We start from the raw sequence: 71,027 nt of genomic DNA on the forward strand, positions 1-71,027 counted from the left end.
ATGACACTCTGTCACTTAGGCCACAATTCTGCTTCTGGCTTTTTATTGGTTCACTGGAGATAAGAGTTTTATAGACCCCCCTGCTCAGTCTAGTTTCTAATCAGGATTCTCATATCTCAGCCTCCTGAGTAGCTAGGATTATAGGCTTGGGCCTCTGGTACCTGCTCATCAGGATTTATTGAGCTTTATTTTCAGAGTGTTTGTTATCCCTGTTCCCTTGCAGCTCATTGATGACAATGTAATAAATTAAAAGGAGTTTTTCAGCTTGAGTTTTCACATTCCTAATGTGCACATTTTCATGGTCATATTTAAAAGAGAAACTTGAAAAAAAAACCCAAAACTAGTTCATTGCGAGAAAAAGGAGCATAGGGATTTGTGGACAGTGTCTCGGGAGCTTCTGTGGGCTGGTGTTGAGAGACCCACAGTGAATTGGAGTCTGGGCAATTTACTGTTCGCATCAGCTTTAGGTCTGTGTCCTCACAGGTGTTGGGCTGGTACTGATTAGAGAGAGTCCACACCAAACAAGGCAGATCTGCCACACAGGCACTGCCCAGAGATGAACAGCAATTGTTTGAGCAGGAATTCTGGGTCCTGCAGATGGTGCATTAGAGAATCTCCTTATTGAAGCCCGTTTTCTCTTATTTTCACAGTCATCATCATTAGTCATTTGGTGATTCTGAGGTTTGAACTCAGGGCCTCACACTTACAAGGTAGGTGCTCTACCAGTTGAGCCACACCAAGCTCCAAGACCATTTTTAGCTTCCAGTACAGGGATGTTTGTTCTCTAGAGAACATAAAAATTCAGCTATCATTTGTTGTCAACTTGCAGAGCCATTAGGGAATATGTCTAGGTGTGTGTGTGTGTGTGTGTGTATTTGTGTGTTTGTTTTTATGCAATACTGGGCTTGAACTCAGCATCTTGAGCTCTCTCTTGGCTTCACAAAGGACCTAGTTTGGGTAGCTAACATTACAGGCTGAGCCCATAGTTAAATTTTGATTTGTCAAGCTGGGCGCAGTGGCTCACGCCTGTCATCCTAACTGCTCAGGAGGCTGAGATCTGAGGATCGCAGTTCAAAGCCAGCCCAGGCAGGAGAGTCTATGAGCCTCTTCTCTCCAATTAACCCCCAGAAAACCAGAAGTGGTGCTGTGGTTCCAGATGTACAGCAGTAGCCTTGAGCTGAAATGCTCAGGGGCAGTGCCTAGGCCCAGAGTTCAAGCCCCACCACTGACAAAAAAAAGAGAAGAAAAAAATTCAACTTGTGGTAAGTGAGTTCACTCTTGGGAACTGAGTGTCCTTTTTCCTCCAGGGCACATACCTGAGTAGGAGGGGCAGGCCTCAGAGCCATTATTAGCCTTGGGATGGAGGGAACCTGTACAGAAGGTCACTCCCTGCTCCAGGATGTGTAGCAGGGATCTGGCTATGTAGAACACTACTTAGAATTTTATTTATTTATTTATTTATTTGCCAGTCCTGGGCTTGAGCTCAGGGCCTGAGCACTGTCCTTGGACTTTCTCAAGGCTAGCACTCTACCACTTGAGCCTCAGCACCACTTCTGGCTTTTTTCTATGTATGTGGTACGGAGGAACCGAACCCGGGTCTTCATGCATGCTAGGCAGGCACTTTAACCACTAGGCCAAACTCCCGGCCCCACTACTTAGAATTTTAAAAGGGAGCTAGGGGACAGTGATTCATGTCTGTAATCCTAGCTGCTCAGATGGCTGAGATCTGAGGATCACAGTTCAAAGCCAGTCCGGGCACTAAAGTCTGAGACTCTTATCTCCAATTAACTACCAAAAAACCAGAAGTGGTGCTGTTGCTCAAGGGGTAGGGCAGTCGCCTTGATCGTAGAGCTCAGGGACAGCACCCAGGCCCAGAGCTCAAGTCCCATGACTGGAAAAAACAAAACAACAACAAAACTAAGAATTAAAAAAGGGAGCGGGATGGGATTCTTGTAGAAACAGGAGGAAGGCTTTGTTATAAAACGCACCAGTGGAGTATGGGTGGCAATTTGTTATCTTTTGTGTGTGCCTCTGTGTGTCTGTGTGTGTGTGTGTGTTCTAGTAGTAGGGCTTGAATTCAGGGCCTAACATTAGCTTAGCTTTTTGGCTCAAGGCTAGCATTCTACTACTGGAGCCACAGCTCTACTTTTGGCTTTTTGCTGATTGATTAATTGGAGATAAGATTCTCTTGGATTTGTGTCCTTGGGCTGGCTTTGAACTGTGGTCCTCAAATCTCAGCCTCCTGTGTAGCTAGGATTATAGGCATGAGCCACCACTGGTACTTGGCTTACCTTTTTTGCTAGCATTTGTGTTCCTCTGACTTTTTTTCTTTGTTTTTCTTTTTGAGATGTTCAGAGTGGAACCAGGGCCTTATGCACACCAGGTAGGTATTTCACCAGTGAGTTAAGTTCTAGCCTACATTTGATTTTTTTTTTTTTTTTTTTGCCATTCTTGGGGACTGAACTCAGGGCCTGAGCACTGTCCTTGGGATGTCTTCAAGGCTAGAGCTCTACCACTTGAGCCACAGCACCACTTCCACTTCTGGCTTTTCTATGTATGTGGTACCAAGGACTTGAACTGGAGTCTTCGTACATGCTAGGCAAGCACTCTACCACTAAGCCAAACTCCCAGCCCATGATTTTTTTTTAAGAAACTGAATTCAAATTGCCTGTGTAAATAAGCAGGGCTAGACCTGTTATAAATAGCTTATTATCCTCTCCCCCATGTCTTTAAAATAGAGAAGGCCGAGAATTTGATCAAATCAGGTGACATACATATATGTAAATGTCACAATGGAATCCCTTGTACAATCAGTTTGTGCTAATAACAAGTTGAAGAAGAGAAAGGAAGGAAGGTCATTTGCTTGTTGCAGTCCTGTGCTAAGCAGCCAGCTGGTATTTCCTAACTATCCTGAGATGTCAGTGAACCTGGCCCAAAGGTGGCAGAAAGATTTCTGACGTCTGACAGTTCATTGCCTTTGAAAATAATCTTCCAGAAAATCTTTTCAAACAAAGCCTCTGTGGCCATGCCTACCCTTTTATTTGCCAAAAGCCAGCCTCCTCCTGGATGTAGGTGGCATTTTCTGGACTTTTCTGGCAGCTTCCAGCTTCTTTTCTCCCTGTTTCCCCAGGCCCCACCTCTCCGTCCCCAGGAATCTCTTTTCAGACTTCTGATTGGTGCAGTGCAAGGCCTGGCCTTTTAGGGACTGTTGTCAGGCATTTAAAGTGATAAGGGAAAGTGTCCAGGGCTGCTTTTATCAACCAATCAAATATATTCCTGACTGATCCCAAAATATTCCCGGGCCATTGGAGGGGACACCCAAGATGCCTGTGTGTCCCTCTCTTTAAATTGGAGGGGAGGGGCAGGAGCGGAGCCCTGGACTGTGGCCAGCTCTCATCTGGCACTGAGCGTCACTGTCAGGATTTGTCTAGCGACGTGTTCCCTGACAGGGGTGTGCTGGGGGGAGTTCTCTTTCCAACTGTCAAAATGGTCATCAAAGTGTTTGTGGCCACATCGTCCGGGTCCATAGCGGTAGGTGTCTGGTGAGTGTGTGGGGCTTTCACTTCCCAGGCAATTCTCTGCATAATTCTCTGAAGCAGCCAGGATGGCCAAGTGTGGGCTTTGATTCTATTTTGCACGTAACTCAACTGAACCTGAGTGTGTACATCTTTGACTTTCTGTGTTTTCATGGTGTTGGAAAGAGTCTGGACAAATGTGTAATTCAGATGGGTGGAGTATATGAGAGGCTTTGAGGAAGGCAGTGTGCTTGGTCATAGAGTTTTGTCTTGTTTTCTGTATATGATTTGTGTTGAATATGACGTAGAATTATGGACTGAAAAAAAGGTATTGACTGGTTTTCATTTCTGCTGTTCATTCTGCAGAACAGACTTCTCTGTTCTCTATAGAACTTTGGGGTGGGATGGACTAGATAGCTGAATGGTTTCTGGCTATCATTATTTGTGTATGTGATTAACCACACAGAAGATGCAACATGACAGGCTATAATACTATTTGTGATTTGAAGAAAATAATGGCATAGTGCTAAGAACAAACATCACTAAGGCCACGTTAAATGCTGTAGGCATTCAGACAGCCTAAAAAATATAGCAAGTAAAAGTAAAAGCCAGTGTGCGCATTGTTGTCAGACTTCCTTGACAACATGCACCCAGGCCTGTTTTTCATTGTGCTTTGGTTACAGGCTGGACCCGGTTGTGTCTGTCTAGGTTTGATGTTTTGGTCAGCATTTTAGCAGAAATTGGGAATGCTATGGAAAGAAATAGTCTGACTCCCAGGAGTTGGAGATTCAAGAGGAGTCTGTTTCCTTTTATATCGAGTTACTGGAGGATCTCAGGTTGCAACTGACCCCACACCAACCTCAGAAACCACTCTCTCACTGTCCCAACCCCCAAGTTTCCTGGGGTTTCCCGAGTTCCTGCCATCACAGCCAGATCAATGATGGCTTTAGTGAGCTCCGGGTCAGTTGCACCAGGAAAGATGAGCAAAACCTAAATGTGTGGACAAATCTTTCCTTGCTGACTGCAGAAAATGCTTACTTGATCTATGGGTACGGTTTTTGTTTGTTTTTGCTGTGCTTGGGTTCAAACCCAGGGCCTTATATTTGCTAACTAAGCACTTAACCACTGAGCTATATCTCTAGCTCAAGACTACACTTTTGTGGTAATTTGGATGACACCTGTGTGTGTGTGTGTGTGTGTGTGTGTGTGTGTGTGTGTGTGTGTGTACACAAAATGAACATGATGTTAGTGGGATTTAAATATGTTAATGTCAAGGCCCCAAGCTTTCCCACTTCCCTGACAGTCATTAGGCAAAAGACAAGTACTGTATTTACAGGTTCCTCTGGCTTACTCCCTCAGCCACACGCTGTGTGTGTGGAGACATGATGTTAACAGTTTGAAGAACCTGAAGGGTTGGCATGCATCCCAAGTGCTGGAAAAGCTGAGTTGGAAAGGCAGACCTAGGTGGATGCTTCAGCACCGGAATAACACTGTGACCTTGGAATGGTATTTCACCTTGTTAAGCCTCAATTTCTTTGTCTGTAAAATGAGGATAAGAATAGTCCCCACCTCATAGCGTTGACATGAGGGCTTCTGAAATAACATATGCGGGTGCCCACTGTGGTGGCAGGTTCTTTCTTTCTTTCTTTCTTTCTTTCTTTTTTTTTTTTTTTTTTGTGGGTCATGGGGCTTGAACTCGGCCTGGGCGCTGTCCCTGAGCTCTTCAGCTCAAGTCTGCCACCCTACCTTTGAGCTGGCAGGTTCTTAACCAGAGCTCACGAAGTACTGTGGCTAGTAGGTAAACTTATCATCCTGAGCTCTTGTTCATTAGCATTAGCTACTCCTATGATTTTATTGCAATCATCAGCTAATGAATACCAATTGGTATCCCAGGTGCTAGATGATGCTCCATCAGTTGCTATGATTAGTGGATCTAGATCTGTGATAGTTTTGTGTCAGAAGTGGCACAGAAGTGGAAGGATTTCTGCCTATGTACAGACAGAAGGGATACCCACTGACGCTTCTTGGCAGGGAAAGCCCTGGAGCAGCTTTATTCCGGGTATGGTCTGCAGAGTGGAGGGCGGGGGGGGGGGGCATGCACATACTTTACTTCTTGGGCCTCCATATTTCTGAAAGGAATTTGTGCCTCAGGCCTTGTTTCCCTTCCGAGGACATTCTGGTTGCTGTGGGGGTGGGCAGACGGGGACAGCTGCAGTCACTCAGTACACAGCTGTGTGGCTAGCAAGGGTGGCTTCAAAGAGCTGGGATGTTCTGGAGGGGTTTGGGTTCAGAGACCCCAGGGAGCAAGACCAGGAGGTGTCTTCTTGTGGGGCCAGGGAAGGAACTGTATCTTTACGGCCAACTCTTCTGGGGCCATTGGGACTCTCAGTCAAGACTGAGAATGTAAATAAGTGACTTTTTTTTTTAACTCCTTCAAAACTTGGACTTGAACTCAGGTCCTCACATTTGCTAGGCAGGAGCTCTACCACTGAGCCATGTCCCTTTTCCCTTCACCCCCCTCCCCACTTTTTTTTTCTTACATTAGCTGTATTTTGAATAGGGTCTTGTGTTTTGCGCATGCTAGTCTAGACAGAAACTCCCTTATTTATGCTTCCCAAATATCTGGGATGAAAAGTACCTGCCATTACTGGTGCCTGTCTGTTGTTGAGGTGGGCTCTCTCGAATCTGTCCTTCACCGAGGACGGCTGGATCCCAGCAAATAACTGGATTATTCTCAGCTTCTGGAGAAGCTAGGATTACAGGCCTGAGCCACCACACCCAGCCAAACATGGCTTTTGAAGAAGATGGATCTAGGTGTTGGTCTTGGATGATCACTACTTTATTGGAGCTTCTATTTTGTTAACTAAAAATCATGATGAGAGGGGCTGGGAGTTTGGCTTATGGGTGGTGTGCTTGCCTAGCATGCACAAAGACCCAGGTTTCATTCCTCAGTACCTCATACATAGAAAAAGCCGGAAGTGGTGCTGTGGCTCAAGTGGTAGAGCTCTAGCCTTGAGAAAGTCCAAGGACAGTGCTCAGGCCCTGAGTTTAAGCCCCAGGATTAGCAAAAAAACCCAAAAAACAAAAAAAACATCGTAATGAGAAAGCTGGGGACTGGTGGCTCATGCCTGTATCCTAACAGCTCAGGAGGCTGAGATCTGAGGATCATGGTTCAAAGCCAGTCTTGGTAGGAAGGTCTGTGGAACACTTTATCCGCCAGAAAACCAGAAGTAGAGTTGTCAATCAAAAATGGCAGGGCATACAGATGAATATATGCCACAAAAAATACATACAACGGAATTCTACATAGCCAACCGACAAGATGAAATAATGGCATTTGCAGAGAAGTGGATGAATGTAGAGCAAATCATGTTGAGTGAGACAAGACCAAAGGAACAAAAGGTATCCTTAATATGTGGCTATTAGATCCACACAGTGCAAGAGCCAGGACTCAATATTTGCATACCCAATGCTATGGACATGGTATGGGAAATATAAACACCACTACATAGACATAAAAACTTATGACTCTATAGATATAATGTTTTATTACATTGATTAATACGTATCTATGATATACAAACCCTTAGCCTAATTTTGATTATGTTCTAAGAATTAAGTGTCTGTGATTGTTTATAGAGATTCCTTTCTTGAACACTTGTTTGTTAAATATATCATTTGAAATATGATGTAAAAATCAATGTTAATAAATTCTTTAATAAAAAAATGGTAGGGCATAGCCTTTATCAACAGGGCTCAAGGACAGTCCCCAGGTCCTGAGTTCAAGCTCCATGACTGGCCCTCCCCCCACCAATAAAAAAAATCACAATGATAACACCTAGCAGGTGAGCTGGGTTTGGTGACAGATCTGTAGTACCAGCACTGGGCACGTGAGGCAGGAGAATGGAGAGTTCCTGCAAGGCTCTCTCTGAAACCAGCAACAGCTCCCCTTTGGCCCATCACCTGGCATGCCCAGTGCGCCCGTGCAAGGCACGCTGGGAAGGAACCTGAAGGCATACGGCAGCATCTCCCTCACCTCTCATTGGTGCCCTGCCCAGGAAGACATGGCAGAGTCCTTGCTCAGAGAGCCACCTGCAGAGCGAGGCCAGAAGGCCATGCGTGTCTGCAGGTGACCCCTTCTACTGCAGAGTGCTGACTTCAGCTGGAAAGGCTCCTAACTGCATGACAACACGCTGGAGCTGCCAGGGGTGGGACATAGATTTTTCTCATGTCAAAGAAAGTGCTAAAACTTTTCACAACCGTGTTTCTGTGCTTTACGGTTCTTACTGAAGAGCCATCGTGTCTTACACTCAATAACTGCTGACTGATCATTTACTTTTTATACTTTCTGGAAGTCTCTCCTGGACGTCCTTAAAGTGGAGTCCATCGAGTGTGATTTGTGTGCTGTGATTTGTCTTCCAGCATTTATGAGAGCTGGGAGGAATCACTGAGAGGAAGCTGGAAGGAGGCCGCATCCCTGGATGGTACTCGCCTGAGCTCTGCAGCGGGGCGGGATCTGGGGGAGGTAGGGTGATTTTATTGTGCTCTCCTCTATGTGCTGGGAGAAGCAGCCATTGGCCTCTCTTCCTTTTCCTCTGCTCTTCAATATTTTCCACTTGGGCTTTTCCACTTCTGGTATGGTTTCTAAAGTGACTTCGCGTCTGATGTACCTCCTACTTCTACCTCTGTCTTGAAGGAGGTGCACTTCAGTGTGGTACACTCTGCCACGCTTGGTGTGCATTGTGTAGCACGCTCTTGTGTGTCATCCTCTCCATTCACAGCTCTTCCTCCTTATGAATTCATCTTTACTGTTTTTTTTTCTAGTAAACCATTTAAAGCATTTTCAAAGTATTTTTAGGTACTTTCTTTGACAGACATTAGAGAGCCTTTCTATTTCAGTGATGCTGACTTTATAGTGCTTTGAGGGTTATTGATATAACAGTGTCAGGACTTCAATAATCACCCCATTGATCTTTTATAATAGACTCTCAGTTGCAGTACGTTGGTTGTTTCCCTTGTTTGCCTACTTTATACAGTTATTTGTCATGTATTGACTCATCTATGTTATGCAGGGGAGGATCCTAATGATGTAACTTCTTTGAGCATGGATTTATAGTTTAACAAAATGAGTACTGGAAGCTGGAACATGTGTACAGGAGGTGAGGTCAAGGGGAGGGGGCTAGGAGAGAGGAGGACCGGGTGAGCATTCACCCAGTCATAATACTCAGTGTGCCTATGTGAAAATGGAACCAACTAAACTGAGGGAATGGGCATGGGTGGGTTCGGGGAGTCAGAGGAGCATGAAAGAAGTGATGTTGGCAGGGATGCTTTGTACTCACAAACTGACCCACTGAATTAACACCCATTGTACAACTACTTAAAGATAATATAAATAAGCTGGGTGATGATGGCGCGTGTGTGTAATCCTAGTTACTCAGGAGGCTGAGATCTGAGCCTAGCAGTTTGAAGCCATTCCAGACAGGAAAGTCTGTGAGACTCTGATCTCCAGTTAATTACCAGGAAAGAGAAGTTGAGCTATGGTTCAAGAAGTAGAGTGCTAGCATTGAACATGAAAGCTCAGGAAACAGCACCCAGCCCTGAGCTCAAGCCCTAAGACTGGCACACACACACACACTCACACACACACACACAATATAAATAAATTTGTGTCGTACGTATTGACTGATAAAGGATTTCATTTCTGTAACTGTCAGCCCAGCTCTTTTCTAAAATAGAGTCTATAATTCCTTGTGTCTCCTCTCCACCAGATTAGGAAGAAGCAGCAGGAAGTGGTGGGGTTTTTGGAAGCCAATAAAATTGACTTCAAGGAGTTAGACATAGCTGGAGATGAAGACAACCGGAAGTGGATGAGGGAGAATGTGCCTGGAGAGAAAAAGCCCCAGAATGGGATCCCCTTGCCTCCCCAGATCTTCAATGAGGAGCAGTACTGTGGGGTGAGTGCTGGACCTGTGGAGAATCACTGTGTCCACGGTACTGTCTGTCTGTCGGCCTGGTTGGAGGCAGTGTCTGTGATGGCTCACAGCGCCTGTCGCTGTGTCCAGTAGCTGTGTGGAGATCATTACAAATACCTCAGACTTGAAAAATGGTGCTGTGGATGCCATTTTGGATTATTCTAGATTTCTTCTTTTGTGTTTGAAGAAGTAGAGGGTATTTGTTGAAACAAAATAGGTGTTGTGTCGGCTGGGAGAGGTCATTCACACCTGTAATCCTAGCTACTCAGGAGGCTGTGATCTGAGGATCAAGGTTCAAAGCCAGCCCGGCCACAACAGGACCTGAGACTCTTATCTCCAATTAATCTCTAGAAAATAAGAAGTGGGGCTTGGCTCAAAGCTAGGGTAGTAGTCTTGAGCTGAAGAGCTCAGGGACAGCGCCCAGGCTGAGTTCAAGCCCCATGACTCACAAAAAAAAAAAAAAAAAAAAAAAAAAAAAAGAGCGTTGTGCTAGGAATTCTATTCAGTTTTGCTGAGTAGTTACGCCATAAGTTCTCCCTGCTTCCTCACTTTTTGGTCAGTTGCGTGGTTTGAACTCAGGGGTTGGGTACTGTCCTGCTCTTTTTTGCTCAAGATTAGTTCTCTACCACTCTGAGCCACAGCTCCACTTCTGGTTTTCTGGTGGATTTTTCTGCCTAGCCTGGCTTTGAATTTCAGTCCTCAGACCTAAGCCTCCTGAATAGCTAGGACTACAGTCATGAGCCATTGGTACCTGACTGTCTTTGCAATTTTTAAAACAACTGGTCCTGGGGCTTGAATTTGGGCCCAGGATACTGTCCCTGAGCTTTTTTGCTCAAGGCTAGCACTCTGCCACTTTGAGTCATGGTGCTACTTCCGGCTTTCTGGTGGTTAATTGGATAAAAGTCTCATGAACTTTCCTGCCCAGGCTGGCTTTGAATTGTCATCCTCAGATCTCAGCCTCCTGAGTAGTTAGGATTACAGGTGTGAATCACCAGCCCCGGGCCAACTTTACACTTTTGTAAATGCTGGTCTGCAGAAATGTAGTTGTAGTGTAGACACAGATAAATTTGTGAAAATTAATGTCAATTGCTTAAAAACTTCTGAACTGTTTGAGTATGACATCGATTTTACTTTATAAAGTTAATGGCTTAAAAACCAAAACATATAGGGATGGGAGTTTAGCCTAGTGGTAGCGTGCTTGCCTAGCATGCATGAAGACCCGGGTTCGATTCCTTGGTAGCACATACATAGAAAAAAGCTGGAAGTGGAGCCGAAGCTCAAGTGGTAGAGCTCTAGCCTTGAGAAAGTCCAAGGACAGTGCTCAGGCCCTGAGCTCAAGCCCACGACTGGCCAAAAAAACCCAAAACAAAACAAAACTTGTAATCACTTAACCTCAGAAGTTCCTTATTGGACTTAATAAAACTGGCCAACCTAATGGGTCAGGAGTTTGGCCTAGTGGTAGAGTGCTTGCCTAGCATGCACGAAGACCTGGGTTTGATTCCTTGGTACCACATACATAGAAAAAGCCAGACATGATGCTGTGGCTCAAGTGGTAGAACACAAGCCTTGAGGAAACCCAAGGACAGTGCTCAGGCCCTGAGTTCAAGCCCCAGGACTGGCAAAAAAAAAAAAAATCAGACTGATGAAGCATTAGAAAAAAAAATCAAAAGGCTTCAGAATGAGAAGTAGAAGTTATCATAGAGGCCCTTTGAGCCTCCCGGGCCATTTCTCTGCTGCTTTGGTGTGGGTTTGCACTGTCAGGCCTTTCATCTCGCAACCTGTCATCACCTGTGTGTCAGTGGCTCACACTCGTAGTCCTGGTTACCCAGGAGGCTGAAATCTAGAGTCATTGTTTGGGAAGACAAATCTTTTATTTTTTTTTGCCAGTCCTGGGCTTGAGCTCAGGGCCTGAGCACTGTCCTTGAGCTTTTCTCAAGGCTAGAGCTCTACCACTTGAGCCACAGCACCGCTTGCAGCTTTTTCTGCATATGTGGTACTGAGGACTAGAAAACCTTTATGCATGCTAGGTGAGTGCTCTACCACCAGGCCAAACTCCTGGCCCAAGACAAATCTTTGAAAAGCTCTTCATTTCCGGTTAAGCAGCAAAGAGCTAAAAGAAGTGTGGCTTAAATAGCTAAGCACTGTGTGGAGTGAAAAAGCCAAGTGAGAGTACAAGCCCCAGTATCTGTTCACACACACACACCATCCAGCACAGATCTACTTGTGTAGGATAAATTCCTAGAGCTGGACTGACTCAGAGTTCACATGCTGTCCAGGTTTTGATGGATGCTTACTGGAAACGACTCTCCTGCTGCTGTAGCAATTTATATTTGCATTGGCTGAGTTTTGGGTAGCTGGTCCCTGTGATCTGCCCTCCTGCCAGCTTGGCCCAGCATGCTTTGGGATGAGAAGTGGATTCACCCACAGCTTGGCCTTAGCTTTTTTTTTTTTTGTGGGTCATGGGACTTGAACTCTGTGCCTGGGCTCTGTCTCTGAGCTCTTCAGCTCAAGGCTACCACCCTACCCTTGAGCCAAGCCCAACTTCCCATTTTCTAGAGGTTAATTGGAGATAAGAGTTTCAGGTCCTTTTGTGCCTGGGCTGGCTTTGAACCTTGATCCTCAGATCTCAGCCTCCTGAGTAGCTAGGTGTGAGCCACCATGCCCGGCTTAGCTGTTTTTTTTTTTTATGGATGAGATTGAATACCTTTTTGAATAATGTTTATGAGCTATTATCTGCTTTTAAGATTAGTTTTACAACATGAGTATTCATAGTATTTGCTGCTTTTCCATTGGGTTAGAGATAATGTGTATTGATTTGTAAGAGTCTTTCCATATTAAAAAGCCTTTGATGACCTAGATATTACAGATTGTTTTTCTCTTCATTTCCTAATTGTCTTTTTTGTCCTTTTAAAGTGATGTCTTGGTCCTGCTTTGTTGGATAAATGTATTCACTTTTTATGGCTCCTGTACTCTGAATCCTGCTATCAAAAGAATAATTTCATGTTTTATTCAAACAGCTTTCCAGTGGAAACAAGATTTAAAATGCAATTATTTTTGCCAGTCCTGGGCTTGAGCTCAGGGCATGAGCACTGTCCTTGGACTTTCTCAAAGCTAGAGTTCTACCACTTGAGCCTCAGCACGGCTTCCGGCTTTTTTCTATGTATGGGGTACTGAGGAATCGAACCCGGGTCTTCCTGCATGCTAGGCAAGTGCTCTACCAGTAGGCCAAACTCCCGGCCCTTAAAATACAATTTTAATCCTATTAAAAACAAAAAGTATACCTTGCTTTTGCTTATTTCACTTTTTAATTTAGGCTCAGCTAGGTGCCAGTGCTAGCCACTCAGGAGTCTAAGATCTGAGGATTACAGTTCAAAGCCAGCCGGGCATGAAAGCCTGTGAGACTCTTTTTTTTTTTTTTTTTTTTTTTTTTGCCAGTCCTGGGCTTGAGCTCAGGGCCTGAGCACTGTCCTTGGACTTTCTCAAGGCTAGAGCTCTACCACTTGAGCCTCAGCACCACTTCCGGCTTTTTTCTATGTATGTGGTACCGAGGAATTGAACCCGGGTCTTCATGCATGCTAGGCAAGCACTTTAACCACTAGGCCAAACTCCCGGCCCAGCCTGTGAGACTCTTATCTCCAATTAACCACTGTGGCACAAAGTAGTAGAGGGTTAGACCCACAACCACCACCACCAGCAACAACAAAATAGGCTCATTAGGATGGAGACGACGTGAAAGCATTTGACTTTCTGCCTATCTTGTCTCCCAGGGTAAAATTCTGCACTGTTTTCTGCTATAAAATGACACTTTACAGCCAGGTACTTGTGCCTATCATCCTAGCTACTCAGGAGGAGGCTAAGATCTGAGGATTGCAGTGTGAAGACAGCCCAGCAGGAAAGTCCATGAGACTCTTATCTTCAATTAGCCACCAAAAAGCTGGAAATAGAGCTGTGACTCAAGCGGTAGAGTGCCAGCATTGCACAAGAAGTTCAGGGTTAGTGACCAGGCCCTAAGTTCAAGCTCCAGGACAGACAGACAGACAGACAGACACACACACACACACACACACACCCCAAAATCTTAAAAACATCTCATTGTGTTTTGCGATGATCTTTTTTCTTTTCATTCAGTTGTGGAGAAATGAAAGTTTTCTTAGATACTCATTTCTGTTTTTAAGATGTATTTTTTAATGCAACTATAGATCGAATTATTTTACAAGTTATTTTATGTTTACCTGTTTTAAACTTTTTTTCAGCTCTTCCTTCAGCAAGGTGCTAGTAGCTGCTAGTGTCTGAATTGCAAAGACCCCTGAAGGCCCATTTGTTTAAGGGTGGATCTTCAGCATGATGCTTTTGGAAGGTGGTGGACCTTTTAAGAAGCAGGGCCTATTGGGAGGTCTGCAGGTCATTGGGGCATGACTTTGATGGAGATAGCAGCTCTCCCTTCCCTCTTCTTTAATTTCCTGGTATGAAGCGAGCAGTTTTACTTTGCCTTGGGCTCCTGGCACTGAATGCCACTTTGTCAGAAGCCCAGAGCAATGAGGCCAGTTGCTTATGAGTAGAACCTCTCAAGTCATGAGCTAACCAATCTATTTTAGAGGTGTTTACATCAGGCGTTTTGTTACAGTAGTGGACATGACAAGAAGAAGCTTTGCTAAACTTCTTTTTCTTTTTTTGGTCCATGGCATGCCCTTAACCAAAGTACAGTGTTGAAGCAGAGGACTTTGTTTCCAGAAGGAGACTTAGGATTGGTCTCATGGTCTCACATTAAAAAAAAAAAGTCAGCTCAAAGTTCTGAAGGATATATCAGGCATGCAATGGCATAAGTGAAGTCAGCAGATGAGCACAAAGCAATCACTATTTCTCCAGTCTCCCCTCTGGCTCCAGGGATTTTTGGTGGTGACGGCAGCAGTTGGAAGAAAACCTCAGGGACAGGCAGTGGTGGGGTTGGATGTCAGGAAGTTTGAGCTGCTGCTGCTCTGTATGGAACAGATGAAGATATTATCCTGAGAGTCGTGCAGACAACTGTGAGATAGAGAAAGGGGACACCAGAAGGGAAGCCAGGCCCAGCGACAGCCAGGATCCCTTCCTGTCAGGGGATTACACTGGGAGAGGCAGACACAACTGTCTATGACAGGCTGGAATCTGTGAATCTTAGGCCAGGTGAGGGCTGGACTGCCCAGTGCCTGGCCCGAGAACCCCCCAAGGAGACTCCACTCTTTAGCAGAGAGAGGATTCAGAATGCAACCTGGGGGAGGGGGAGTTGAGGACTTCCTGGATGAGCTGTGTTCTTCGGTATTTATTTCAAAATATGACGTGTGTGATGAAACCTGCAGTTTACAGAAGAAGTGCTACATACACATATCCAGTTTGAGAACTGTGAAGTTCCTGGGATTTTGGAAGCCTATACCTACTGCTCTGGGTGACTGTCTCTCCACAGAGCCAGAGCTACTGGCATGATCATGGCTTTCTGCCCCCTCTTGGGTCATACTTAGGCCATGTTTAGTTTAGTAGGTTATGTAGAGTGTTTTCCTGAATGGTTCTGCTGGCTACACTCCTTCCAGTACTTATGACTTCCCAGAATTTCACATCCTTTCCAAGCTCACGGTGTCTACCCTTGACCCTTTCTTGAATCTGGGTGCATGTGAAATGAATTCATTGTGGCCTTAGTTCTCTAATTATAAGAGAGAGTGTGTGGCTCTTCATATGTCTCATTAAAATGTCCTCTTGTGGATAGCGTCAGTGCGTTTTCTTATCCACGTTTTACTTTTCCTTGTAATATACAAGGATTCTTCCATTTTATTTTTATGTTACTGGAGTTTGAACTCAGCGTCTCATATTTGAGGCCACGTCCCTGGCCCCTGTTTTTCCATTTGTCATTTTCTGTTTTGGATCTCAGTTTACCTCTGGGATTGCCTGGGCTATGATTTTCCTGCTTATGCTTCCTTGTGCCGCTGGAAGGAGACAATGTACCTCACTGCACCCAGCCGCTGTGATTCTCCAGAAACTGGGTTGACAGGCATTGCCACCATGCCCAGCCAGTGATGCCGATGGAGTCTCCCAAACTTCTTTTTGTCTGGGCTGACTTTGAGCCATCAGCCCTCAGATCTCTGCCTCCCAAGTAGCTAGGACTGCAGCTTGAACCATTACATCTTTACCCTCTCTCACTCTCTCTTCCTCTTCTTCCCTCCCTCCTGTCCTCCGTTCTTGTGATACTGGAGATTGCACTTGCAGTCAATTACCGCTTGAGCCATGCCCTCAGTCCTTTTTGCCTTAGTTTGTGTTCAATAGGATCTCAAACTTTTGTCTGGGCTGGCTTTGGACTACAGTCCTCCTTTCTATCTCTGGAGTTCCTAGATTACAGACCTGAGCCATCCTGCCTCGCCTGGCTTTTATCATGTTTGACAAAGCAAATGGGATAACCTTTTCTGTTAGTGTCTGAACATCATAACTAATGAATAAAAGAGATCGGTTTGGGAAAATGCACTAGCTCACGCAGATATAATAACTTTAATCATTCTTTTTCTTTGCTTCAAGGATTTTGACTCCTTCTTCTCTGCAAAGGAAGAGAACATTATTTATTCCTTCCTTGGGTTGGCGCCCCCTCCGGGCTCAAAGGTAAGTGCAGATGTCCTGTGGAGGGTCTTGGTGGGTTAGAACAGAACACTGGGGTTTCATGGTGCTCTTTTTCCTTTTTTTCTTTTCTTTTCTTTTTTTGTGTTGGTCCTGGGGCTTGAACTCAGGGCCTGTGTGTTGTTCCTGAGTTTTTGTGGTCAAGGCTAATGCTTTCCCACTTGAGCCACAACTCCATTTCAGGCTTTGTGGGTGCTTAATTGGAGATAAGAGCCTAATAAACTTTCCTGCACAGGCTGGCTTTGAATCTCCAGACCTCACTCTCCGAGTAGCTAGGATTACAGGCTTGAGTCTCTAGTGCCCGGCTTGCACCATGATCTTTAGGCTGGGATGCTTCAAAAATTTGCCCAGTATCTTCCACAGGGTTGTGAGAATCTCCTGGTGGTTCAGTTTGTGCTGCCAACCCAGGCTCTTCTACAACTTCAATATATGATTTAGTCAGAGAATGGTGCAGGCGTAGGATAATGCAAAATCTTTACTAAAAATGTTTGGGTTATGCTTTGAATATTTTTTTCTGTTTTCATGTTGCCATAGTAAATTTTAGAATATTTAGTAAATATAAAGACTGGGGTATACTCAGTACTAGACCATTTATTTAGCATGGATGATTCCCAGGGTTTGATCCCCAGTGCCTTAAAGAAAAGAAACTGTCAAAGCAATAGAAACAGGAAAAAAGGGCATACTTAATAATTTTAACTGAATTTATTAAATACTGAATAGTAAGGGTGACATTGATCAAGATGCATTCTACTTGTAAAATGACATGTTGAACTGAAACTCTTTTGTGCAACTACTTAAAGATGATATATTAATATGAACTACTAGGTTATATATGAACCTTCTTTTTTGTAATGAATTAAGTTTTGCATCTCTTATATTAATTAATTTCAAAATAATAGCTATCCTCATATGAATGATTTCCATTTAAAATGAATTGAAACTGGCTTGCTAGTTTGATAAAAAGGGGAAAGTAAAATGAAGACAAACTCTAGAGAGATGTAACCAGCTTTATTTTTCCCTCCAGAATTCTGTTATCTTTGTTTATGAAAAATGTATTAGAGATTTAATTTAACTATGTCAATAAAGCCAGTGTCACACACTTGGGTGTAGAATGTGGACCACTCGCTTTATGCTACACCAATGCTTTTGTCTCTTCCTGTAATGGAGACTCATACACTTAGCTGGTCAAAATTGACATTTATTCTTATGATTTTTTTTTCACTTAGGAATCTATCATAAGTGTGTTTGCATCATTACAATCCCATAATGGTCTTTAAGTAGTTTATATAACATTAAGTAGGGTGTGTGTGTGTGTGTATGTGTGTGTGTGTGTGTTTACCAATCCTGAGGCCTGAACTCAGGACCTGAGCACTGTCCTTGGGCTTTTTGCTCAAGGATAGCACTGTACCACTTGAGCCATTGCTCTAACTCCAGCTTTTTGGTGGTTCATTGGAGATGGGAGTCTCACAGACTTTTCCTGCCAAGTCTGACTTTGAACTGTGATACTCAGATCTCAGCCCCTCAAGTAGCTAGGATTACAGGCATGAGTCACTTAATTTTTTTTTTCTGTCAGTCTTGGAGCTTGAACTCAGGGCCTGGGCACTGTCCTTGGACACTTTTTGCTCAAGGCTAGTGCTCTGCCACTTGAGCCACAGCACCACTTCCGGCTTTTTCTGTGTATGTGGTACCAAGAATCAAACCCAGGGCTTCCTGCCTGCTAGGTGAGCACTCTACCACCAGGTTACACTCCCGGCCCCAGGTCACTTAATATTATACGCAGTTTTAAGAATATAAGTTTGTGTGTTGTCATTTTCTTCCTAACATAGTCTTTGGTTGCTGACCTAACTTTATTATGAGTAACTCTGCAGGAATGATCTCTTTTGGGAAATTTCCTTGGGACCAGTCTCACGTAGCTGTTGAAGTGAGACAGAGCTTACAGCTCTTTGTATGGGTTTGAAATGTCTACCAAATCCTGCTGTGACAGGGTGGTGACATTTGTCCCCTCACAGGCAGAGACCAAGCTGGCGGTGCCCTGTTACAGGAACGCATTTTGTGTTCTTGATCCCAGGGCCATTCTGTTCTAGTTTAAACATCTGTTTCTGCTTCTGTTGTGCTCTGAAGGGAATCTGGTCTGTCAAGTTTCTGTCTTAAGCATGTACCTATTGTGTTTTTTTCCCCCAATGTTGCCTAAAATTGACAAATGCAAGTGAGCACTTGTTATGTCCAACATATTTTGAAGTGTATACAGTGTGCAGGAGCCCTGCTGAGTTTATGAGCCTTCACATTACCTTATATATTTATCAGTATTTGTGATAAGAACACTTAAAGTCTACTCAGCGATTTCCAAATTGCACTATCTTGTCATTGTCTCCTGCCACATTGTTGTACAACAGAGTTCTACAACTTATTCTTCTTACTATACTGTGTGTACTTTCCTTCTTCTTACTATAACGTGTGTATTTTCATCTCTCTTTTTTTTTTTTTTTTTTTTTTGCCAGTCCTGGGCTTGAGCTCAGGGCCTGAGCACTGTCCTTGGGCTTTCTCAAGGCTAGAGCTCTACCACTTGAGCCTCAGCACCACTTCCGGCTTTTTTCTATGTATGTGGTACCGAGGAATCGAACCTGGGTCTTCATGCATGCTAGGCAAGCACTTTAACCTCTAGGCCAAACTCCCGGCCCCGTATTTTCATCTCTTTGCAAAAACACTTTTTTTTTTTGGTGGGTCATGGGGCTTGAACTCGGCCTAGGCACTGTTCCTGAGCTCTTCAGCTCAAGGCTACCGCCCTACCCTTGAGCCAACCTCTACTCCCTTTTCTTTCTTTTTTTTTTTTTTTTGCCAGTCCTGGGCTTGGGTTCAGGGCCTGAGCACTGTCCTTGGACTTTCTCAAGGCTAGAGCTCTACCACTTGAGCCTCAGCACCACTTCAGGCTTTTTTTCTTTTTGCCAGTCCTGGGCTTGAGCTCAGGGCCTGAGCACTGTCCTTGGACTTTCTCAAGGCTAGAGCTCTACCACTTGAGCCTCAGCACCACTTCAGGCTTTTTTCTATGTATGTGGTACCAAGGAATCGAACCCGGGTCTTCATGCATGCTAGGCAAGCACTTTAACCACTAGGTCAAACTCCCGGCCCCCAGCTTTTTTTCTATGTACGTGGTACCGAGGAATCGAACCTGGGTCTTCGTGCATGCTAGGCAAGCACTCTACCACTAGGCCAACCTCCCGGCCCCATCTACTTCCCTTTTCTAGAGGTTAATTGGAGATGAGGGTCTTGGGTCCTTTTGTGCCTGGGCTGGCTTTGAACCTTGATCCTCAGATCTCAGCCTCCTGAGTAGCTAGGATTATAGGCGTCAGCCATGGCGCCCAACTGTAAAAAAACAAAACAAAATACTTTTTCATGGGTGCAATTAAATGTTTTTATCTGTTTTATATTTACTCAGATGGAGATAAAGGCAGTTTTGAAACTTACCCCCATCCTTAGGAATTTTGGTCTAAATGATGTGATAAATGTCTGTTTTGGTGGAAAACACTACTGTGGGATATTAAAAATTAACTCTCATCAAATGAATACTTGTAGAATACTGCAAAAGTCTGAGTCCTAGTGTGGTTCCTTGTGTGCAGTGGCCTTGCACAGACACAGCCTGCTGGAAGTGTTTTTCCCTTCCCCCTCTCTGTAGTTTGCTGGCTGCAGAGTTTCAGGGTGTGCTTTCCTGTACCCCAGTGCTGCCCAACCTCTGGTATCCAGCGTGCTAAGGAGGAGCTTGGTGCCAGCCTGTTCTGAGAGGCCTTGGGGCGTTCTCTCTCTGTGCTGAAGCTCTATGCAGAGGTGCCAGGAACTCATCCTTCGTGACAGGCTTTAGCTGTACCCTCAGTCTAGCAAGTCACGTTTCTCTCATCTAGAGATGCTGGTGACGAGGCTCTTTGTGTGGGTTTCACAGAACCAGGGCTGGCAGAGCGGGAAGGTGATCAGATGGCATGTCAGGAGTGGGTCAGTGCCAGCAGCCCCACAGACTTCGTACGTTCTTAGTCTCGTTTTTCTGAGTCACTCAGCCTCAGCCATTCTGCAACAGAAATGGAGTTGGGTAGCTTGCTCTTGGAAGATCGGATGGGCAGTGGTATGTAAAAGGAGATAATATCCTGGGAGGCAGTGGGAGATCAGGGGTGGTTCTTGGGGAGGGAGGCAGTGGTTTCAGTAGAGCCCAGATGCAAGGATGGGTGAAGACAAGAGAAGAGGCGAGGGAGGTGAGCGGCAGATGCCAGGTGCTCAGGGCTTCCCGTGACGCCAGTTCTCAGCAGTGGAAGGACTGAGGGAGTTACATAGAGAGAGCGATGTGGAAGATGGAGAAGAAGACACCGTGCAGGTCCCTCCTTACACTTGCACACCCAGCTCGTAGCGCATAACAGGTGCTCAGCTCAACTGGCCGTAAACATTAGCTGAGATACTAATGTCAGGGAAGCACTGGAAATAGTAAATGCAAATTAATGTAAGCGGGTCACATTCATTTATGCAACTTTTTAAATCTTTTGTTATTGTCATTATACAGGCGATATACGGAGGGATTACCATTTCATAAGTACAGAGCATATTTCTTTTTTGATCTTGGCACCCCCTCCATTATTCTTTCCCAGTTTTTTTTCCTGCCATCTCCACCCACAAGTTGTGTAGTTCATTAATTTTTTTTTTTTTTTGCCAGTCCTGGGGTGGAACTCAAGGCCTGGCACTTTCCTTGGGCTTTTTCAAGGCTACCATTCTACCCTTGAACCATAGAACCACTGTGGCTTTTTTTGTGTCTATGGTACCAAGGAATTGAACACAGGGTTTTGTGTGTGTTAGGCCCCTGTGCAGTTCTTTTTTTTTTTTTTTTGCAAGTCCTAGAGACTGAACTCAGGGCCTGAGCACTGTCCTTGGGCTTTCTCAAGGCTAGAGCTCTACCAGTTGAGCCTCAGCACCACTTCCAGCTTTTTTCTATGCATGTGGTACCAAGCTGTTGAACCCAGATTTTCATGCCTGCTAGGCAAGTACTGTATCACTAGGTCAAATTCCTGGCCTGTGTAGTTCATTTTTTTTTAAAGTTTAATTTTATTTTTATCAGTCATGGGGCTTGAACTCAGGGCTGTCGTTCGTTTTTAACATAGTATCAACACAACTTGTCTTTTTTTTTTTTTTTTTTAATTCCTGTAAGTCTAGTTCAGTTTCTGCCATGTTTTACCTTGTCATTGTAGACATTCTACTGCGCACCGGCTCAGCAGAGCTCGCCTTCCTGTCTGACCACAGTCAGTGGTAACTTCTTACCATTGATCTCCCTCTGCCCGCCCCTCCTTCCCAATGTTCTCCCCTGACTTCTGAAGCCACGTTTTCTACCTTCCACTTGTGAGGTTCCATCTCCAAAAAAGTCCCATGTGTGATCATGGCTACGAAGTGTTTATCTCTCTGACTCCAGCGTTCCTCACCTAGCATGGTAGTCTCTCCCGTGCCTCCAGGTGGTTGCAAATCATTCCAGGTTTTAGGTTCTGATTTTAAGCCCTGATTTGAGCTTAAGTGTTGTCATAGTCCATGGAGCTCCTTTTCCTTGGGGAGAAGGATGGGCTGTGTGGGATCCTCTCTGGAGAGAGCCTCTCAGTGCCTGCAGCGTCCGTGCTCTGTATGGGGACATCCCAGTCCTCAGAGGTATCCCTGGGTCTGCAGGTGTGAAGGCTTGTGCATGGGGAAGGTCTTCCAGTATCTTTGGAAAGACAGAGGCTCGATTGTGCAAACCACACGACTTGTTGCAGTGTCATGTTGTCGTAAACAACATTGTGGAGAAGTGTCAGCAAGGAAAATTAATCTTGGTCAAGCTAAAAATACTCTTGACAGTTACACAGAAATTTAACATTTCCAAGTCTTAGGCAGGCTACTCTAGCCCAACTACTGGGCCACTTCTTCCAGGAAGGCTTTATCAGGAAGCTTTTGCTCCATAGAGTCTAACTTAGTTCTTTAAAAGAGGGCTCACAGCTGAATGCCATTTTTTAAAAAAATTGTATTTTATTAACAGGATAATGTATAGAGGGGTTACAGTTACATTCATTAGGTGATGGGTACATTACTTCTTAAACCTTGATACCTCTTCTCATGTTCTGCTGACAATTTTTTTAAAGAATTTATTAATGTTGATTTTTACATCATATTTTAAATGACAAGTTTAACAAACAAGTGCTCAAGGAGGGAATCTCTATTTACAATCACTGGGACTTAGTATTTAGAACTTAATCACAATTAGGCTAAGGGTTTGTATGCCATAAAAACATATTAATCTAAGAAATAAAACATTATGTCAATAGAGTCATAGGTTTTTATGTCTATATAATTATGTTTATATTTCCATTACCATGTCCATAGCTTTGGGTATGCAGTTATCGAGTCCTCGCTCTTGTACTCTTTGGATTTAATTGTCTGCTGGCCATTCTTTTTTTTTTTGGTGGGTCATGGACCTTGAACTCTGGGCTCTTCGGCTCAAGGCTACTACCCTACCGCTGAGCCTGGGTGTTATCACTGAGCTCTTCAGCTCAAGGCTACCACTTCACCCCTGGAGCCACAGCCCCACTTCCCATTTTCTAGAGATTAATTGGAAATAAGAGTCTCATGGTCTTTAGTGCCTGGGTTGGCTTTGAACCACAATCCTCAGATCTCAGCCTCCTGAGTAGCTAGGATTACAGGTGTGAGCCACTTCACCGGGCTCTGATGGTCATTCTTAATGTGGTATTCCAGGTGAGGCTGTTCTAGACAGGGCTATGGTTGCATAGACAATGGTTTACTTATGCTCTGGCAAGAAGAAAGCTAGGTTCTTTTTATTTTTGCCAGTCCTGGGGCTTTAACTCAGGGCCCGAGCACTGTCCTTGGGCTTTCCTCAAAGCTAGCCCTCTACCACTTGAGCCACAGTACCACTTCTGGCTTTTCTATGTTTGTGGTATTGAGGAATCGAGCCTGCGTCTTCAAGCATGCTTGGCCACACTCTACCACTAGGCCACACTCCTGGCCCCGAAAGATAGACTCTTGTTAAAGCTATGCGAATAGCCCTGTTGCCGTAAGAGTAAGATGTGTACTCTATCTAGTTCAACAAATCAGTAAGAAGTTGAATTCTGGAAGGGTCAGATGTCCCTTACAAATATTTCCTTTGCTGTGCGATGTCAGAGTGCATTGCACTGTCGTGATCTACAAGGTGGAGGAGGGGGAACCCAGGATTTTCCTGTAAGTCCTGCAAATAACCATTGTCCAGGCAGAAGTCCCATTGCTTTTCCCTGCTGCACTTGGTTCTGTGCAGTCAGCTCTCATGCAGGGGAATTCTAGTGCTGTCCTCTGGTGTGGTCTTGAGCTCTAATGTGCAAGGCTTTTTCCTGTGAGTGCTAAAGAGTCATCATTCATGGCAGATAAAACATTCCGGTCGGACTCTTGGGGCCGTATGCTAAGAAGAGCGTCTGTATGGCTGAGACATCGCCAGCGCACCTGCCTGACAAGTACCAGCTCTTGAGTTCAAGCCCGGTTACTGCAAAAAAAAATCTGCAGATAATAGAAGGCTTACAATGGATGGCATTTATTTATTACTGTTATTTTCAAAAGTGAGGGAACTGTTGAAAGTTAGGACAAGAATAAGGTGGTAGCTAAGTAAATTTGGTTGTTTCTGTTGTATGCAAAACAAAGAAATGAAGTCCATTCAATAACATCTAGCCACATTATTTATAAACACAATTATTATGCCCGATTTTACAAAATACATGATCAGAGGACAGGTAAAGAATAAAAGGAAGTCAGGGAAAGAAAGGAGAAATAGTATTGGGAAGAAAGAAAGAGGAAGAATATCAGGAATCAGCTGAGAAGCAGCGAGAAACGAAAGTGCCAAAAAGAGTGTTCCAGAAAGTTCCATGCTCCATCCCCTAGCTTCCTGGGTGTGTGTGTATGAGAGAGAGAGAGAGAGAGAGAGAGAGAGAGAGAGAGAGAGAGAGAGAGAGAGAGAGAGAGAGAAGGAAAGAGAGAAAGAGAAAGAGAGAAAGAGAAGAGGAGGGGAGGAGAGCCAGAAGACACCACACAAGGTCAGCCAGGTGGCCTGAAGACACAGTGGCAATGCAGACTGCCTGAAGGATGGACCCACACCTCCTGCAAGCCTTAAACCCACGTGGAGGAGATTTGGGGAGATGAGTTTTGTTGCCACTATTCCAGTGTGAAAGGCCAGACTTGGTGAGGACAGATGTTTTGTTGCTTCCCTCATCTTGAAGAGAGGCACAGCGAGTCCCCATCGTGAGAAGAGGCCTCCTGAGACTGAGCCACTCTGGGAACTGAATGCAAGGGCAGCTCATGGCTCTAGGAGTCTCCGGACATCTCTCCTCATATCTGGGTGGGAGATGGTGTGAGAGGTGGAGGATTCGCAGACTCTCTGGGAGCGCTAACGGCAGGTGTCTGGGGCAGGGAAAGGTGTGGTGTCTGGAGGACCTGCCCAGTGGGTGAGGAGCAGGCTCCTCCCCTGTCACTGAGGCCTAGGACCTAGTTAAATGCGTTGGCTGCCAGGTGGACCTCAGAGCCCCAGGACCAGGCCTTCTGAAGTGTGATTTTTACCCCCACAGGGGGGCAGACTTCAGGATGGGGCTCTGAAATCACTGTGATATGCAGAAATGGGGAGTGGACCCCCACTTCCACCTGCAGGTGCAGAGCTCAGTGCTGCTTGCCCCTTCTGCCTTCTGACACATTCTGGAGGTTTCCATGGGTTCGGATGCTTGCTGCCACTGGGGATGCAACTGAGGAAGGCGAGAAAGACTAGAGAGGCAGGTGGGAGACAGCCCACGTGTGGGGGGTCATGTCTCCCCGTGGCCAGCAGCGTCTCCCCGTGGCCAGCAGCATCTCCCCGTGGCCAGCAGCAGCTTTCTATACACAAAGATGGGAAGCTTCTAGGATAAAAGCTGCCCAGAAGCTGACAACTCACTGACCCTCCTAGAAGACTAGCGAGTCTCACTGTGCACCTGTACTCAGGGCAAGTACTTGGCTACTGGTCCAGTGCTGGAAAGTAGCTTTTCACATGGCTACTGGGCTGTCCTACCGGAACACTAAAGATACCCACTGAAAGACTGCAGGTGACTAAAACTTTCAGCCAGTGACTTGGCCTCAGATGCCCCAAATTCCAACACAGAAACAATAAATGTGAAAAAACTAAACCCAAAGGCAACATGGCACCAGCAATTCCAGACTCCACAGCTCCACAGTAGCAACCGTGAAGCAAACATCTGATAATTTAAAGCTACTCTAAGATGATCAGACAATTAAAGAGGACACGCATAAATGCTTGGATGGGAGCCAGGAGTGTGGCCTAATGGTAGAGTGCTTTCCTGGCATGCATGAAGATCTTGGGTTCAATTCCTTGATACCACAAATACAGAAAAGGCTGGAAGTGGTGCTGTAGCTCAAGGGGTAGAGGACTAGCCTTGAGAAAGCCCAAGGACAGTGCCCAGGCCTTGAGCTCAAGTTCCAGGACTAGCAAAAAAAAAAAAAAGCTTGGATGGACTCTAAAGGAACACACATTTCTGAATGAAATAACAGGCAAAGCAGGGCACAGAACATAGTCAATAAACACAGAAATTCTGAAAAAAAAATCAAATGGAAAATTCTGGAAATGAAAAGATGAATAACTTAAATAGAAACTCAGTTGAAGGTAGCTACAGTGGCTCACACTTATATTCCCAGCTACTTTGGGGGGCAAAAACAGGAAGATCTCTATTTGAAGCTATCCCAGTTTCCCCAAATAAAACCCCCCAAATTTAATATATTAGACTTTGTCTCAAAACTGAGTAAAAAAAGGGATGACATTGTAAAAAAACAAAAAGGAATGTACTCATTACCTGATTTATGAAATGGTAACCCCTTTGAACAACACCTTAGTAGTAATAAAATATTAGAATACCAACACCAAAACCAAGCTGGGTGTACTGGTACATCTCTGTAATCTCAACTACGTGGGAGGCAGAGGAAGGAGAGTTGAAGTACAAGGGTGGCCTGGGTAAAAGTGCAAGGTCTATATGAAAAATAGCTAAAGTAAAAAGGCCGGGATGTGGAGACCACATGGTAGAGCACACGTCTATCAGGAGCCAAGCGGTGAGTTCAAATTTCATTGTTACCAACAGAAACTTGGAAACATTTCTAGTAGACTGGACTGAATTAGAGACCATCAGGGCTCAAAAGATAGATACATTAGAACATCCAGATGCAGATAAAAGAAAACAAAGCTCCTTTGGATACCATTAAAAGACCAAACAGACAAATCATAAGCATAGAAGAAGTAAGAGATAAAGGCATAAGAACATCTTCAATAAAGTTATAGAAAACTTCCCAGATCTTGAAAGATGGAAAGGTCTTCCAGGTACAGGAGTGTTTTATGTAAGACCAGAACCTCTCCAAAGCATATTAGAGTTAAAAGCATTTGCTACACAGAACAAGGTAAGATGTGGAAAGCTCAAAAGAAGCTCTGAGTCACATAAAGGCAAACCTTCAGAATAGCAGTAGATTGCTCAAAAGACTTTAGAGCAAGGAAGGCATAGAATGAGCTCTTTCAAGCCCTGGAATAAAATAACATCTAACTATAATGATTGCTTATCTTGAAAGAAAAAAACCCAAATAAACAGTGTAGGCTTCTTACTGTATGTGCATGCTAGGCAAGTGCTCTATCATTAAGCACCATCTCCAGCCTTAGACCTCTGCTTTATAGCCAATGAAAAATAAAATTCTACATGGACTAAAGGTCTAGATCTTTTCTTTGTGTGTGTGTGTGTGTCCCTGAGCTCTTCAGCTCAAGGCTACCGCCCTACCCTTGAGCCAAGCCCCACTTCCCATTTTCTAGAGATTAACTGGAGATAGATAAGAGTCCTTTTGTCCTCAGGTCCTTTTGTGCCCAGGCTGTTTTGAACCTTGATCCTCAGATCTTAGCCTCCTGAGTAGCTAGGATTACAGGCATGAGCCACCACACCTGGCAAGGTCTAGATCTTAATACATAGTATGAAGCAATAGAACTAACTTTTACATGATAAAATTTAGATAAATTTGTGTAAAGGCCAACAACTTTGTAACAAAATTTATATAAATTCTAGATTAGTGTAAAAACATCTGTAACGTGGCAAAGGGTTAAATATTTCTGTTATATGAAGAGCCTCTGAAACTGATAACAACGGAAAAATACATAGAATGGGCAAACCAAGAAGGCAATATCAAAACAAAATGTAAGTGGCTAGACATGCATGAAAAAGTGTTATTTCTTCCAGTAATTAGCATAATGTAACTGCAAAGAAATGCAGAAATGAAATTCTATTTTACATTGAACATGTTGAAAACATAAAAAGGATAATTGTTGGTGGGCAACAAGTGGTTCACAAACCTGGTATCAAGAAGCTGAGACCTAGAGGATCACGGTTTGAAGCCAGTCCACGCAGAAAAGTCCTGGAGACTCTATCTCCATTTAATCATAAAGAGCTAGACTGCAAGTGTGACTCTAGCCATAGAGCAAGCCACAGGAGAGGCTCTGAGTTCAACTCCAGTACTTGTACGGAAAGCAAGAAATAATGAATTTCTGTTCCCCCCCCAAAAAAAATAGCCTCACTGTTTTATCATGAGTAGTATTATTTATAGAGACACAATCAGAACAGCCCTCACATAGGAAGGTTTTGAATGAATTATAATGTATTACTAAGTAGACGTTAAAAAGAATGGTCAGAACTATTTTGATTAATCTGGACAAATCTATGCTACCTTAAAAAAATCAGCTCATACACAATGAATTCCATTTCCGTTTTAAAACCCACCAAAAATTAAAAGAAAAAGAACTCATCTCCAAATGGCCTTTATGTTTAGGGCTAGGGCTAGGAGAATTCAATTAAAAACCTGATTGTCGGGGGCTGGGAGCATAGCCTAGTGGTAGAGTGCTCACCTAGCATGCTCGAAGACCCAGGTTTGATTCCTCGGTACCACATAGAATACAGAAGTGGCGCTGTGGCTCAAGTGGCAGAGCACTAGCCTTAAGCAAAAAGTTATCCAAGGACAGTGCCCAGGTCCTGAGCTCAAGTTCTAGCACTGGCAAAAAACAACCAAACAAAAAACAGACTTTCATAGGAAGCTGTGTGTGTGGCTTAACTCATGAGTCTGCAGGGAGGTTGTCACAAGCCTGGGAACTGTGGCACGGTGGAAAGAGTGGCAGGTGGGAGGCAGAGACCCAGCCAGGTCCTTGCCTGTCTGGTGACATTCTCTGCTTTTCTGTTCTTGTCACTAGAGTGCAGGTGGTGATGGTTGGCCTTCTTGCACACTGTCTCTTCACAGAGTGAAGAGTTAGAAACCCGTTGAATTAATTTATATCATGCAGGTGACAAAGTCATCCGAGGAAGCGTCCTCCCTCCCCAACGGCGATGTGGCTGGAGAGTCAGAGAGCACGGCCCAGGTAAGAGTGGTGTGGCCAGCCTCCTGGCCCACGCCAGGGTCCTCAGGGTGGCTGTGTGGGCCCAATCTGTCCACCTCCTTCGCTTACAACCACCCATCTATGTGTGTATCATGTCCAGAACCTTGAAAGAGACCCAGCGAGCTGGCCAGGCTGCGGCTGTCAGCCCATAATTTGGGGGAGTGTCGGCTTAGTGACCTCCCAAGAGAGAGGTCAAGGGGAAGACTTCACGTATACCTGGTGACCACACAAGGAAGCCAGGCAGGCCTGTGCCTTTTCCTGATAGTCTGGCTTCTATTCTGATCAGGGCACAGAGAAGACTGAAGAAAGTGAGGGGCAGAAAGAGGAGGGTGAAGACGTGGGCAGTCTCCCCGAGTCCCAGGAGAAGAGCGTGAGTGCTGGCTGCTTTTGCAGCAGTTTCACTGGGGTTTGTGGCTCCCATGGGCTGCTTTCTGGACACACAGTAGTAGGGGAGGAGGTGAGCAGAGGATTAGCTGGAGGAGACACAGGTAACTTCTGTTCCTGTGGTGACCATGTGGCCCTGGGTGTAGAGAGAGATGACTGCAGGACAGGGCAGAGGGAGGCCCCTGCTACAGGAGGCCTTACCAGGCCTGTCTGTGAGCTTGCTGGATTGTTAGGGGTGGTAACAGAGACTAAGGGATGAAATGTATTTGTGGGGTGACAAGATGAAATATTAAAAGGAGCCTGGGGGAGGAGACACTGAGTTAAGCCCTGTGGGGTGACGGAGAATGGTGTCTAGGGAAGGGGTGGGAACAGTGGTGATGGGCAGACCCCATGGGATTGTGGGAATGAGTCTGGGAGCCAGGTAGGGGTGAGGGTGTAGGGGAGAGAAGGGGTGTGGGGGGGTCAAGTTGGGGGCATGGACCCAGCCTCTCTGGGAAAGAATCTATTTCAGCAGATCATCAGGAAAACTTCATAGAATGCCGGAAATGGCGTGTTTCATAAAGTTCATGGTTGTATTTGGCTCTTACCAGATAAAATGTTAATTTTTTACAAAAGATAACTTTGGCTTCATTTTTTGACCTAGAAGGTTTGAATCGTTATGATTAAGGTGATGCAGAGAGGGACTGCCACTTTGTAAGTCAGGTAATGCGTACATTGGTGAGGGTGGCGGGAAGCCTGGATGCCTAAGGCAGGACCCTTGTAGGGCCTGAGATGGGCCAGCCTGTCAGGTCAGCATCTGTCAGATCACCCTCGTGGCTCTCAGCTCCCTTCCCTGTCCACCACCCGACACTCACCACCACTCACACCTGCCTGTGCCCTGGCCACATACCCCGTGGCCCTGGCCGCCCTCCCAGCAAAAATAGCTGCTGTGTAAAGCCTGAGGCTCTCACTTCCTCTTCACTTCCCCTGCTGGGTCCTTCAGTCACTGCCTCTGCAGCCTGTGGTCACATCCAGATAATCGTGCCAAGGCTTCTTTCCACTAACCAGGTAATCACAGGTATCTTTTTTTTTTTTTTCTGCCAGTCCTGGGCTTGAGATCAGGGCCTGAGCACTGTCCTTGGACTTTCTCAAGGCTGGAGCTCTACCACTTGAGCCTCAGCTCCATTTTTGGCTTTTTTCTGTGTATGTGGTACAAAGGAATCGAACCCGGGTCTTCATGCATGCTAGGCAAGCACTTTAACCACTAGGCCAAACTCCCGGCCCATTTTTTTTTAAATTTTTACTTTTTGCCAGTCCTGGGCTTGAACTCAGGGCCTGAGCTCTGTCCTTGGACTTTCTTAAGGCTAGAGCCCTAGCACGTTAGCCACAGCACCACTTCTGGTTTTTTCTATGTATGTGGTACCGAGGAATTGAACCCGGGTCTTCATGCATGCTGGGCAAGCCCTCTACTAGGCCAAACTCCCAGGCCCCTATTTTTTTTTTTTAAAGCCAGTTTTCAATATAATTATTTGCCACTATGAAAGTTCAAGCTTTGTGCGGAGAGGACTTTTAAGAACCTGCCCAATTCTAATTCTGATACTAATAATGATTATATTGTGTACCAGTCTTAGGGCTTGAACTCAGGCCCTAGGCACGGTCCCTGAACATTTGTGCTCAAGGCTAATGCTCCATCACTTCAGCCACAGCTCCACTTTCAGCTTTGTTGGTAGTTAATTGGAGATAAGAGTCTCAAGGACTCTCTTGTCCAGAGTTGGTTTCCAACCGTGATGCTCAGATCTTAGAATAGGTAGGATTACTCACGTGAGCCACTGGCACTTGACGTAATTACATTTTTGTTTTTGTATGTACTGGTACTAGAATTCAAACTCAAGACTTTGTCCTTTTGCTCAGTTTTCTTGTTCATGGTTAGCCCTCTACCACTTGAACCACGCATACAGCCCAGCTTTTTGCTGATTCATGGATATACTGTTTCACAGTCTTCTTTGCCCTGACTGGCTTGGAACCTTATTTCTCCAGGTCTTAGCCTCCTAAGTGGCTATCACCACAGGCACATGAGTTCCAGAAACCCAGGTTGATTTTGTGGGATTCTGTGGGATAAGGTTCCAAAATTCTTTTGCTTGGTCTTGGGGCTTGAACTCAGGACCTGGGCACTGAGCCTCTTGGTTCTCAAGGCCCTTGATTTTCCTGGAATACCAGTGGATAAGTAGTATTTTAAATGTTCGGGGGAGTTTCACATTTGGGGTCTTCCCTTTAGGGTATCCTCTTTTTGTCTGTGTACGATTGCTTAGGATCTTGGATAGGTTATCACATTCGATTTTATTTTAGATCTAGCTTCTGCATATGAGAGAAAATGTGTAGTTTGTCTCTCTGAGCTTGACTTACTTAACATGATTTGTTGTGCATCCATTTCTCTGCAAATTGTATTATCTTATTCTTCCTAATGGATGAGTAAAATTCCACTGTGTGTATATACACCACATTTTATTAATCCACTCATCTGTTGTAGAGCATCTGGGCTGTTTCCATAACGTGGCTCTTGTGAATAATTCAGCCAGGAACATGGATGTAATTTCTTCTTAAATTATATGTATTCAAGCTAATCCTGTAAGAGTCTCCAGGCTCATGTTAGTATCTTGTTTCAGCAGGATCTAATCAATGAAGGTAATTGGATTTGGGGAAAAAAATTCTGCTGTACACAGCTGTTAATTCTATACTGCCTAGAGTAAATTTTAATCTGATTATATATAGATAAAAGACAATGAATGCTCTTTGAGAAACACAGGCTCTATGGTCACATCCTCAGTCATCTAACAAGCATTTAGGAGCTAACACCTTGCTTCCTGAAGGTAGAAGTTGTCCTGGGAATTTAACAAATAAAGAAGACACAGATTATGCCCTGCAGATAGTGGGGTGTCGGAGGGGGTGGAAGGAAAATGGTTGATTGTGGGAACAGATGAGAAGCTCCCCAAACTCAGCTTTAAGGGTCTTCCTTACAAGCAGACTTTAGAGCAGAGTCCTGGAAGGGGGTCCCTGTGCCTCAGTATGGCTGAGAGAGAGGGGGCGGTGGTGAAGTGAAACAGGTAGATGAGGCTTTTCTGAGGAGTCTACATTTATTGGGAGTTGGAGGTTTGTCTATGCCAGGGGCATGGCAAGGCTTATTGTCTGCTGGGTCTACTATGTGGAGAATAGATTGGAAATAAAGAAGACTGGTAGAATTCACCTTGCAGCAGCCTGGGTGAATTCAGACAGCGCCCTGGCAGAGGTGACAGGACTCTGTGACAACAGTGTGAGGGCAACGCCGGGGGTTTACAAGTCCTGATTACATTGACAAGTGGACTTGGCTGCAGTCTCAGCATCCTTCTTGGTCCAGAGGGCTGGGGAGGAGGTGCTTCCCATTCTGATGCTGTGGCTCACCCCTGAAACCCCAGCTCCTCGGATGGCTGAAATCTGGGGATCAGGGTTAGAAGTTATCCCAGGCAGGAAAGTCTGTGAAACTCTCATCTTCAATTAGCCAGAAAAATACTGGAAGTGAATCTGTGGCTCTAGCTAAGGGACAGCATCCAGGCCCTGAGTTCAAGTCCCAGTACACACACACACACGAGCAAGACAATCTCACAGCCCATCCAGGCTCCAGCTGGCACTGCTGGCCTAGAAGGTGGGGGGGGGTGTCGGGGACGGCTCTGAGAAGCTGGGAGCCATCACTATTTAAAGACCACCATGTTGGGAGGTGCTAGAAGAGCTTCTTGTCCCTTCTCAGAGCTGCGTTAGGAGATGTGATCTAGAGGACATTAGGACATTAGGCGATGGACCTGCCAATCTCTTTGAGCCCCAGGGCAGCATTCCTGGGCTTTATTCTTGGCAAGTGTCTTTCCCTAAGCAGAGATCAGTGGTCAGTGCTACTGCCCTGTTCCCATGCCCTTGGTTTTCCCAGCAGCTCTGGAGACTGCTGCGTGCCTTGGCACAGCGTGTATTATAAAGAACTGTTACGAGTTAAGGTCATTTTCTCAGTTGTATGAGTGGTGGAAAAGGATCTGTAAGCTCACTTAGTGTTTCAGGCCTGAGATAAGTAGAGGCCATCCCATGCTCACAGACCTGCGGGGTGTGTGTGTGTGTGTGTGTGTGTGTGTGTGTGTGTGTGTTTCACATGAACATGAATGTGGTGTCTGTTCAGATGAACTTGGTGTTGGTTGGTGATGGGGCTTGAAGTTAAGGCCTAGGTGCTGTCTCTGAGCTTATGGCTAGTGCTATACTGTTTGGTTGTTGTTGACTGTGGAGCTTGAAGTCTGGGCTTGGGCACTGTCCCTCTGCTTGAGCTACAGCACCACTTCTGGTTTTCTCGTGATTAACTGGAGATAAAAGTTTCACAGACTTGAATGCCCAGACTGGCTTTGAACCACGATCTTCAGATCTCAGCCTCCTGAGTGGCTAGGATTACAGGCGTGAGCCACTGGTGCCTGGTTAGTTGTACCATGTTGAGTCACAGCTCCACTTCTGTTTTTTTCTTGTGGTTCTTTGGACACAAGAGTCTCACAGACTTTTCCTGCATGGATTGGCATTGAACCACCATCCTCAGATCTCAGCCTCTGGCATAGCTGGGATTAGAGGCATGAGCCAGCAGTGCCTGCCTAGATGAACTTTTGTCTTACTGTAGTCTGCATAGATTTGGGATTCAGCTGAACACTTACTTGAATTTCTGATTTTGTTTTCCTTTCTTTCTGGAGCTCAGGAAGAAGAAGGAGAGAGAGCAGCAGGAGAGGTACGGCCTGCTTTAACCACTGTGTGGTCAGCTTAGCTAACATGCCAGCGGGGTGAGGCCTTGAAATGCCTGCCCTACCTTTGTTGGTTGTGGAATAAGAGGTCCAGATCCCCCTAGGTCCCCCACAGCCTGTCAGCTCACTGCTGCTCACCTGAGCTCCTCCCAGCTCACTGGCTTGGCCTGTAATCAGTGTCTGAGGCTTCTCTGGAGCCTGGTATGTTTGTGGGACTGTGTGGATTCATGTGTGGAACTCTCATGGTGGCTGGCTAATAAAGACACAAAGACAGGTTCTAGGGATGGCGGAGCCCCTGCGGGAGAAGGAGGTGGCTACTCTTTCACACTTGCCAAGGAGAAAGTGCGATGGGGACCCCAAAATCCCTTCTGAAGGCCCATGCATACTTGTTCTAAGGCTCTGCTACTAGGCTCAAACTCCCCAAAGCTCCAGAGGACAGAGCCTGGGAACAGGAGCCGAACAAACCACTCAGAAGACACAAATGACGAAGAAACAAGGAGCTCACAGCCTCTGAATTGCAGCCTCCGGGGTGGCAGATGAGACCCTGAACTTGGTCACCCCTGCCGGCCACGGGCACCCGAGTTACGCCCGTGTAACTGGAGTCAGGGTCGCCCCATGCGTCCCATGCTGACCTCCACCTTTGGCTGGGACTAATCACCCCGCAGGTGGTCAGCAGTAGAAAGCAACCTGGCTCTGTGCACGGGAATCGTGACAGAAAAACTAGAAGTGTCCGGAAGGTAAAAACGCACTGGCCGAGTTCCATTCCCTGACTGTGGACAGGTAGAGGCAGTTTCGTGGGGCCAGTGTGTGGGCACAGGGAGGTGTGTGTGTGTGTGTGTGTGTGTGTGTGTGTGTGTGTGCGTGCACTCATGTTGCCAGGAAGCCACAGGTTTCAGGATCTTACCTCCCATTCCCTTGTTTCCTTGGCCCATGCTGCTGGATTCTGTGATCCCAGGCGGAAGAGAGAAGGGAGGAGGAGGCTGAGGAAGAGGCTGAGGCCGTGGAAGCTGAAGAAGAGGAGCCAGGAGAGGAAGGGGAGGATTCTTAGGCCTTTTCTTGTTGAATTCTCCAATTTCCCAGGTAGGCCAAGGATTCTGGGGCGGGGGAGGGGCCGGTCCCAATTCACAGCCCGGATCCTGCTTCATTTTCACCGGCACTCGAGCCTCTCTCCACACACCCCTGGCTTGGCATTGCGCTGGGGTGGTTGGGTTTCCAGGCAAAGATGCCCTTGAGCTGGGCTTTGCTGTGGGCATTTCCCCACACCTCCTCGTAGGAGCCGTCAGTGCCCTGTCACCCACGCTGCGCATCGGGGGAGAGTGGTGATCACAGTTCACTGCAGCAGGAATATATGGGCCTAAAAATCACAAAGCCTATGGGCCTGGCATGTGGCCTAGTGGTAGAGTGCTCGCCTAGCATGCACGACGCCCTGGGTTCAACTCCTCCGTACCACTTACACAGAAAAGCCAGAACTGGTGCTGTGGCTCACATGGTAGAGCGCCAGCCTTGAGAAAGCCCAAGGACAGTGCCCACACCCTAAAATTAAGTCCCAGGACTGGCAAAATAATAAAATAAATCACAAAGCCCACTGCTGATTGGAGGATGGCTGGGCCCACTGGCTTGAATCGTGTTGTCTGCTGGGCAGCCAGTGTGTTCATGGAGATGCGGCGTCACGCTCCCCTCCGTCCCCGGCTCCTGGCCCCTCATGCAGGCACGGAAGCTCAGGACTGGACACATCTGGAACACGGTGGTGTCACAAGGAGCAGCGGAAAAACTAATTTCTAATCATGTGCTTCTTTAAAAAAATTATTTGTTATTAAGTAGTTGTTATAAAGGGGCTGGTTGCGGGGTCATAAGAGTCTCTAGGATTTGTGTAGCGGGGCTGGCCCGAGGTGCGACCCTCAGATCCAGACTCCCGATGAGCTAGGATTGCAGGCGTGAGCCACGTCACTGGCTCTCTGCTTTCTTCCATGCTTTAGACCCACAGTTCTCTGACTCAGGGTTTGCTGCTGATGCTTTGGATAATGGTTCTGTTGCTAAGGAAGAAATGGGGACTCATTTCTGAGCTAGGAGAAAAGAGCAGCAAAGGAAGCACAACAGATTATGTGCCTGCGGTGAGACCTGAGTGCATGGACATCCCCCACTCTGTGTGCAGAGTTCCCCGAGGACTGTGTGACTTAAACAACTTTAACAGTCCTGAGAACCACGGCCTGGGAGGGCACAGTGGGAGAGTGCTGTGTGTGGACAGAGAGCCAAGTATAGTGTGGGGGGGGGGGGCGGGGGCAGGGCCCCGTTTTGGCCATTTGAAGCTTGGAATCTGGACCACAATAGTCTGCTGTAAGGTCAAGATGCCTGAAAGTGAAGGAGGGAGCCCCAACTGTCACCCCCGAGGTCCCACAATGATCACCTTCAAAGTGCAGCATCCAAGCGTGAAATCCAAGATTGTTCCTCAAGTCACTCGTCTTCCAGCGACAAGCTGGTGGCCTTGTTGATGGTCAGAGGTGCAGGGCACTGTGGGGGGTGAAGGATGGAAGGGCTCTCCTCTCCTGTGCCACTGAGGCAGGGTCTGAATTCCCTCTCCTGGGGGTCCTTCCCGTCCTGCCAGGGACCGTCCACACATCCCCTGCTGGAACTCAGCTGCACAGTCAGCCTCAGTTTACCCTGAAAACGTTCTTGGCATGCTTAACACTGAGAAACTTGGCCTAGCTTGGTTTTCCAGGCAAAAACAAAAATTCCTTTCCTGGCACGGAGGAACCGTTGACAAATGAAGCTTATAGAGCCAAAGGTGACAGTTTTATGGTAAATAAGAAAGACCGGGTGGCTGCATCGCCTGGCACTCACAGTCCTGTTCCTGCCTTCGCCTTTTCTTTTAGATGACCCAAGCTACTATGTGCGTTTGAAATATCTTCCTACAACAACCAGAAATACCTTGGCCTGAACCCAGCCCAGCTGCCTCAGAACAGCTGGGGTTCACAAAGGATGCCTCTGGGGTTTCGTGTGCACCGTGTCACTCAGCTGCGTGCATCTCAAGTTAAACACGAAGTCTACGTCTGCCGCCGTGTGCCCGACCTTCTCGCCTTCACTCATAATGCTTGGTTTTGCTCTGAACAAATAGATTTTCCTTATTAATACGCAGGAAGGATAATTTGAAGGAACTGAAATTCTCTGTGGTACAACATAGGCTTTGTATGTGCCTTGCACTCCTCGTCTTAGATTTAGCTTGAAAAGTGAAGTGCTTTCCAGAGAAGCCATATAAATAAAGATGAATAGCCAAATGTCTTGTGTCATTCTTTCTCCCTTTATTATTATTATTTTTTTTGCCAGTTCTGGGTCTTGAACTTGGGGCCTGGGCACTGTCCCCGAGCTTCTTTTGGTCAAGGCTAGCTCTCTACCACTTGAGCCACAGCACCACTTTTAGCTTTTTCTGTTTATGTGGGGCTGAGGAATTAAACCCAAGGCTTCATGCTTGTTAGACAAGCTCTCTACCACTTAGCCACATTCCCAGCCCTGTTTCCTTTTCTTTCTTTCCTTTTTTTTTTTTTGTAATGGTAGTGTTTGAACTCAGGGTCTAGGCATTTCTCATTAGCTTTTTTAAAAAAAATTTTGGTAGTCTACTTGTTTTTCTTCCTATTCTTTTGAAAATTGTTTATGGATTTTTAGTAGTTGTTATAAAGGGGATGTACAGAAGGGTCACAGTTCCATACATTAGATGAAGAATGCATTTCTAGTTGAACAGTGCCACCCCTTCCCCCTCCCAGTTTCTCCCTCCTGTCCCCACCTCCAAGTTGTAAAGTTCATTTTCAACATGGTGTCCGGTGAGTATCACTGCTGCATTTATTCACTCTTTGTCCCTCCATTTCTGTGTCCCCCTTTCCCTCCTAAAGACAGATAAAGGAACAAATAAGACAAAAAGGAAAGAAAATAAGAGCAACAATGAAAACAAACCTTCTTGTTTGCATTTCCTGGAGTTCATTTTGATAAACATTATTTTTGTAGGACCAAATGCACATTGTACCTTTGTGTTCCTCTCCTAAGCATATCTTCCTTCAGCCTCACTGTGTGTGAGTGCCTAGAGACCTGTTAATTGATCGTGTCCCAGTGCCCATTGGCTTTTTCACTCAAAGCTGGAGCTCTACCACTTGAGGAGGCATAGCTCTGTCTCCAGCTTTTTGATGGTTACTTGGAGATACACATCTCAGACTTTCCTTCCAGGCCTGGCTTTGAACTGCAGTCCTCAGATCTCTGCCTTGTGAGTGGCTGGTATTGCAGGCGTGAGCTGCTGGTACCTGGCACCATTGTTTCTGAACTCGTGTGGATGCGTCAGCTGGTGGTCCGTGGCCAGAATCTAGATCCTGTGTGCGTGGTGAGAGATGGTTTTGTTTCAGCAATTATTTGGCTTGGTCTTTGTTTTCGAATTGCACAGCTTGTCTTCTTACATCACAGGCTGTGCCACGCCAAGGGCTGTGTGTACTGTCTGGCTGTGGCTCTGTCATCCTCACGTGCAGGGAGGGAGAGGAGGACAGAGACGCCTTCCGCTCCACGTTTGCACACCTCAGCTTGGAGGAGCTGCTGCTTCTGGTGCTGGTCATTCACTGATGGGTGGCCAGCCCGTGGCAGCCAACCGTGGCCGCTGTGCGGGCCCCTGACTGTGTGCCAGGTAGGTTGAACAGCATTTCTCTGCTCATCTGCCTGCAGGGGTTTGCCATAGATATTTCCCTTACCGGGTTTTGTGGATGTTTTCCTCGCAGCCTGTGTGCCGTCTCCTGTGTTTTTCTTGCAGCAGATATTACTCGTGTCTTGTCAGGAAGCAGCGCAGTCTCCTTGCTGGAACCCAGGGCTGTTCCCTAGGTTACGATCACGGTGGCACTTCCTTGGACAGACAAACTCTCCCCTCCTCAGGAACGGACTGCGGGGGGTGCAAGCATCCGGTGAGCCTCAGAAACCTGAGAACAGAGCTCATTGCTTGTTGCCCTGGTAACCAAGAGCCATTCTGAAGAGAATTAAGGCTCTTCTGTCCCAAATTGATGAAATACTACACACACACACACACACACACACACACACACACACACACACTTGCTGGAAATAAAGCGAAAGATTACAGTAAAGTGGAAATTACAACTCTAGTACTGGAAAAAAAAGAGGAAAGAAGGAAGGAAGGGAAAAGTGGGGGGATGAAGGAAGGAAGAGGAGGGACAAAGGAAGCAGGGTTCAAAGTATTGGAATAATTCCATGATTATCTGAGGGTAATAGATCTAAAAAATGTATTAATCTAAAGGAGGCCCAAAGAATTCCCAGGAGTTATTTTTCTTTCACTTCAAGAAGTGCCAACACGAAGATGGGAAGCTCCACCATCCTTCCTTTCCCTCTCCCAGTTTCCTCTTCTGCTGATGTGGGGACATCCGCTCTGCACTGAGGAAGGCCCTGGGTTGTCTTGGCCGAGTGTGAGTGCTAACAGGAGGAGCAGGCACAGTGGTTTGTCTGCCGAGGGTCTTCCCAGAGGACCTCCCCAAATCCTTTAACTTGGGGCAGCTGGGGAAGGGCAGAGTTGTAGTAACAGAGGATGGCCATTAGGTGATGCCAAAGACAAGCTTCTTGGCCCGGTCTCTCCACACGGAGGCCCTCTCCCCGGCCAGGGCAGTTTACTAAGGGTGGGCATAAGGAAAACAAGCAAAAGCAAAACCTCCCACACCAACTAGGGCATCCATTAGGGTGTCGTTCATGACAACCTTATTGCTGATGAGGGTGCAGTGTGTGTATTGCTGAAAGCTTTAAAATGGCACATGATTCAATCTCCTGCTTTGGCTGGAATCACTGTGAGAGCATGGTGGTCACTCAGATAAAAATCTGGAATCTTCCAGTCCTGTCAGGCAGAGCGCCATTGTCAGGTGTCTTCCAGGTCCCAGGCCCGCCCATGCTCAAATGTTTGGAGATTCCCTGGTGTTCTGCTGTGGCGGCCTTGTGCTCTCCACTGCCTCTAAGGTTCAGGGACCCCGCCGTGTTTGCGTGTGTGGAGGGGGTCTGGTGAGGTGTGCGGGAGTGTTGTGGGAGCCTTCACTCAGCTACCCCTTTCCAGCCCAGCGCTTTGTGGGTTCCTCACCTGGCTCTGTCCAGCACAGGTGCATGAGACCTGCTCCCAGGAGACCCAGCTGGCATGAAGGTCACCAGGGCCGCCGTCTTTATGTGTGGCCTGTCACCTGAGCTCACGTGCATGTGCAGGGCAGGGCCCTGCTCTGTGTGTCTGGCTCTCCTGGCATTCCTCTACACGGCGGGAGCTCAGTCTTCTGGGGTTCCCAGTGTTATCCCATTCCGTGCTGATGGGCGCGCAAATCATTTTTCACCTTGGGATATTTTGAAGAAAGCTCTCATGCACGTTTGTTGACAAGTCTTTTCTTTTAATCCTGCACAAATATTTCTATTTCTCTTGAGTAAATGTCAAGTGGAGATCTGTGGATGTATATTTTTGTGGTCAGGACTGGCATCCCATTCACGTTTGTGACCTAGAGCACAGCGTCTTCAGTTCATGTTTAAAAACCCGGAGCCAGGCGCCCGTGGCCCGCGCCCGTGGCCCGCGCCCGTCGTCCTCACTCCTTGGAGTATGGAGAGGGGGACACGGTGGTCACAGGTCAGCCTGGCGGGGACGCATGTAAGATGTGGAAGACGCCTTCTCACTGGCAGCTGGGTGCCCAGGGCGTGCCTGCCGCCCAAAGCCAGCCGGGCAGGAGGCTCGGATCGGGAGGGTCACAGCTCCAGGGAGAAGCGGGTAGACAAGGCTGGAAGGCTCCATGTCAACACAGCAATGGAGGGCGTGGTGGCTGGGCCCGCCGGGATGGGACCCAGGATGGGAACCCACAGCAGCGGGGTCATGGCAGGGGAAGACCTTATGTCACAAACAGCCAGCGCAAAAGAGGCTGGAGGTGTGGCCAGATGGAAGAGCGGCTAGCGAGTCAGAGACGAAATTCATCACCTGCTACCCCCTCCACCACCACCTCCTCCATCACCTCCTCCATCACCTCCACCATCACCTCCTCCATCACCTCCACCACTACCTCCCCCCCACCTCCATCACCTCCACCATCACCTCCACCACCTCAACTACCTTGACCATCACCACCACCTCCACAATAACCTCTACCACCATCACCTCCTCCATCACCTCCACTACCACCTCCTCCATCACCTCCACCATCACCTCCACCACCTCCTCCATCACCTCCATCACCTCCACTATCACCTCCTCCACCTCCACCATCACCTCCTCTACCACCATCACCTCCACCACCACCTCCTCCATCACCATCACCTCCACCTCCACCACCATCACCTCCTCCATCACCATCACCTCCACCACCACCTCCTCCACCACCTTCTCCACCTCCACCATCACCTCCATCATCACCTCCTCCATTACCTCCTCAAACACCACCATCACCTCCACCATCACCTCCACCACCATCACCTCCACCTCCACCACCATCACCTCCACCATCACCATCACCTCCACCATCACCTCCTCCACCACCACCTCCTCCACCAACACCACCTTCTCCACCACTTCCTCCACCAACACCACCTCCTCCACCATCACCTCCACCACCATCACCTCCACCATCACCTCCACCACCATCACCACCACCACCACCTCCACTTCCACCACCACCTCCACCATCACCTCCACCATCACCTCCATCACCATCACCTCCACCATCACCTCCTCCACCACCTCCTCCACCACCTCCACTTCCACCACCACCTCCACCATCACCTCCACCACCATCACCTCCTCCACCACCTCCTCCACCACCTCCACTTCCACCACCACCTCCACCATCACCTCCACCATCACCTCCACCACCATCACCTCCACCATCACCTCCACCATCACCTCCTCCACCACCTCCTCCACCATCACCTCCACCACCACCTCCTCCACCACCACCTCCTCCACCACCATCACCTCCTCCACCACCATCACCTCCTCCACCACCTCCTCCACCACCATCACCTCCTCCACCACCTCCTCCACCATCACCTCCACCACCACCTCCTCCACCACCACCTCCTCCACCACCATCACCTCCTCCACCACCTCCTCCACCACCACTACCACCACCATCACCTCCTCCACCATCTCCTCCACCACCATTACCTCCACCACCACTACCACCACTACCATCACCTCCACCAACTCCACCACCACCTTTATTACCACCTCCACAAAAACCTCCACCACCACCATCATCATCACCTCTACCATCATCATCACCTCCACCATCACCTCCACCAGCCCTTCCCCCTCCACCACCCCCTGGTGTCTCCATCTTGAACCCTTGATTCCGTTGGGTGAGCTCTGAGGAGATGCAAGCCTTCCACCCGTAGCAGCACTGCCCGCTCTAAGCAGCTGCACACGACTGCGTGAGTGCTCTGTCGTCCATAGGATTGAAAGAATTCCGAGGGTCAAACCAACACTCAGCAAGGCCAGGAAGCCCAGCAAAGTGACAGGAAATCGGTGTTTCTTTGGCTTTTGAAGCCAGCCCGTTCAGTCCAGCTGCTCTGGGAGTGGTTCCAGCGTTGCGTGTGGACTGGCCTGGCCTCTGGGCCCACGGACTGGGGGCCTTGCTATGTTCTGTCGACAGCCGTTATTTTTTTTATTTATTAAATTTTTTTATTGTAATTAGTAGAAGGGTTACATGATATTCACCAGATAGAAGGTGCATTAATTCACATACATTGATACCCTTTCTCATGTCTTGGTACCCATTTCCCTCCCCCCCCACACCCCCCACCCATCTTGGTTTTCCCCCCTTCCCTATCAAATTTCAAATAACCAAATACAAATAAATTCAATATATCAGATAACAAAGTGAGATACTATACCAATATGAGATACCCAAGGGACAGCAAAGGAGGTGAGAGACAACATAGTACATTAAGGACAACAATCATTCATTATATGGCTTTTGTTTCACTATCCTGGAGGTCCTTTCAATTAGCTTCACATTATATGGCCTTATGTATCAAGATTTTGCTCTATAGCAAATCTCTGCTAGTAGAGCCCAAGGTTTCTACTGATTATGACGAATGAGGGAAACCATTGAGCCTAAGTTCCTTTGAGTCTGGCTTACTTCACTTAATATGATTTTTTCTAAGTCTTTCCATTTCCTAACAAATGGGGCGATGTCATTCTTTCTGACAGCAGCATAGAATTCCATTGTGTACAAATACCACAACTTGTTGATCCACTCATCAACTGAGGGACATCTAGGTTGGTTCCATATCTTTGCTATGGTGAATAGTGCTGCAATGAACATTGTTGTGCTAGTGGATTTAATATGTCCTTGTTTCTGGATGGTTGGGTAAATGCCACGTAGTGGAATTGCTGGGTCATAGGGGAGCTCTATGTTTAGTCTTTTGAGGACCTGCCACACTGCTTTCCATAGTGGTTGAATGAGTTTGCACTCCCACCAACAGTGTAGTAGTGATCCCTCCTGGCCACATCCCCTCCAACATCTGTTGTCATTCGTTTTCCTGATCCTGGCCATTCTAACTGGAGTGAGGTGGAATCTTAGAGTTGCATTTCTTTTATGACCAGAGATGTTGAGCATTTCTTCATGTGTCTATAGGCCATTTTTGTTTCTTCTTCAGAGAAGACTCTCTTTAAGTCTTTGGCCCATCTTTTCATGGGATGGTTGTTACTTTGGAGATTAGTTTTGGAGTGATTCAATTTTTTGAGCTGTTGATATATTTTAGATATGAGGCCTTTGTTGTATGGTTGGTGAAGATCTTCTCCCACTCTGTAGGCTTCCTAATTAATTTACTAGCTATGTCCTTTGCCATACAAAAGCTCTGCAGTTTAATGCAGTCCCACTTATCCAGCCTTTCTCTGATTTGTTGTGATTCTTGATCCTTATTAAGAAAGTTTCGACCTGTGCCAAGGAGGCCTAGTGTATCTCCTATTCCTTCCTGTAGAGTTTTCAGTGTGTCAGCTTTTACCTCCAGGTCTTTGATCCATTTGGAGTTCATTCTAGTGCAAGGTGACAAAGAAGGATCCAGCTTTAGTTTTCTGCAGGTGCTTAACCAGTTCTGCCAGCACAACTTGTTGAAGAGGCTCGACAGCCGTTCTTGTTCTCCATGTTAGTGGAGTAGGCAGCAGAGCTGGGCCTGGAGGCCATGGGCAAAGCCACGTGGAGGACTGGGCAGGACTTCCCAGCACTTTTCTTCCGGGCTCACCCAGGCCTCTCTATTTCCCTTGGCCACATCGAATCTCAGCAGGCCACTTTCCTGTGTGGATTTCAGCATGGAGCCCAGGCTCTCCTCTCGGGGCCTGCCGGTCCCTCCACATTCCCCACCACTCTCTTCCGCTTGGGTGTGTGTGCATGTTGTGCCTTGCCTTCCAGCCTTGGTCCCTGCTCTCCTCCAGGGTCCAATCAAGGCATCTATATCTTCTCGTTCTACTGAGAAAAGAGCACAGCCAGCTGCTGGGGGCTCATGCCTGTAACCCCGGCCGCTCAGGAGGCTGGGATGTGGCGATCTCTGGTTAAAATGATCTCAGGCAGATGAATCAGATAGATTCTCTCTGATTCAGTTAACTAGCAAAAAGCTGGACATGGAGGTGTGGCTCAAAGGGTAGAGTGCCAGCCTTGCACCCCAGCTTATGTATTGATGAGCATCCCTTGTGCTGTCAGCTTGCTGTCAGCGATGGGTGTCCCATGGCCACTGGCTCAAAATGGAACCTCAAGGGCTGGGAGCGCAGCCTAGTGGTAGAGTGCTCACCTAGCATGCAAGAAGCCCTGGGTTCAATTCCTCAGTACCACATACACAGAAAAAGACACAGGTGGCACTGTGGCTCAAGTGGCAGAGCGCTAGCCTTGAACAAAAAGTGTCCAAGGACAGTGCTCAGGCCCTGAGTTCAAGCCCCAGGACTGGCAAATAAAAAACAAATAAAAAAAAACTCCTTCCTTACCAAATTACACATGGAATACAACACGACCCGGCCACAAGGCTTCTGTTTCATCCAGCGAAGGAAAGGAGACACCTGTGCCCACACACACATGCTACACAGCAGCATTATTTGTAAAAGCCAGAAGGTAGCAGTGACCCCAATTCCCATCAACAGATGACTGGCTTAACAAAATGTGCCACATTTATCCAATGAAGTGAGGCGTTAGTATGTGCAAATGCCCGAGGAAAGGATTGTGAGCGTGGGCAGGAGCCAGGCGCCAAGACTGCCACGTGTCCTGCGATCCTGTCTGTGTAAAAGGAGGCAAGTTGACAAATCTCAGGAGAGCCAAAGTTCATTAAAGGTTGCAGGGTAAGGGATATGGAGGAGGGAGAGGGAGAAGCATGGGGGTGCCTTGGGGCAGGGGAGGTGGTGGCAAGCAGAGATGGAGGCTGATAGTGGGGTACCTTCACGACATTGTGAGTCTGTTGAACCTCGAGGGACCCAAGTGGGGGGATTGGATGAATTATGTTCTCATCAAAATTCCCTGTCTACCAGACTCTCATTTCCCCCATGCCTGCGTTTTCCATGGCGCGTCCTGTGCTGCTTCCCGACACTGTTGGATTGGAAGGTTCGTGTGGCTGAGACCCACAGGCTGTGCTGTTTTTTCTTCTATGTCTTCGGCCTAGAAAAAAAATGCACAGTAGGTGCCCAAGGCTTGGATAAATGTCACTGGACACACAGTGAAGCTGGCACCAAGAGGGCATTTGAAGGAAATGCTAAAGGGATGGCTGCACACATAAACAAGAGACATAGACTATCAGAGATACTTTGGTGTTCGATCCACAGAACAAAATTAGGCTTGGATTGAAATCGCCAACACAGAGCTGGCTGTAAGATGGAAAATGAGTCCTATGGGCTACTGAGATCCAGTCTGCCACCCGTTCCCACACCAAGCTCAGCTCATGTCGTCTTCACCCTGTGTCCCCTTCATTCCTCTCCTGCCTGCTTCCTCACCCTCTTCCTTCTCTCCTTTCCTCCTCTCTATCCTGCTCTCCTTTTCCCTCTGCTGCTTCCTCCTATTTTCTTCTCCATGATGATGATGATGATGATGATGATGATGATGATGATGATGACGATGATGATGATGATGATGATGATGTCTGTCATGGAGCTTGAACTCAGGGCCTAGGCACTGTCCCTGAGCTCCTTTTTTCAAGGCTAGTGCTCTATCTCAGCCTCCTGAGTAGCTAGGATTAAAGGTGGGAGCCACCAGTGCTGCTCTCATCTTATTTATTATGAGGGGTACCACTCCTCACAGGTCCCCACATCCCCGCCCCCATGTGACAGCTGTCTCGTCTGGGGGTCCTTCAGTCATGCATGGAAGGGCTGCTCTCGGCTTTACCGGGAAGAAACAGGCACTCGAGGCTCCATGAAGCTCTCACAGCTGGCAAACTTCCCCGTGGGATTTGATACCAGAGCTTCCCAGCCTCAAAGCTGGAGCCCCCAGCCCTTTGGTAGTGAATTCCTTTGGGACTAATTGTGTGGGAGGGGCACGGCTTCTCCCTGGATGTGGCCGGCCATCCGGCCTGGCAGCAGATGCTATCCTGGCTGCAGTGTTTCAGGCTGCTTTACCTCTACCAAGATGCCCGAGGCCCCCAACTCACAGGGCTGGCCTGCCTGGGCTCTCTGTGCCTGCTGGCCCTGCACCCTGGCCTGGCCTGCAGATTTGTCCTGAGACCTCATCCTGGTGACCACTTAAGCAAGGCTCCTGTCCCCAAGGCCACGCCTGCTGCTAGGGCTCAACCTGGTCCGGTGCTTCACCTGCTCACTCTTCCCTCATCATGAGGGCCCTATTGCTATAGGACCAGGAGTTTGGCCTAGTGGTTAAAGTGCTTGCCTAGGATGCACAAAGACACAGGTTCGATTCCTCGGTACCACATACATAGAAAAAAGCCGGAAGTGGTGCTGAGGCTCAAGTGGTAGAGCTCTAACCTTGACAAAACCCAAGGACAGTGCTCAGGCCCTGAGCTCAAGGCCCAGGACTGGCAAAAAAAATGAATGGCTCCCCTCCCACTCTGCCCCCCTCACTGTTATTTCCATTTCATTGGATCAGTCATTTGCAGTTGAATTTGTTTTCTTCCTTTGTAGTACCTTGTAATAGCTTCCCACCTAAGGTAGACACAATGTGGAAATAACCGTGCCAAGGCAGGGATTCTCCTCACCAGAGCTAGCACTGCCCTCAGATGCCAGGACAAACAGGATTAGCCAGAGGGTCACATGCCAAGAATAAGGCCGCCAAGAAATGCACAGCTAGAAGCAATGAAACAGAATCCAAGCTTGCTTTGCAGAAGGTCTGTCACCTGGGAAGCAGTTTGATTCCCCGAGGAGTTGTGCTGCCTAGTATTGAAAAATCCAAGTGGCGAGTGCTCACAGGTACCACTTCCCCTCTCCTTCCCTTCCCTCTCCCCCCTCTCCTTCCCCTGCCCTCTTCCACCTCGAGGGTGATCATTGATATCTAACTCCAGAAGTGATTCCTAGTTTATTCACATGTGGCTCAATGTGAAGGATTTTTTTTTTCTCCTGAAGCTTTTGGTAAGGCGGAGGGACCCACCTTGGGGGTGAGGGGGCAGAGGGAACCTGGTAACCATGGCAACGGCATAGTCCTCACCAAGGGGTGCTGAGAGCTGGAGGTGTTCCCATCAGCTGGGAGCTAATTCTTCCAACAAAGCCTCCTGTGTTCAAAGTTGCTGGATGAGACGGAGATTGACCTGAAGATGCATGACAGGAAAATGTGAGTGGAGCACCTCCCCTCCTTCCCCATTCCATGAGCAGATGAGTGAAAGCAGCAGCAAGCTTGTGATGTCACCCCCAGCCCCTTTCCCCAGCCCCCACCTTCCCGGCCCCTTCCCGGTCCCCTCGGTCATCGCCTTGGTCCACAAGCTCCTCCAGAAGCATGCTGAACGCACAGTGACGTGTCGTTTAAGCATTTCCTTGCGTGGTGTGCAAAGTGGACAATACCTGGAGCTGGCTTGGGTAGCTAAAAGGGATTTCAAGAGCCAATCTTTTCAGACTTGGCTGAAAACAACCCCTCCAATGTGAATGTAATGCCTGGAGGAGTGGGTGCTGGCTCTGCTGACTTTTCTGTCGCTTCTCCATATGGCAGTGTAGCTGGATTGAAAGTCCTGTGTTCTTTCATGACGCGTGGTTCATGAGGCTGTCCACACCTCATTGAAGTATGGGGCATAATCAGGAGGCTCAAAGTTCCAGGCAAGAGGGATTCCCAAGTTGGTAAAGCATCTAGGACTGGCAGGATGGACCTTGAAAAGAGAAGGAGGACGAGGAGTATGGAGCCCAGGAAATCAGGGGTTGTAGAAATGTGTCTGAGTCTGGTTCACTTTGCTCTGTGGGCACCACTGCGTGGCAGGTTACAGCAGGAATCTGTGCTTACATCTAGGTTTTCTCTTAAAAAATACAAGAAATGTTATGAGAAAGGTGATGTAAGAGGAGTTACAGTTACGTAAGTCAGGTCATGAGTATTCTTCTTTTTGGATAATGTCACCCTTTTCCTCTTGTCTGTCAGGTTTTCTCTCCCATCTCTACCTACAAATTATGTAGCTCATTTTTCACAGTGTCTAGTGAGTGCCATGCTACATTTGTTTTCCCTTTCTCCCTCCATTTCTGTGCCCTCCTTATCCTTTCAAAACACACGATTGAACAAATAAGACAAAAAGAAAAGGGAAAAAAACCCTCTTGTTTCTATTTACTGGAATTTTTTCCAATAAATATTATTTTGTATGGCCAGGCGTTGTACCTTTGTGTCCATCTCCAAAGAATACCCTTTTTTGGGAATTTTCTTCTTCTCTAAGTGTATTCAACTGTTTTAATTTTATTTTTTTTTGAGGGTGTTCACTCTTTAGTTCTGAAGTGGCAAATAACAATACTTGAGGGTGCTGTGGGAATTAAGCGAGTTTATCTGTGTTCGAGTGCTGAGTCTGGTGACATGATGGACACAGGCCTTACCCGGCAGCTTCCTCAGGGCCCAGCTGATCCGACTGTGTGCACGACTCTTTGGAAACATGACTGCAGTGTCGGTGGTGGTGAGCCTAGGGCTGGGCTTGGGATCTGAAGTATTTGAGAGCTTAGACTGTAAAGAGAACACAGGATGTCATGCCCCAAATCTGCCTCGTATCCCCACCTGGGGGCTCCCCTGTAGAGGATTGTGATACTTGGCTGGCACATTCCCCGCTGTGTTTGCTTGGGGACAGCAGCTTTACCCCTCACCCCCCAGTCTCCCCGAGACTGGACCCAGGAGAACCAGTGCTGAATGCCGAGGAGAATCAGGCAAGGGAGGGGATTGCACAGCAGACCCAGGCGCTGGACCCTCTGAGCTGCGTCCTGAAGACAGGCCCCAATGTCTCACGGATGGCTCAGTGTTTTGTGCCTTCATGGCACAAGGTAAGGACCAGAGGTGCTTGCGTGGTTTGGTCTAGGGCTCTGGTGCCCAGGAAAGCCAAGGGAAGTCTGCTGCGGGCTCTTATTGCCTCTGTCTTCGTGACAGAGAGCAAGGCCCCGTTGCAGAGGGGTCGGAGCACACACACAGCTTGGTGCCCAGAGCTGGGTTCAAATGAGGCAGAAGTGGTTTCTGATTAGGGTTTGGTTTAATTCTTTTTTTATTTTTTGGTCCTGGGACTTGAACTCTATACCTGGGTGCTATCCTTGAGCTCCTCAGCTCAAAGCTATTGCCCTACCCCTTGAACCACAGCGTCACTTCAAGTTGCATTAAGGCAAACCCCACCCCCTACCTTTCGCCTGCAGCTCTGAACCAGGCAAATCTCTGTGGTCTAGCTTGGAAGGGTCTCTCTCTGTGTCTCAGTCTCTTTCATTTAATATATCAAAATGATCTATCTCCTTGACTGCATACCTTTAAAAAGTCGTTTTGAAAAGTAATATCACTACAGCAATGTAGTCAAGTATGCACAGTGGGTTTTTAAAAAAAATATTTATTGATATTATAAATAATGCTACTGTGAATATTTTTTCATTTTAAAAGATTTTATTAACACTGATTTTTTATATCATCTTTCATGTCATGTTTAACAAACAAGTATTCAAAAAGGGAATTTCTATATGCTATCACTGGCACATAAATTTTAGAACATGATTAAAATTAAACTGAGAGTTTGTATGTCATAGATACATATTAATCTGTATAATATAACATTATAGAGTATATATAGAGTATATATCCCATCATAAATTTTTGTGTCTATGAAGTTATGTTTATATCTCCAAGACCACGTCCATAACCTTGGGTACCCAAATATTGAGTCCTCGCTCTTGTACTGTTTGGATCTAATATCCACATATCAAGGAGACCATGCGCCTTTTGTTCCTTTGGTCTTGACTTGTCTCACTCAGCATGATTCTCTCTGGTTTCATCCACTTCCCAGTGAATGCCATTATTTTATCTTGTCTGTTGGCTATGTAGAATTCCATCGTATATATAGACCACATTTTTTGTATTCATCTGTAGTGGGACATCTGGGTTGTTTCCATTGCTTGGCTACTGTGAATAGTGCAGTGATGAACGTGGCTGGTACTGCAAATATTTTTATATATCCATTACTGTAACCTGTGCAAATGTCCAGGGGGTAAATTAGATAGGATTTCAAGAATTGGAACAGGGTTGACTTGTGTGTTTGAGATATATGTAGCTAAATCTCACCTCTGGCCACGTGCTCACATTCCAGTGTGATAATGAGCCTAGAACCCGTTCCTCATTTCTATACTTAAAATTTTTGCCAATGTTGGAAGTAGCTCACATTTATTACTTTTTCTTCACTGTCTTTAATTATGAGCCAGTAGGAAATCTTCCCTATTCTCACTGGCTCCTGTGATGTCTTCTTGCAGGAACTCTGTACTGGAGTTCTGGGTTCCTCCCATCTCCCTAACCTTCCTACAGCTCCCAGCTCCATGCACTCAAACAAGCTTCACCAGGTGATGTATGGCCTCTGACAGGCTCCTCTGAGAGGCTGTGGAGTGCTTGGCTCTTCCTGAAGCTCTGGAGGTCAGCAGAGGCTTTCCCTGGCAGGGAGCAGGCATCCTGTCCCAAGGCTGACTGTTGCATCATTAGAGAACAATCCTGCCTGCTCTCTATGGTCCGGGGAGATCTCAGGACGTCTAAAATACCACCATCCTCCCACCCTTGGTGCTTGTGGTTCTGGGGTGTCTGCCCCTGAGCGAAGGACACGGACTACTCCAGAGGTGCCAGGGTCCTGTGTCCTGGGCTCTGTGAGTGCCCAGAAGGCCCTGTGGATCCAGCAAAAGGACCAGCACTGCTCCACAGGCTGATAGCTTAATATTGTTTTTTTTTTTTTAAGATGCTCACTTGTGTGATAATCCCAAGAGCAGGGGCAGAGACCAGAGCAGCCTGCAGGCTCACTTCCCTTTCCCCTGTGAGTGCACAGGTTGGTCTGGCCCCTGCCACCTGAGGCTGGCAGAATCTCTTGTTGCTGGTGAATGGATCCGTTAACAAGCCAGGTGTGCTCCCCAGATCATGGGAGAGTTCTCCTTGTCCTGTGCTAGCCGTTAGATCCATGGTTATCCTCAGGCTAAAATGTGTTTCTAGGTGAGGTTCAAATCAGGCTCATGCCTGTAGGTTGTTTAATCCAGTTCTATCAGTTTCCTAGGTAACACATTCCTCTGAGCTTGGCATGTATGTTCTCTCGTGGTTCAAGGAGGCAGAAGTGCGCAGCAAATGAGCCGCCTCTGAAGGCACCTGTCCCAGCCCCTGCTGCCTCCGTGGCCTTCAGTGTTGCACCTTTCCGGCCTCAGCCCTTGTCCTCCCCTGGCCTCCCCTGTGGGTCTCTGTGTATCTCTGTTTCGGCGCTGTGTGGTGTTACCAACTGCTGGGTATAGGGGCAGGACCACCCCAAAGGGATGGCGTGCATCTCCCTTGGAGATCTTCAGCTCCGTACATCTGTAAGACCCTTGTTCAGATCAACGTCACATTCCGAGGTTCTGAGTGGACGTACGTTTTGGAGAGCCACAATTCAATTCCCTCCACCAATGGAGGCAGATGACCTCAGTCTGTCAGGAAGCTGTGGGCTACTTTTCTCCCTGCTGGCAGTCTGGGAGCTGTGAGGGGCCAGTGCACAGCTGGCCTGCTGAGGGGCTAATCGGATGCAGTCTTGGCAGCTTATTGATTAGTGATGAGAAGGGATTTACATATATTTATGCAAATGAAAATATGAACTCACTAAGAATCTTGAATAGTACCTATCCAGAGGTACGCAGACCTTCTGTTGACTGTGTGCTTATGGCCATGAGCCCGTAATCCTCCTCTTATACACAGGGTCTACTTGCTGGAGAAAGCACGTGAGAAGATAAGAAAGTTCCATGTTGGCTCATTTAATGGCACTGTGCAGTAAAGCTTTTCAGATCTTTGGAACTGAGGAAAGATGCCAGTTCAGCACAGGGGGAGGGGGAGGTGGCCCCCAGGACCAGGACCAGAAGGAGACCAGAGCCACCCTCCTACAGCAGGGGTGAGGGAACAGATGGAGGGAGCAACCTGTACCTCCTCCTCCTCTCAGTCCCCTGGAGCTGCTGCTGCTGAGTTAGTTTTGAACCCGTGGAGCAAGGGAGCTAGCTGGTCACTGTGAGTGTGCTCATGTATCCCAGGAAAGCAAGCCTTCCTGGGTGGGACAACAAGGAGGACTGGCTGGGCATCTTGGGAGACAGATGGACAAACGCCTGCCTGGGCTTCTGGGTCACCGGGTTTCCTTGCCAGCCGTGGCAGGGCCTCCTCTGTAGATGACATCCATTGTGCGTGAGCAATTTAGGGCTCAGGGCTTGGCAGTGACCCCACCCAGGCAGGCTTCCCATCAGATGGCCACCAATTTGGCCACCGTTCTGCCAAACTTTGACACCAGATGGAAGCTGTGCGGTTGGGGTGGAGCTGTGTTTAGTTCGATTTGTAGAGACATCTGGCCCAGCTGTCCTAACAAGACAACTGCCTGGCTTTTGTAAAGGGACAGCAGGAGTGACTGTTGCTGGGGCTGTGAGCCACTGGGCCACTTCCTGGAGCTCGCCTCGATGGCCTCCTGTATCCCACCCCTTCTCCACTTCTTATTTTATTTTATTTTTACCTGTAATGCTTCTTACCTCCTTCCTCCCCCTCTCACCTCTTCTTCCCTCTCCAGACTCTTCCCTCCCTTTCCCTTCTTCCTTTCTTCCCTCTCATTCCCACCGGCCCATTAGGTTCAGAGGGCCGAGGGAGTGTGCAGTATGCGTTCTGCCTGTTTCATGTCAGTGTCTGGTTTTAGTCCTTATCTTCCTTTATGAAAGTGAACACCTCCACCAAGTCTCCCGGCACCGTCTCCGGGCCAGCATCCTGCCAAGGATTTTCCTGTGTGTGGCCTCTCTTTACCCCTCTTTGTTGAGGTCTTACCAGCATGGCCCAGAGCCAGGAATTTACTAAGCTTCCCAGTGGGAAGCCCTCTGCCTCCTGCTGCGGTTCCACCTTCTCCCCCTTCCCCACCTCCCGGCGAATGCCTAGCATGTCATGTGTTCTTGCCTTGTTTTATAATGATGCTTTTTACAACATAGGCACAAAATGTCACAGTCTATTTTTTTTTAATTAGAATTATGTCTCGATTCATCTGCAGTAGTGCGCACGTGTGATGTGTCACCCTTTCCGGCTGGAAGAGAGTCTCTGGCCCACCCCAGGCATAGCATCCCTGGCTTCCAGCTCAACTCTGCACATGGGCTGTGATCCGCCTTCTCCCATGGGTGCTCTCAGGGGCTGTGCAGTCTTCCCATCCGTCACTGGGTCCATGGCCAGGTCCCAGAGGTGCCCCGTCTCCGAGTGGCTGAGCTGGGCCAGACCACTCCCAGAACAGGCCAGCCTGGCCTCCCAACGGTGGTCTGTGACACTGTTCCCACCAGCCCGGCTGGTGCCAGGCTAATAGGTGCAAAGTGCCTTTGTGTGACACTAATTGCCATGTCTCCAATTGCTAATGAATTTCTGCAGCTGTCCTTCTGGCACACACAGCCTCCTACTGCCCCGTCCACTGTGAATCACTGGCTCTCATGTTGGGATTTCTGGAATTTTCTTGTTGGGTTGCAGGGGGTTCCTACTTCCCATTTTTATATGTTGTTGATTGGTATATTTCTTGTCTAATTTCCTCTCCCTCAGCTTTTTATCCTTATCTTCAAAGGCCCTTTTGAGTAGAAGTACTTCATTCCTACGTTACTACACCTGTATCCCTATTTCAGCCTAGGTGAAGTTTTGTCTAAGAAGCCTGAAGCTGGCCTCTGGTGGCTCACACCTGTAACCCTAGCCACTCAGGAGGCTGACATTTGAGAATCATGGTTTGAAGCCAGCAAGGGACTCTTATCGCCAATCAACCACCAGAAGAGGAGGAGGAGGAGGAGGAGGTGGAGGGAGAGGAGGAGGAGGGAGAGGAGGAGGAGGAGGCGGTGGCAGTAGTAGCAGTAGCAGTAAGAAGTGGTAGTGTTCTAGATTGAACAAAAAAAGTGAAGAGACGAGTCCCAGTACCAGAACAGAAAAACAGAAAGCTAAACCAGGGGCTGGGAATGTGGCTTAGTGGTAGTGTACTTGCCTAGCATACATGAGACCCTGAGTTAGATTCCTCAGTACCACAAAAATAATAATACAGAAATTTAAAAAAGGAAACGTCTCACCCTTGTAAAGCTGGGAGTTTAATATTCTTTCTGTCAAGCGCATGGCTTTATCTTTCTCACGCAGGTGTCGTGTTTATTGAGAACTATGTCAGGTGTTTTCCTTGATAGTTTTCTGCCTACTAAAAGCTAAGCAGTATGTCCCTCCTTACTGGCTTTGTGCCATTGGGTAGCTTGGGTAGGCCTCCAGCAAGGGCAGGCGACACTGTGTGTTTTGGCTTGTGTCCGGGACAGATTTTTTACTTTGCATGGGTACAGCACAGGGCTCAGTCAGTTTGTAGGCCTCAGCCAGGGCTGAGATGCCAGCTTCGTCCATGCACTCAGCACATACTGAATACCCTTGCATTCCTGTAGAGTCAAGGTGTGTCTTGTGTCTAGAGGGACACAGGTCTCACTCCTCTTGGTTTGTAAAAAAAATCAATTTAGCTCTATATAACAAGTAGAGGGAATTTTCTCCCTCTATGGAAGTCTGGCAATACACTGAGTTCCTCAAAAGTCCCCCTTGGACTTTTATCACCATTGGATTGTATTTGCAGGTCACTGTTGGGAGAATGTCATTTTTATTCTGTTACCTCCCATTTGAAGAGTCATCTTTCATGGACACTGAGCCTTTAGCTTGCTGGCAAGGGTCAAGGGTGAACCCTGAGGGCTGGTGGCAGGAAATTGCCAAGTTCAGAGGGCAGTGCCCCTCCCTGCCCCCTCTACTCTGTCAATGCCATGCTGGCATTGGCTGCCTCCCCAGGCCTCCTCCCCTCCCGTGTCCTCCACTCCAGCAATGACAGGCTGCAATCCAGCGTCCACAGTCTCAGGGCACACATGTGGTCAGCGTGACTCAGGGGACCCCTCTGTGCTTCTACTTGTTTCCTCCTCCTCCCTGCCCAGCCTGATGATGCCTGGATACGACCCCAAGCCCATTCCTGCTCTCAGCTGCCCTGTGCCCCCTGGAATGTACATGTTGCTTGACCCGGGGTGGGACAGGTGTCCCTTCTGCTTTCTCCATCTCTTCCAGAGCCCCAACTGTTTCTCTCTCCTCTGGTCATCATCATCTGCTGACAGACCAGTGCTCAGTGATTTGGGCCCCTGACCCACTGTCACTCTCTCTAGCCCCACTTCAGCTTCTCTCTGTCTCTCTGTTTCTGTCTTTGTCTGTCTCTCTCTCTCTTGGATTAAACCCAAGGCCCCATACATGCAAAGCAAGCAGTCACAATTCTTTATGATCTCAGCCAGTTCTGGGGCTTGAACTCAGGGCCTGGGCTCTGGCTCTGACTTTCTTTTGCTCACGGCTATCACTCTGCTACGTGAGTCACAGGGTCACTTCTGGCTTTTTCAGTGTATGTGGTACTGAGGAATCAAACCCAGGGCTTCATGCATGCTAAGCGAGCACTCTACCACCGAGCTACATTCCTAGCCCACGATCTCAGCTTGTGTGGTCAGTTTTTCTAGGATCTGGAGGCTCCCTGCATCTCAGGTTCTGTGCTCTGGGCAGGCGTGATGGGACTGGAGGGCGTGCCACAGTCTGGCTTCCCTGTCCATGGGTGCAGCGGCGTACACATATGTACATGGTACACATATGTACATGGATACGCCGATCCAGCTGCAGGCCTGTCCTTGGGATGGGCGGGCCCAAGGCCTTGCGGAAGTTATGGTGAGAAAGCCTGACTTACTCCTCCACATCACCCCCACACCTTCCACTCACAAGCTCGTGATACTTAAGCCTAGGCCATCCTGTATGGCTTCTTAGTTGGGTGAGCCATGTTTTAAATGGTTCTACTAAGCAGCTGTCTTGTTGGCTACTGCAGATTAGGATGTCTCCAGCATCACAAATCCATCTTCTAGAACCTGATAGCCACTTCGTTAAGGAAGTACAGTTCGTCTGCCATCCCAGCTTCACTGGACTAGCACTGGACCCGCCTGTCCCATGCTTTCTCTACCCTCACCCTTGGGAGCATGCACTGGCAACAGAGTGTTAAACAATGATCCTTGATTAGGGGCAGGTACTGTCCCCGGAGGCTGGAGCGCCAGTCGGCCTAAGAAATGTCTCAGCTGCACCTTAGAAAGGGCTCCCCTGAATTCTCTGTATTCTATGGTGGGCTGTGTTCACTGCTACTTTCCATTATAGGCCCAATGCAGCACACTGTGTTACTTGGTCAGAATCTCAGCCTTCACTTAGTTGTGTTGACCCATCCTTCTAGGCAAGAAAGGCAAAACAATACCCAGAATATCTGTTGGTTTAGTTTCTTACAGATACACCTGTACCTGTGGTTATTGTGTACTATTCACAATAGCCAAATTATGGAATCAGCCTGGGTGCCCACCAGTGGACGAATGGATAAAGGAAATTGAGGGTATTTACACTGTGGGATTTTACTCAGATGTCAAGGAAGGGCATTGCATCGTGTGCTGAAACATGTGCGGAACTGGAGAGTATCGTGTCAGGTGAAGTAAACCAGTCTCATGGGGACAGGTGTCTTTCCTCCCCTTCACGGAAGCTAGGTGGAAAAGGAATAACAAGATCATGAAAGTACAACTGGGACTGCTCTGGAGATGTATGGGGAAGTGAAGAAGGGGGAGGGGATAGAGGATGAGAGAGTCATAGGGATGAATTGTCAAAGTATATTAACATCTACTATCATGGGCTCTCTTATTTTGAATAACTCATACATGCTAGTAAAAAGACATAGAACATCCATATTCATCTATGCCTTTTACTTTTATCATGTAATATCTCTTAGATTACTTTATGAATACTTTCGTTCTTAAATTCTACTTTGTCTATTGTGCCACTCCAGCTTTCTGTATTAGCTTGTTATAACCCTTTTCCTGTATTTGAATTTTTCTTTATATCATGGCTTACTGTACTTTAATATCCCATCACTCGATTTATGATAAAATATAATTTTATGGACAGCTCCAACTCCATTATGTCTATGTAAGTCCCTATTGGGCCAATATTTCAACAGGCTACAATGGGTTGGCTGTGGATCAACCAACGAACACCTCAAGACCCCAGAGAACTGGCATAAACAAGCCAAATTGGGATGAGTTGACAGTTGAGAGAGGAGAATGGCCTCGGATGAGCAGCTCATTTCCATACCTTTCAGCCTGAGAGATGGCAAAGTCTTTTAGAAAAGATAAAACACCAATATAGGTCCATTGTTCTTTCTGGCCTGAAGACTTAGCAGCTGTTGTTCGGTGAAGCCACACATTTATAGCAATGCACGTGTCTGTAATCCTGGAAAGACAATCAGAAATGTGGGACATCCTCAATTCTGGGTATAAACTTCAGAGTCCTGAGACGATTCCCGAGCTGTGCATCCAGAGAACAGAGTCCAGCTAGGGGAAAAAGCGAGGGGGGTGGGATGGCGGGGAAGGAGGGAGGGGGGAAGGAAGGAAGGTAGGTCTGAGAAATGTGTGTCTGGAGTGACTAGAGTCTTCAGTTGGAGTCTAAGGACACCGAGTATAAGAAGGACTTCCACGTCTCCCAGAGGACACAAAGGGCTCCACACAAGATTAGCAGCATCCAGGATTTGTACATATACAGCAAAGTTCTTTTGGATACCCTCACTCCCCTCTTTCTTCCCCACATGCCTAAGTTGTACCAAGACAGTCAGGAAGGGATGATTTCACTTCTTGCACCTCGCTTCCTTTAAGCCTGGCATGGTTGCTCACGCCTGTAATCCAAGCTACTCAGGAAGCTGAGATCTGAGGATCAAGGTTCAAAGCCAGCCCGGGCACAAAAGTGTGTGAGACTCTTATCTCTAATGAACCTCCAGGAAAGTGGCACTGTAGCTCGAGGCGTAGGGTGGTATCCTCGAGCTAAAGAGCTCAGGGATAGCACCAAGGTCCAGAGTTCAAGTCCCATGAGCAACAAAGGAAAAAAAAAAGAGTGGGTCCAGCAGTGTTGAGTACTTGAGTTCACCGGGCTTGCCATGCTGGTTTCTTGTAATCTGATGCTGGTGGCCAAGGGTTCACATGGCTGAGGTCCACGAGGGCGTTTCCAAACACCCGAGGATTAGAGAGCAGTGCAAAGGGCTCGGAGACCCACACTGCCAGGGCCATGCCAGTCCTGGGATCCTTGGCGTCCTGCTCTCGCTCAAATATGGGAGGCACAAGTCCACTTGAAATTTAGGCAGCTGAAGTCTTCTTCCTCCGCGTTTGTCTTCCTGGCAGCAGAGGCCCACTGAGCATGCCCGCCAGGACCTCCAGGGAAACTTTTGTTTTTACCGTGCTGTGGTTGTTGTCATGCTGAGCACTTCTCTTCCTGAATCCCTGGCAATCCTGGCGCTTGGCTTGTCACCGAAGGCCCCTGAAGAAGCCCGTCTGCATGGAGTTCATCTGCTGCTGAAGAGGCAGGCCCCAATTTATCTTTCTAAGAGAAACCAAATATTCTGCCCTTTTTGTTTTTTCAACTCTATGTACTCTGGTCAGTCTTAAGATTTGAGATAGCTACTTTAAAAGATAGTTTAGTTGTTAGTAAAGGATTTAAGTAAAAACTTCCCTGCGTCTTAGCACGCTCTGCGTTGGGTCTTAGCTGCTGCTGTAGTTACTCATTCATTCGTTTACTTGGCACTTGCCAAGGTCCAATGTGTGCCAGGCCTATTTCTCATCCACCTAGCCATCCACACCCCGGAGGTCTGAGAATGTTCCCATGGCTTGCCTAGGGTTATGAGCTTGTTAACAGCAGGGCCTTGACTTTAGACTCCCCATTTTTAGACTCTTTCCATTTTATTAGCCCATTTAGTTTAGTTAAAAAATTGTTATTATACAGGTGATGTTGCAAAGAGGTTACAGTGACAGAAGCCAGGTAAAGAGTGTGTTTAGTTTGGACAATGTCACGTCTTCCTTCAGTTTCCTTCCCATCTCTACCCGTGAGTTGTAAGATTCATTTTCAATGAATGTAGTACCAGTGAGTACCACTGATACATTCATTCACCCTCTGTTCCTCATTTCTGTGTCTTCTCTTACATGCCCGAAGGCATACAAACGAACAGAACAAAAAGAAAAGAAAATAAAAACACCAAAAAAAAAAAATCCAAACCTCTTGTTTCTGTTTCCTGGTGTTCATTTCGATAAATATTATTTCGTATGATCGGATGCATGCAGGCATTGTGTCTCGTGTTCTTCTCTTGAGAGCATCTTCATTTGGTCTCACTGTGTGTGAATACTAGACTAGCCCACATTTTGGTTGAATTTCCTTTCTCTCCTTGAGGAATCGTTTATCTAAATGGACTCTGGTTTACTATGTCCTGGGAAGGGTGTAATGTTTGCTTTTTTGAACCTATTTTATCTGCTCACCTGCTGGGGTTGTGGCCAAGCTCTGTTGTGGATGGAGTCAGCTCTGCCCCGTGCGGGTGGGGGTTGTGGCTAGGGTTGAGGAGGAGGACAGCTTGGGCTGGTTTCTTGCTGTGTCAGGACCACACTCCTGGGAACTGACAGGGGGGAGGTCAGCAAGGCTGACAGGCTCAGCTGCAGGGCAGCCTGAAGGCCCATGTCTGAGGATGAGTCACAGCACAGCAGGGCCATTTGTCTTCAGACAGAGTCACAGGCTGTGTGGGGATGAGGACTCGGTGATGTGCCCCCTGCGTCCTTCTGCTGGCCGATGCTTGGTGCCCAGGTTCTGGCACATGCGTGCTCTCTTTATCATGGAGTTCATTGCGAGATGTCTGGCCATAAGACCTCCCTCTTTTCCTTGACTTTATTCAGCAACGGTACAACTGCAAGTGGGCAGATGCTGGTACATGTATTTCCTGCTGCTGTCGTGGCTGGTGGCTTGACCCGTCAGAGGGCAAATTCCACGCCTAAACTTGCAAACAGAGGAGTGAAGTCCTCAGGGCACGGGCAGGTGGGTCCCCAGGGGAGTGGGGCGTGGGAGTTAGGTCCAGGTCAAGTGAATTAGTGCCCTCCTCAGCGTGTCAGGGACGAAACCAACAGTGCAAGTGGGAAGGTCAGGACGTTATGAAGCAGGGGCTTGTGGAGGTTATGACAGCCAAGCAGGGTGGCATGAGCCCCTGGGGAACTTGGTCCTCACAAGGTGACCAGTTGCCTGACACTAGCCAGGAGATAAGAGGTCCTGCAAGTGGAGTGACCCTCCCAGCCGTCCCGCTGCTCCCTCATACCCTGTGATGGGGACACATAAAACAGGCAAGCGGACCCTTTAGTAGGTTGGCACCATTGTCTTGGTTCTAGTGTGTTACAGAATCAGAATGGAGAGGAAAGCAAGTAATAGCAACACTAAACCATCAGGAGCCATTTAATGTAAGCCATATGCCTGTTTATACTTATGGTAGCCAATAGTACCAAGATGTAGGAAAAATATCCTCTTTTAAGGTGAAATCCATATGCTGTTATGAAGACATCAGAGCTATGTTAGGGGAGGAATTTATTTCAGACACAGCGCAGACAGATCTCTAGTGCTTAATTTAAAAGCATACCATCCTCAGACGAGCAACTTACTTAGATGTAGAAACAAAATAATTTCTGCCTTGTCTGCCCAGCTTCCCTGGAGACTGAATTAGAAGGATTGTCTGAGGTCACGCTGGATACCAGGGTGAGCAACCGAGTGAGACCCCACCCTCAGAAAACCAGACAGAATGGAGCAACAATGCCAACTCTATTAGTAGACCATTAATAGATCAGTTATGTACATGTGCTTCAGTAACCTTCTTCAACCTTCTTCAACCACTAACACATGGTTATATTAGCCGAAAATTGCTTCTAATGAAGCTGAGGAGATCAGGTTTGCTTTTAATTTATTCTGGTTTTCTTATATCCCGGGTTTGATTAGGCAGAAGAACTCTCAGGAGTTATGCTTAATTACAATCTGGAGGATGGGGCTGGGAGTGTGACATAGTGGTGGAGTGCACGAAGCCCTGGGTTCCTCAGTACCACATATGCAGAAAAGGCTTCAAGTGGTGCTGTGGCTCAAGTGATAGAGCACTAGTCTTGAGAAAGCCCAAGGACAGTGCCCAGGCCCTGAGTTCAAGCCCCAGGACTGGAGGATGTCCAACAAGTTCAATTATTTTGTTATTTCTCCTTTGAGAAGCCAAAGGAACTAGCCTTCATGCTCACCTAGTAGCTATCTAGGGAAGTCTGAAGCTATTATTCGAGGTCTAAAAGCGAATATTTTATTGTCATTACAAAGATGAGATTCAGAAGAGTTAAAGTTTTGTAAGTCAGGTAACGAGTACATTTAGTGATTGGTTTACTGGATTTGGAAGCGTTTAATTTCTTGAGTTTCTTGTGTATATTGGATATTAGGCTTTTGTCAGATAGTATCGCTGGCAAAGATCTTCTCCCAGTCTGTCGGCTGTCTTCCTAGTTCAGTAACTATGTCTTTTGCTGTGCAGCAACTTTTTATTTCGATGAAATCCCGTTTTCAAGTCTCTCTCCTATCTGCTGTGCGCCTGAGACTCTTTTCAAAAATGTCTCTGCCTGTGCCTGTAAGTTCTAATGTTTTTCCTACTTCCTCTTGAAGTAATTTCAGCGTTGAGGTCTGATGTTAATCTGCCTTGGGTTGATATTAGTGCATGGTGACAGACTGGGATCCATTCTCACTTTTCAGCGCATGGATGTCCAGTTTTCCCAACTCCAGTTATTGAAGAGGCCATCTTTCTACTGCATGTCTCTGGCTCCCTTATCAAATATCAGATAACTGTAGGCATATAGTTTTATTTCTGGGTCTTTTAGTCTGTTCCAGGGATCTTTGGCTGTGTTTTTGTGTCAGTACCAAGTTGTGTTTGTTATTATAGCTCTGTAGGACAGCTTGAGGTCTGGGACCACCGGAAGCACCATGTTTTTGAAGAACTGCTTTGGCTAGTTGAGGTCTTTTGTTGCTCCATATGAAGTTTTGGATTGTTTTCTCTTTCCTGGTAAGGAATGTCATTGGGATCTGATGGGTATTGTGATGAAATTTGTAGATTGTCTTTGGGAGTATTAATCCTGCTTATCCATGAACAGGGGAGGTGTCTCCATTTCAATTTCTTTCTTCAAAACTTTATAGTTTCTCTATTAAGTTTTGATTTTTTTTTTGGCTAAGTTTAGTCCCAATGATTTATTTATTTATTTATTTGCCAGTCGTGAGCTTGAGCTCAGGGCCTGAGCACTGTCCTTGGACTTTCTCAAGGTCCCTATTTATTTATTTAAAAAAATTTTTTTTTGTCGGTCATGGGGCTTGAACTCTGGGCCTGGGTACTGTCTCTGAGCTCTTCGTCTCAAGGTGAGTGCTCTACCACTGGAGCCACATCACCACTTCCGGTTTCCTGGTGGTTATTGGCGATGAGTCTCATGGACTTTAGTGCCTGGGTTGGTTTTGAGCCTCAATCCTCAGATCTCAGCTCCTGAGTAGCTAGGATTACAGTGTGAGCCACTGGCGCCCAGCTAAATGTATTTTTATAATCTTAAAATAAACGACCACTATAGAAAGCAGTTTGGAGGGGCCGGGAGTTTGGCCTAGTGGTACAGTGCTTGCCTAGCATGCACGAAGACCCAGGTTCGATTCCTCGACACCACATCCATAGAAAAAAGTTGGAAGTGGTGCTGTGGCTCAAGGCTAAAGCTCTAGCCTTGAGAAAAGTCTGAGGATAGCGCTCAGGCCCTGAGTTCAAGCCCCACAACTGGCTAAAAAAAAAAAAGAAAGCAGTTTGGAGATTCCTCAGTAAATTGAACATAAAGCTATGATCCAGCAATACCACTCTTGGGCAATTATCCAAAAGATTATACACACATATCTGAATATACACATGTGTTTTTATTAAATTAATTAATTCATGAGGATGAACAACATGGATGGACCTGGAAAAAAAACTGTTAAGTGAATGAAGTCAAGCTCAGAAAAAAAGGCAATCTTTTCTCATTTGTGAAAGTTGGATTTCAAATGTAAACATGTAAAATGTATGAAGAGCCATATATATAAATAAAAATACATAAACAGATGAACTAAAGGATAATATACTCGGGGTAAGATTCCAGTGGTGTAACTCCTTTGAACAACTACCTTACAGTTTAAGAAAGTGAGTAGCAAGGAAGCTGGAGCACAACTTATTGGGGGAGGAGGGGTGAGTGAAGAAGTCAGGGTATTGGATATACACATGTGAAAATGGAACCAGGTCACTTGAAGGGATGGTAGGGTTGACACAGATCAAGATGTGTTATACTTACAAATTAATAATGTTGAATTGAAACTCAACCACTTAAATCACAATAACCATAACGATAATAATAATAAATATACACAAAGGCAATGTTAGCTTAAGACCATTAGAACCAGTCTAGGAAAACTAAGAAGTTCAAGTTAATTGATATTCTGATAAAAGGTGTTCTAGAAGTTTAAAATACTATGCTAACTATTGTTATACTATTTTAATAGTCAAGAAAATGGTCTAAAATTTGGATTCATTTTGATGAAAAGTATTATTTGAAAAACTTCCCAGTTGTGGTAGCAAGGAGTTCAACTTTATCTAATTCTTTGCTTTTGCTTTTAGAACTGTAGATCTAATACCTGGGGGACAATTCGCTATTAAGTTTTCCCCTGTGGGAATTCTTTTATTTGACTTTAAATGTATGGAAGTGCTTAAAAGTCTCTACAAAGCAATTAACACAAGAGGCTCTGTAATTGGACTAATTTTCTTTCCCTGTCTGAAGATGGGTGGAGACTTGCCACCCATCTTCCACTCTGTGGAAGGGAGAGTGTGTCCCATGGGGTGGCGGGGGTGGGGGGGGACCCTTTCCAGCCCAGAGTCTCACTAGAGGCACAGAGGAGACAGAACTTGCTCCCTGTGCAGCCAAAAGACAAACGCACATATCACTGCCAAACCCCAGAGAAACCAAGCCTGGAATCTCAGTAGAGGACACTCGAGCTCAAATGCAGAACATCGCTGAAGTCCACAGGCCCGGGTCACAAAACAATGTGCAAGCTTCAGAAAATAAGCTCTGGAGAGCTTGGGGCACCCAGCTAGGAGACTGGCTTCATGGGGCTGGAGTCCAGCCTGGGTAGGAGGCGCAGGAAGGCTCCTGTCTCTGCTCACATGTCCAGCCTTCCTCCTAAAGTGATGTATTTTTGATAAAGTTTGATAGTTAGACTCTTAAGGGATGAAAAGTGCAGATGCCTTTGATCTTGTCCGGAGCCGCCAATCAGATACCTCTTGCTAGGGGTGGAACCCTAACTTCTGAGGGACCCCTGACAGCAAATGTGGCCATGTTTGGTGATGGGCCTGTGAGGAGATAACGTAGGAGAAACAAGGTGATGGTTCACCAAAGGTGAATGTCAGATTCTTGGACTCGAAGAGAGAATTTAGGGGCAGACATACAGAGGGGTGTTAACAGAGCAAGATGTACTGGGGACAACGTGAAAGTCTGCTGTCACTGGAACCGAGGTTAGGCATCCTGGCCACGCAGGTCCTGAGCCTTAGGCCTCAGGGACTTTGATGAATGGAGTTTCATGATTGTGCAAAAGATATACAAATAATTGTGGAGAATTCTAAGAAGGGGGAATCAGGCCCTGAGCCACCAATAGTTTGTTCTCAATGCTGAGGAAGTGATTTGAGGAGAGGCAGCTAGCTATGCTGAGATGGATCGCACACCGTGGCTGTGGCTGAGCTCTGGAGTTAGGAGAGTCCTTGCTGGAGAGCCTCTGGCCTTTGGGAAACGTTCCTGGATGTGTACTGTGTCTATTCCTGGCTTCTTGATGTTATCATTTTCTCCTTTTCTGCTTGTCCACCTCCATCTGTTAGGTATTCCCAATCTCTCAGAATTGATGTCTTTTTTTTTTTTTTTCGGTTGTTCATGGACTTGAACTCTGGGCCCGTGCACTGTTCCTGAGCTCTTTAGCTCAAGGCTACTGCCATACCCCTTGAACCAGAGCGCCACTTCCAGTTTTCTGGTGGTTAATTGGAGATAAGAGTTCCTCAGATCTGAGCCTCCTGAGTAGCTAGGACTGCAGGCATGAGCCACAAGGCCCGATTAGAACTGATGTCTTTATTATGAGGGGAAGAGCTGACTCCTTATAGAGGTGTTCTTAGCATGGGGATGCTGAGGGAGTATCGAAGATAAATGAGGTGATTTGCAATTCAGGCAGAATTACTGCCCTCCTACTGAAGCAAGGAGGTCAGGTCTTGCTGGTGCCATCTTGGCCATAGGGTGAATGGCAAGGTCTGATGTCTTGTCTTCATGGCGGGGAAAGGTGAAGCCACCACCTCCCAGATGAGAGGCGTGTCTGAATTCCTAGAGAGGGGGGTAGGCACTTGGCTGACGGGTTACTAGACCTGTCAGTCTAGTGCTTGGGACTTGGAGTTTCTTGTGACCCTGGCCCCTTCTATTCCCTGATCCTAGCTTAGGCGCCATGCCACGTGTCTCCGTGTTTGTGTCTTGTATCCTATCTCTTGGTTGTTCTCCGATCACCATGGCACCCCAACTCGTCTCTCCATTGGAGCTGAACTGGCTTGTTGGCATCGCTTTTTGTTCTTTCTTCCCTCTCTGGCCTGTTTACGAACTGTGTTGAGTGTGTCTGTTGGCTGCTGGTCTTTGAGACAGGACGTTACCATGCAGTTACTGACCTTTCAATAAAGACTCCAAGATTTGACCTCTCAAAAGGTGGCTTCTCAGCTTACAACACCATGCAACGCTGGAGATTTTCTTTTGGTTGGTCATGGGGCTTGAACTCTGGACCTGGGTGCTGTCCCTGAGCTCTTCACTCAAAGCTATCTCCCTACTCCCTGACACAGCCCCACTTCCAGTTTTCATTGATTAATTGGAGATAAGAGTCTCACAGTCCTTATTGTCCAGTCTGGCTTTGAATGGAGATCCTCAGATCTCAGCTTCCTGAGTAGAACCCCGGAGAATTTTGGCCTTGTAGTTAGTGATGGAGAATTTGGAGAGGAAAACACTTCTGTGTTTCCTGCAGCTCTCCAGATCGGCCAGTCCTAAGGACTGCCTGTCCTCCAGCATGCCTGTCCAGCTGAAGTCCTTCAGGGAACAATTAAACAGAATAAATCATTGACTAGCTTTTTTTTTTTTTTTTTTTTTAAACTGGTGGAGAATGGGACATCTCAAAAAAAAATCAGGAAATTTAGAGATTTGAACATGAAGGCCTTGAACAAATCCTTTTCTTTTCTTTCTCTTTGTGCTAGTACTGGGACTTGATCTCGGCCTGGGCACTGTGCCTGAACCTTTGTGCTCAAATCTAGTGCTCTAGCACTGGAATCACAGCATCACTTCCAACTTTCTGTGGTTCACTGAAGAGAAGAGTCCACAAACTTTCCTATCTGGACTGGCTTCAAATTATGGTTCTCAGATTTCAGCCTCCTGAGTTGTTAGGATTCCAGGTGTGAGCTACCAGGGACTGCCTGGCTCTAAATGCATTTATTTATTTGTTTGTTTGTTTGTTTGGTTTGTGGGCCATGGGGCTTGAACTCCGCCTGGGCACTGTCCCTGAGCTCTTCCGCTCAAGGCTGCTGCCATACTCTTGAGCCACGCCCCACTTCCTATTTTGTACGGATTAGTTGGAGTCTCAGGTTCTTTTGAGTCTGGGCTGGCTTTGAACCTTGATCCTCAGATCTCAGTCTCCTGAGTAGCTAGGATTACAGGCGTGAGCCATCATGCCTGGCTTAAATGTGTTTACAGTACCCAATGACTTCCTGCTGTGGCCCAAACAAAGCAGGCAAACCCCTATCCGTCCTCCTGAGAGCCTGTGAGCTAAGGAAAGCAGAGTACCAGCCTCTCCTGGCTTGGGAGTCAGAGCTTTTCTCCTTGTGGTTCTTTGTCTTCTACTTTCATCTGCTCTCTAATCAAATTCTCTCATTTCCCTCAGCCTGTTTCTTGATGCTTTGCCTTTGATAAAAGTAGGGAAATGAGTCCCTCACCCCCTCTTGAAAAGGGATTCCACCCAGCTTCTGGCTGGAAGCTAATTATGGCTACAGGGTTTCCATCTTTGAAGTCAATCTGTGCCTAACAGATCGTGGGAAGCAGGTCTGCTTTCACCTGCACTACACAGGGGGCTCAGTAGGCATCGGTGTGACTTCACCTCACCCCTAGTTGTCCAGACAGTTTTACAACCGTCAGCCTGGTGTGGTGCCTCACGCCTCTAATCCTGGCTCCTCAGAAGACTGAGATCTGAGGACATGAGCCTGGTGCAAAAGGTACAGGAAAGTCTTTTCTTTTCCTTTTCTGGTTGTGGGACTTGAACTCAGGTGACTCTGAACCTAGAGCCTCAGATCTCAGTCTCTTGAGTATCGAGGATTACAGGTGTGAGCCACCAGTGCCTGAATCTTCGAGATTATCTCTAGTCATCAGCAAAAAAGCCAAAAGTGGAGCTATGGCTTAGAGCACCAGCCTTGAGCGATAAATAAAAGGGACAACGCCCAAGGCCCTAAGTTCAAGCCCCAGTACTGGCACACACACACACACACACACACACACACACACACACACACACACACACACAAATATCACTGAACAAAATTTCACACACACACACACACACACACATATATACATATACACATATGCATGTTCACACACACACACAAATATCACTGAACAAAATTTCACACACACATACACACATATATATACATATACACATATGCATGTTCACACACACACACACACACACACACACACTTATTTTTGCCTAGTAGTCTAATGGCTAATTTCCCTCTAGCTTAAAAAATCATCCTTTTTGTTAACTTTCTTTTTTTTTTCATTTTCTTTTTTATTATCGAGGTAATGTACAGAGGAGTTACAGTTACATTCACCAGATGGTAGGTGCATGACTTCTCATACATTGATACCCCTTCTTATGTTTTTGTCCCCATTTCCCTCCCCTCACTCCTCCCTCTTTCTGTTAACTTTCAAAGAAGTACAAATTAAGCATAAGTATACTATTTATTTATCTCAGTCCTGGGCCTTGAACTCAGGGCCTGGGCACTATCCTTGGGCTTCCACAAGGCCAGCGCTCTACCACTTGAACCACAGCGCCATTTCTGGCTTTTTTCTATGTATGTGGTACTGAGGAATTGCCCGGTCTTCGTGCATGCTAGGCAAGCACTCTACTATTAGGCTAAACTTGCGGCCCAAGTATAAGTATTTTTATTGTGCGAAATGGAAACAAATAGATCTGAGTTCTCTTTCACCTGCGCAGTGGGGAGCAGTAGTCCCCCACACAGTCGTCCTGGCAGTGACAATCATACATGTTGAGTGACTGGAACAGAAATCTAGTAACACAATAACAGTAGTCATTTTGCTTCTAAAGGCTGGGGAGGTGACTTTTCCCACATGTGTTTGATTAATTCATTTACTCAGGCTTCATTCAGCCTCATGTGTCATTATTGGATTCATCAGGCAGAGGAGCAGGTAGCACTGCCTTACCCCTGGGACTTGGGGATCAGGGTTTGGGTGTTTGTGGGGGTCCCACTTCCTGTCTGTTCTCTATGGCCAACACCTGTACACGTAAGGAGCCTTCTCACCATGGCAGACCCCGATCCCCAGGCAGTGTGCCTGGCTGTGGGCTGTGCAGGTGTCCTGAATGTGGGGTCGGGGGCAGTGGTACCACTTTCAGTCTGCAGGGCTCTGGGTTCCTGGAAACCTCCCTGCAGCCTTCAGTCCACTGCCGCCCCTTGTTTTTGCAGGGGCTGTGTCTAGAAGCACATCGCTCAGGGCCACCCCTTGCATGAGCCCTCCTGCCCTGCAGGCCCGTGTGTGCCAACTGTGGAAGAAATGGCGGGAGCATGGAGGCCATGTGGGCCCAACCTCCAGCAGCTTCCTCTTTTGTGTTTTGTAGTGCGTGTGCGCGCGCATGTGTGTGTGTGTGTGTGTGTGTGTGTGTGTGTGTGTGAGTGAGAGAGAGAGAGAGAGAGAGAGAGAGAGAGAGAGAGAGAGAGAGAGAGAGAGAGAGAGAGAGAGAGAGAACACAGGTGAGCCTGGACTGTCAGTATTCTCTGCAGCCTGGCTGGCTGGCAGAGGCCTGGAGGCTGTGGAGTGAAGGCCCCTCTGACCTGTGCATCAGGATGTTGTAAGATCCCACGCTGTGTTTGCAAACACGTTGCTTGGCCTTCCTTCCTTCCTTCCTTCCTTCATTTCCTTTTGTGTTGGGGCTTAAACTCAGATCCTGGGTGAGTCTCTTAACTCCTTCACTCAAGGCTGGAGCCTCACCAAGTAAGCCACAGTTCCATTTCCAGCTTTTTGCTGGCTGACTGGACGTAAAAGTCTCATGGACTTTCCTGCCCCAGGCTGGCTTTGAACTTAGATCCTCAGATCTCAGTCTCCTGAGTAGTGGGATTACAGGCGTGAGTTGTAGCATCTGCCGTTAGTCCCCCACTTAAAAGTGCCTCGTCCTGCTCCCCTTCCTGTGTCACCATCTTGTGAGTTTCATCTTTTATTTCTCAGCTGTCTGTAGGCCTTGAACACTGCAGACCCTCTCTACCATGGACAGCGTTTTGAAGGTGAACTTGGCCTCAGAGCACCCAAGAACTCTGTAGTCACATTTCCCCCCAGGCTGACCTGGATAAAATCCTCCGACCTTTGCCTCTGGAGTCGTTGCTTGGATTATAGCTCCACACAGCTCTACCTGGCTGGTGAGCTGAGCTGCAGTCTGACTCTCTTGGTCTGGGCTGGGCTTGCAGCTCGGACCTCCTGATCTAGGGTCTCAGATGGGCCTGTAAGAGCTTGCCATCCTAATGAGCCATTAGTGGTCACTTTCAAAGTGGGTCCTTGGGTTTCTTATGTGCTATACAATTGCATTGTTTTGGGATAACCCTTGAGTAAAAGAACTTACAGGAAAACAGGAGTTCTCCTAACGTGGGTGGGGTGCTGGCATGATACTTCCTCTGTGCTTCAGGTGAGGGCTCTGTGCTCTAGGAGGACTGGCCACCCAAATGCAGTCTCCCTTTTTGGGTCTAATTCTGAGTACGTGCCTTTATCACCCGGTCAGGGAAGCCCCAGTCACGGGCAGGGCTGAAGAGCCATCGTCCCCAGCCCGCCCATGTGACTGGCCACGGCCTTGTATGAGAGCCGTCCCGGCTGGACTGGGAGGCAGTGTAGGGGACGTCATTAGATTGGACGTGGGTACCTGCGGCTCCACACAGGCAGTGTGTGTGTGGGGGGGGGCAGGGCAGGGGACACTGCAGGCCCTGGGCTGTTCTAAGTGCCTGCTGAGAGGCCCTCAGCCCTTTCTGCTGTACCAGCCCGAGAGCTTTGTTTAACATTTCAGAGAAGCGCTGTGGGCCTCACAGATGCCCCGTGTCATTAGAATAGCGGCTGTCCTGGGAAAAGTGGCTTCCAGGCCCCCGAGCTTCTTTGCATGTGTGTGGCAGACCTGGGACTTTCTCAGCCACGGCTGGCTGCACGCAGGCCCCTGCATCAGAGCCTGGGGATTTCTTTCGGGGTTCAGCCTTCCTGAGATGAGTGAGAGGAAGTCAAGAGTTCCCCTTATCCTTGCCATCCTGTGACTACTGGCTGGGGTCAAGGGTCAGCAGGGGAGAAGAGCCCTGGCCCTCTCCATTGCCAGCCCTGGCAGCTGCATTATTCGGATGCCGTCTGCTGATTGTCCTAGTTCTCAATTGGGTGTTGAGTGTATGTGCCTGCTACATCTGGTCGTGTGGGGTGGGGCCCAGGCGCGTTTGGTGTGGGGTCTCCTGGGGGGCTGGGAGGACCACCTACTGCTCTTTTACTCCCTCC

At 47.2% G+C, this 71,027-nt stretch overlaps 1 protein-coding gene across 3 annotated transcripts; it reads left to right on the forward strand.

Moving 5' to 3' along the window:
- Positions 1-3,280: 3,280 nt before the first annotated feature.
- On the forward strand, positions 3,281-34,802 carry Sh3bgr (SH3 domain binding glutamate rich protein). 3 transcript variants are annotated; one of them, XM_090349429.1, is made up of 7 exons: positions 3,281-3,531; positions 9,284-9,469; positions 16,022-16,102; positions 28,473-28,547; positions 28,852-28,935; positions 33,676-33,705; positions 34,674-34,802. In XM_090349429.1, exons 1-7 carry the CDS (start codon positions 3,487-3,489, stop codon positions 34,764-34,766), a joined length of 594 nt encoding a protein of 197 aa, XP_090205555.1. In that variant the 5' UTR covers positions 3,281-3,486; the 3' UTR covers positions 34,767-34,802. The 3 variants fall into 3 exon arrangements, with proteins under 3 accessions (XP_090205555.1, XP_090205537.1, XP_090205546.1); XM_090349420.1 differs by having other exon boundaries at positions 3,486-3,542; XM_090349411.1 differs by lacking the exon at positions 33,676-33,705 and having other exon boundaries at positions 3,405-3,531.
- Positions 34,803-71,027: the final 36,225 nt, after the last annotated feature.

Source organism: Megascapheus bottae, chromosome 1 (assembly GCF_031878675.1).
Source record: "Megascapheus bottae isolate mThoBot1 chromosome 1, mThoBot2.hap1, whole genome shotgun sequence".
In the NCBI taxonomy this organism is placed as follows: Eukaryota; Metazoa; Chordata; class Mammalia; order Rodentia; family Geomyidae; genus Megascapheus; species Megascapheus bottae.

What these genes read in the sequence shown, in the direction of transcription:
- Sh3bgr (XM_090349429.1), top strand. Translation starts at nt 3,487, where the DNA reads ATGGTCATCAAAGTGTTTGTGGCCACATCGTCCGGGTCCATAGCG. An exon ending in CATCGTCCGGGTCCATAGCG is followed by an intron (nt 3,532 to 9,283) that starts GTAGGTGTCTGG and finishes CCTCTCCACCAG; the next exon opens with ATTAGGAAGAAGCAGCAGGA. An exon ending in GAGAGAGAGCAGCAGGAGAG is followed by an intron (nt 33,706 to 34,673) that starts GTACGGCCTGCT and finishes CTGTGATCCCAG; the next exon opens with GCGGAAGAGAGAAGGGAGGA.